This window comes from Carassius carassius, chromosome 36 (assembly GCF_963082965.1).
Source record: "Carassius carassius chromosome 36, fCarCar2.1, whole genome shotgun sequence".
NCBI classification, from domain to species: domain Eukaryota; kingdom Metazoa; phylum Chordata; class Actinopteri; order Cypriniformes; family Cyprinidae; genus Carassius; species Carassius carassius.
This window is the reverse complement of record NC_081790.1, coordinates 9,221,458-9,283,753: the sequence shown is the minus strand read 5'-3', so window position 1 is coordinate 9,283,753 and position 62,296 is coordinate 9,221,458. Positions and strand designations below refer to the sequence as shown.

The window sequence follows — 62,296 nt, the reverse complement described above, 5'->3', positions numbered from 1 at the left end:
CAAGGCTAACGAGGAGGCCTTCGGCAGTGATTCAGGCCTGTGAGTCACACACACCACTGCATACACACTCTAAACACACCACCTGCTTCAGTCTTGCACACACTGCATAATGAGCCAACTTTTTGAGTTAATTAGTTTAGAGAGTCACTAGTTCACTGACTTTCAGTTCATTTATAAATCTCATTCTATGTTGTTAACAGTGGACATACTTTCATGGGTATCATCTGTATATTATGTAGCTTTTCTGATGCTTTAGACTCAGATTTGCAAAAATGTAATCATATTAACTAAATTAAAACTCTGACAGGCCATCTTTTAGGCAGGAGTCCTTCTGAAAGCTATATTACAGGCAGATATTCCACATCTGGAACTGCTAAAGATTCCTCGCATATCTGAAGAAATATTACTCAGTCTTTGCTGAATGAATATCTATTCTCATCACTAGCTACTGAGAGCACTGTAAATAAGATGCTTAAGCTATACCTAATGTATGGATGTTGTTGCAGTAATAAAACATAATAAATCACATTTATAGCACTTTTCATAGGGTCAACAAAAAAATATATATTATGTTCGATGGCATTTTTCAAATGAAAGCACTTTTGGACTTGTGACTTTTAAGAATAAAGCACATTTTCAAACTTTATTTAGTTTATAAAGTTTATATTTAGTTCATTTAAATAGTAACAACATTGTATACTGTATATACAAAAGATGCATCACTGGAGATAATTTTGTAATTTGTACCTCTGAACCTTCATGAGTAATTGTAATTTTCACCACATCTGAAATAACTGATTATATGGTTGTAATGACATTGTAAACACTTGTGGAATAAAATGGTCTTGCTAATGCTTGTATTTTTCAAAAATACACAATTTATAGTAAATAATATTATATATATATATATATATATATATATATATATATATATATATATAATCACAATATTCTGTTTGCAATTTACTGTTTTCTTCTTCATGTCACATGTACAGTTCAAACCTATATAGAAATGACATATTGACCTATATCAAGAGTGATATTACCATTTATTTTATCTATATGAGGCGATATTATATATTATATTATATATATACTTTTCACATATGTACATTCTCTGGATAGATGAAGATTACAAGTTTATAACATAAAGTCCTATAGTAAAATAATATTTGTATATGTACAGTACATATGGTAATAATATATATAGATGGTGATTTTTTTTCCATATTGTATCATATAGCATCCATATGTCAGCAACAATATATTTTATATTGAATAATTCACCTAAAACAATATTAAAACATCATAGGAACATTAAATCATGTTGTTTATTTTTTCGTAATCATTTTTAGAATGTATATCTCCTATATTTAATAGATAATGTATGCAATGTTTTTCCAATTTCTAATATGTTTGATATGTTTTTACGATAGAAAGCAGAACATTCACAAAAGAATGGATCCTTTTCATATTCTTTTGCTCTGTACAGACAAAGTAGGAATTGTAGAAGGCAAGCGATTGATACACTCTGCTATTTGGCTGTAGAGAGAGAGAGAGTGGAAGAACATTCGTATTTGTAAGAAAAAAAAGAAAGACAATAACACACAAAGACACGGATCATAAAAGAAAGAGACAGAGAGAAAGTGATATGTGGAGCAGACTGTAGCGCTGGGGTCAGGAGAGCATTATCCCCCAGTCATCTGAATAGATAACGTGACATAGGAAAAATCCACGCCCTTATCACCGGCAGCCATACTAAATTACTGGATGTGCTCTTAGATAATACTTACCTTTTGAATTTTCATGGCCCTGACTTCTCAGGTCTTCTTTGCTTAGAAAAACCCTACCAGGCCAAAAAGAAGTGTTACATTCAGATCTAGGAAAGCCCTTGTATGCTTTATTTGTGTTTTCCAATGCTATGGTGTTAGCCTGACCTATTCTCAACTGTTTCAGGGGCTGCAAATTCCACTTGTTGCTACCACAGAGCTCTGGAAAATGAAAGGAACTTTCTGTCTCCCTTGCTCATTTTCACAGTGAAAGTTTTAAGTGAATTATTCAACGAATAACAGAATTAAACTCAGACGTTTTACTTGTTTCTGGAAAGTGTGTTTACTTTTAAGAGCACATAAACAGACACTGAGAGCTTGTATAATGCAGATGACTCAATGAAATCCTTTGGGAGTCGTTGAGGTTTATTTTTAGGCCTGTGGCCATGTCCGGCTTGTTTCTCAGTGAATTGTCCGTGTTGATGATTGTAAGAGGGGGTAAATTAGGGGATGTGTGGACGTGAAGACTTGCTGGAACATTTTCTAACAAAATGGAAAGGTTTTTTTTTGTTTTTTGACATGAAGAAAGTATGCACATGTGCATATGTCTGAACTGAACTGTGGAGTGTCGAAATAGACAGATATGGTCACATGTTACATCTGTCACATGGGTAAATGTTGCAACAGGAATTCGTTTATCCGACAGTGGATTCACAGACACGAAACTATAAACATATCAGCTGCTTTCAGGGTTAGTTCACAGGCAAGTACAAGTCTGTGTCTTTTCTGCTTTAAACACTTGAGAAACAATGAGAAGGCGTCACTGGAGCAGCCGTGACGCTCAGGAAGTTTTCCTTCCCTTTATTTTCACTCCGTTTTCCTTTTCGGCTTTGACCCTGTTCAGAGCCCCTGTTTCCCCCTCCTCATGTCATTTCCCATCTGCTCTGAGAGAGAGCGCAGGCCTATAGTTTATCAGCAGGTCATATGGCGTCATCTGATTAAAATGAACAGGATCATACGAATTAAAGACCTAATAATAGTATGTGTTGTGGTTGTTATAGCTGGCAAAATTTAGGAAATGATAAGTGAGTTTTCATGCTGTTTCATTTCCACTCATGGTGGTGTAATATGGATCTGATATTCCTCATACTATACGCTTTTGGTTGTGGATGTCTGGATAAATACATTCTTATGCAATAAACTTGGGTTTGACTATGTGGGTGTATCCAGTTTAGTAAAAGTAAAGGTGTGCCCAGGTGTTCGTGGGCTGTGCATAGTTTGGTATTGTCATGCAACTTTTATATGAAGTCATTTCCTGCTTTTGAGAAGATCCCATGAACCCACCCACACACACACACACACACACACGCGCATACACACAAACACGTGAAATCAAACTCAGGAAGGGATGTGAAAGGAGACAAACACTAATAATTTCTTTGAGCAAGGAAGAGACAAACAATGACCGTGGCCTTCATAATGTCAGGGTTTACATAAACGTGATAACTTATTATTTTTATCATATTGTTACTGTTGACTATGTTAAAAGATTAAATAAAGAATTAAATAAAAATGTTGAAGTGTCTTTTGATTTGTCACTCTATTTATTAATTTATTGTTTTATTGTTATATTTAACTCCATTTTTAAACATTTTCAAACTATTTTAAATATATTCAATAATTTGTTAATTTGTTTAATTTTTAGTTTGAATCATTAAACTGACCATTTATTTCTTCTATTTATTTTTAAGTGGCACTCTGAGTCCTTAAATATAAACATGTATTCGTAATATTTAGCATATTTTATAATATAATCATATACCTTTTTTAAAATAAATTCATATAAATATAAATGTTAAATATAAGATATGATTTTCAATTTTGATCAATGTGCCATATTAGTGCGTTTTATTTCATTTTATATATTTTATTTTTATTTTTATTTTATTTAGTGGTGGGGGGGGGGCGGCAGTAAAGCCTAGACTGAAACGTGTATATAATGGAATCCCATGGAATCAGATTCAATATATCTTAAGAGTCCTTTGTGGACCACAAATAGAAGCCTTTTCTTTATTTCTCTGGTTGAACTTGCTTGCAGACACATTTTCAGGAATTCTTTGTGTATTCTCATTCTAAAATGTCATAAACAGTTTCTATTAATAAGTAGTTTCTATTAGTAGTCTTATTCCAAGTCTGCCTCAAGGAATCTTTATTACATCCTACCGATGTTGCAAGACTTTCAGGCTTTTTTTTTGCCAATTTCCATGTTCAGACATGTTGAGGATCCATTCTAAAATGGCATTATACTGAGTATGCTGAATTTATTAAATCTAGTATATTGAAATATAGCTCATTAAGGGGTGGGGGGGCATAATGTAGCTAATTTAGCATAATTTAGCATAATGTAGCTTTTTTGTAAAAAAAAAAAAAAAAACATTTTTTGAGTGTGTTCCACAAAACAAAAGCAGCATGTGTGTGTCCATACTGTATGTGTTGTGACATAAACATACTCTAACAAAGGCTCCTCAGGGAGTCATGCTCACAATCTTCATATCTATACTAAATCAAAACTGTGTTTCCAAGTGTTTGTCAGTGCCATGAGCTGAACATCCTGTTCACCTTTTCTCAAAAATGTATACACAGATATGATTTATTAAACACAAAAAACATACATGTTGATTCTGCTTCACATTTTGCCGTGAGCATGAGGCCGCACAGATCATTACACTGAATTATGGGACACATCCTGCAGCCCAGATGAGAGTATCCTGGTGTCAACCATCACCATCCTGTATTTTGTCAAACAAAATCTGCTCGTTCCTCTCTGATTGCATACTTATGTTCCCTCTTCACAAAAAAAAAAAAAAAAAACATTTCGCGATGCAAACGTTTGAGCAACATCTTCCAGCATTCCAAACAGTGTCCTTGGACTCACCCAAAACCCTTCCCCTTAAAAATAAATGAAGAGAGGAGGAGGCATGGAAAGAATCTCTGCTTAACTAAGTGATGGCAAAAATATGTGATAATTAGGCCTGTCCGCAGTAAATCCACCATCAGACATGCTGAGTTCATCGTCTGGCCCTCTCATGTCCACTTTGAGCTTCCTAAACAATACAAATCTAGGAATAAAGACTTTTTGCTTTGTTTGTTTATGCGTGTGGGAGTGAAAGAGAGAGTTTAAGGTAAATAGTGCAGACTTGGTTAATTATGCTAGTGTGAAAAATCGGCAGTCAGATGCCTGTAAGCATCACTCCCATGCAAGGTCGACCTTAACTCATCGCAGTGTGTGAGAGTGGCATTCTCTGCGGCTGGCCACAGGCATTACTCATAACGCTTTGCTGAGGGAGCCCTTCCCACAATGTGAACAATAATGCTGCTGTGTTTTCCGATAGATTTCCTCTCAAAACAGCAGAAGACATTCTCAACTTGTCATCACAGGCTTGCCACAACTCTCATATATTCTTCTTTTATGCCCTAGAATTTATTTGTTGAAAATACAGATTTTGTCATGGTGCCTTCCACTGTAAATTGATTTATTATTATGTATAACGTTGTATAACGTTTGTCTAAAACCCATGGTTTCCACCAAAACAGCGGCACAGATGCGTGGGTTATTGCATCATGCTGAGTCAAGATTACTGGTGCCTCATGTCTTAAAACTACTAAAAGTCAAACTACATATTTTCTTCCTGTAGAGTGTACAGTTTATCTCTCTGTTTCCTGATTCTTTTTCTTTTTCTGCCTCTTTAGACTATAAGGTCTCAGCATTGCATGCATTCCCGGTTGTCAGGATGTCTTCTGCCACCTTTGTGCTGATGTTTAGAAAGAATACTTAGGTAAAGGTGACATGCGTAAACATATCCATATATCTTAAAGATATGGCATCATCTGTTTCTTTATGATTATGATTTTGTGAGCACTCTCCTATTGTTTTATAGTTTAAACTGTCCATTTTTTTCAATAGGCCCACTACAAAGGCTGATTAAATTCATTGAGTAAATAAACAAGTTAAAATTGTGTGTTTTGGTCTATCTAATTTGACATTTTATGGGGGAAAAATGACAAGAAATCTGGGCCATCACATAATCCATTACAAGTTCAAAAGTCACGAACCATAAACAAATAAATATGTAACACTACTGTTCATGGCATCCAAACAGTTATCTTTAAGCGAATCATGAAAAGCATGAAATCTCATTAAACTGTTATAGTGATACATTATACTATTCATATATTCTCTCTCTCTCTCTCTCTCTGTGTGTGTGTGTGTACTGTATGTGTGTATATATATATATATATATATATATATATATATATATATATGTATGTATGTATATGTCATATATTCATTTCACCTATGAGATAACAATTAATATTTTATAATAGGGCAAATATTTTTCTGAGCCTACTTGCTTGTCTATTGTAGTGAAATCACAAGCTGCACACAATGAGACTGACAGAAATCTAAGCAAAAGACCTCATCACTTTTGTTCCACTGAAACACTAAGCATTCCAATAATAATCTATTTAAGACCCTTGGTTTTATTAGCAATGTAATGAAGGCTATTTATCTCTTTTTGTATGTACACCTTTGCAGATGAAGCAGAGATCATTCAATCACAAGAGCCTGATTTCACAATACTTGGGTATTGCATCAGAGGCTTGGCATGTGCCTTCTGTGCTGAAATCAGAATTCCCCTTGTTATCACCTCTTCAAAGTCTTTTTAAGGGAAATTGCTCATTTATAGTGACAGTGTATAGGTTATTCAGGTAGAAGGGGTGGCAAATCATCCTGAATGCAACATTGTTTGCCTACACAGTGGCAAACTTGGAGCTTTTTTCTTTATTCTTTTGAGATGAGGGAAAACAAAATAAGATTATGATCTTAGATTAAAATTAACCCAGTCTAATTCTTTTTCACTCCGAGTCTGAAACTAGGCTATATTTGTTTGGTTTCCTCTTTCTTCTGTTTTTTTTTATATTTTATTTTAATATATATATATATTTTTAGAGCCTTTTGTTATTATTACAGTTTGAAATGTAACATTCAAATAAGATTACAAATGGCATAACTTGTATTAAAGACTTGAAAGGCACCGAACTGTAGGAATGACCCCGTAGTAGTACAGCAACCTACAAATCACGGCTCTTTCAGTGGTCGAGATTTCATCACTCTGATTGGCCAGTGACACCGACGTCACGTGACGTCACCGACCTCTGTCTAACTTTTTTAACTTGACAATAAGAGAAGCCTCGCATTACACCAACCGCGTTTACACGAGAGAGCAGTCGAAAATGATTTGGTTCTGACAGGCCGCCAAACATCGGATATACATTGATTTGTGTTGTCCCTTTGTTTTTTTTAATAGTTTGTTTTGAAAACGTTGTTTCTGGAGTGTAAAAGAGTCAAGAAGTAACGTTAGCTGGAAAAGTCGGAAAACGCCATCCTTTACAGGATGGATAAATCGACAACGATGAAAGTCATGGTAAGAAACCTCATGTTTATTGTTGGGGGTAACGTTAGTTTTGTTAAACTGTGTATGTCTTTCAGAGTATTGGATAATTTCATCGTTCGTCTGTGTTTGTCGCAAGCATGGATATGAATGTGAATTCCTGGTGTGAACAGTCATAACGCTCTGAATGTTACGAATCCAGTGTGTTTGATTATGCGCTACTCAATCAGACTTTTCGATGCGCATCAAGTGTATTTTATTAAAAACTTGCCCGTTTTTTTCTTCTTTCTTTCTTTTTTTCATTAATAACAGTTCGATCAATTTAGTCATTTCTCTGTTTTAATCTGATGTGAAAGGCTTGTATTATCGCTTTAATTAAAGTGGATAACGATGATGAACATTGTCAAACTGAACTGTCCGCAGATATTTGATTGTGGTTCTGAGTTCAGAACGAAAATATTTACAAATATTAACATGGTGTCATGTTTTTATATTGCGTTTTTATTTCATGATTAATATCAGAAAACTTTTTAATAGACCCTTTATAAGTAATTCAAGTCATGTGTGGTTTTGAAAGACATTGTCTCAAAACTTGGCGAGTTGCCTACGTAGGCAACATTTTCTGCCATTCAATGCAATGCCAAAAAGTGCTGTCTAGCTAGGTTTTGAGACAGGCATAATGTGTGGTGTTTCAAGGTTGATTTTTATTTTTATAAAAAATAAGAACTACAGAGATTAAACAATATAACTTTTTCAGGTTAACTATGTATACTTTTCGATACAGATTGAGTTTCTTATTCATTTCAAATTTGTAAAAATAATGAGTAAAATGATCATTAGGCTTCAACAATAAAAATATGCATTACAAATATTTTATAATTAATAGTAATTATATTGATTATTAGAAATAGTAGTAAATATTTATTTCAAATTAATTGCAATACAGTCTTATATATACATTTATTTTAAATGTGTATTTATTAAGATGCATGTTATTCACTTAAGAATCAATGGCTATTATATATATATATATATATATATATATATATAAATTATAATAATAATTTGCAAATACTATTTGGGGTGCTGTTTTTAGAGGCCCAGCAAATAGTAGCATATTAGTTGGTAGAGTGGAAATATTGGTTAAAAATATCTGATTAACCAATTATCGATAATTTCCGGTAAAAAAACAAACAAACCTGTTCCCAGACTTCTCTTCTCTTATGAACCTTGCCTTGTGAGGGTTTTCTAAGAGAAGTGCCAGTGTTAAGCTTCCAAATTGAAAGAGCCATTCACTGCCCTTTTGTTGGTTTTTCCAGCTCTGCTCTGCCAAAAGTGGCACTATAAAAACGCTTCACTGACTGAATGCCTAGACTCACCTTTAAAACTTTCCCTTGAGTCTAAAGTCACGCTCGGATCACACGGTGTATGTTTAACTTAAAATCACACCATTCCATTAAGCAGCATATTGAAAAACACAGGATGGTTCTTGCATTGAACTTAAGTGTATTTTGTATAAATGCACGTATTATGTAATTATATACTCCTATAAAGAAGCAGATAATTAGTAAATTAGATAATGAAATCATCAAAGGGAATGTTGGCCATATTAATTAGTAACTTTACAGTAACCGTTACCTCAACAACCTCTCTTTCCCATAAGTCCCAGGTAAACTCAATCTCCTTAGAAGCCCATGTTTGTTTATTGAAATGACAGGGCAGAGATTGTTTGCAACATGACTGTTTATGGACGCTGTAAACTTTGCTAAGTTATGGGTCTGCTCTGGTTGGCTGGTCACTAGATGAAGATAGCTCATCCTTGCCAGTCTTGCATAGCTCAAACATTCCTGGGCCAGTGAGAGCGGATGGGGAGGGGGTGGACGGAGGCGTACGGCTCCCACTGTAAACTTCCTGTCAACACAGATGGCAGTAACAGGAATCAGATCTTTGTATACTTTTTTTCCACCCACAGTCACAAACATTTTGCATACAATCGAAGCAGGGGTCCCTGCTCTTGAAGTCTTTCCATTTTCTTCCTTTTGTGCTGGGGATCACAAACAGATGCATGTTGATTCTTTTCGCTTTGTGCACAGATTTCTCTCTCTTTCTCCCCCGTCTTGACTTTATTTTGCCCTCTCACACTCCTTCGATGTTATCGGAGTGTGCTCTCCAGGGTGTGGGCATGGACAGGAAGTGTGCACGGTATCTCTCTGAGCGGCTCTGAAATCCAAACAGGACATGTGCTACATACCTCAGGATCCACAAGAAAGACTCCAGAGCGCAGTCGACATCCCGCTGCTCATTAGGAGCCTTTTAAAGCCACTTTCCACCGTCAGATGTTTATAGAATCCACATTTACAAGGAGACAGGAAGAGAGAAGATTGCGTGATGCAATTAAATGCAACACTCATTATCAGAGTAATCAGAATGATGTGAATGTGTGGGAGCCTGTGTGTGTTTTAGAAATCGTACGGTATCTGTTTCTTAGACTAAGCTGTAGATTACACACAATAAACAAGGACCAAAAGTGTTTATACTAAGATGAGAAGCACATTTATCCTGCTCTCAAGCTTCACGGCTATTATACAAGAAAGTTGTTATGTTGATGAGTAGTTGACATGAAATGCTCCAGGGAACTCTCCATTCAATTTATTTTAGTTTGTAATTAGTATGCATGGAACTTTTAAAAATGTTTCAAATGTGTATATTTTATACGGTTTTGTTTTATATTCAATTAGAGAATTTTTTTGCACAGTGATTTTAGGCTAAAATAATGTTGATGATATGAGTAGTAGATGTGATGATGCTGCTAATACATTATTTGTCATGCTGAGGGAAATCGACATGAAATGCTTTAGGGATGTTGACTTTCATGCAATTTGACACCATCAAAAATTATTTTAAACAGCATTTTGCTAATTCTTTTAATAATTGATATACTTGGAGCTTTTTAAAAATGTATTAAAAATATATTATAAAAAAAAATATATATATATATATTTATTTATATAATATAAATTATTATAAGATTTTAAAAGTGCAAATATTATGTAGTCTCTCAATTAATATAAGTAATACACATTTATTTGGCTTATATTAATTAGATTTTTAAATACTTAAATACTTAAATTTGTTTAAAAAGTGTTTTACCTGTTAAAAAGTAAATAGCACAGGACCATTTCAAATAAATAAGGCAAACACTTATTTAAAAATGGTGAAAAACTTGGTGGTTTCATGACCTAAGATTCTAGACATCCATAAAAATGTTAACCTTAAACTTAATGTTAAATAGAGAGATCATACAGTTATGTGAGTCATAAAATCATGTGTAAAATTTGCAGCTTATTCATCCACCTTGTGACATGTATTAAAGTCGTTTGGCTTTAAAAAGTTCAAGTAGTGGGAGGAAAAATGAAAGATTATCTGCAGTCGAAATGAAAGCGTCTTGATAGCGTGTGGGTTTGTGGTTAGGCTTATTTCATTTGCCATTTAGTTCATCCAAGGAAAGACGAGGCATCTGTCAGTGTTTCATTTATTTCTAAGGTGGCCACACCTTACAGGTCACTGCACCCAGATTCAGTGACTGAACAGGAGATGTGTTACATATATTACAATGCACCTGCTATTCAGCTACCCTTCTATTCAACCCCCATTGACTCCAGTTAAAACACTAATAGTGTGCATTTCTGTGTGTGTGTGTTCACTCGTACCCCATATCCAGTGTCTTCCAACAATAATTTCCCATCCGTTCGATTTAAAATTGAACAGTCATTGGTCATGCTTCCTCCTTGAAAACAACACCCACACGCTCTTTTATTCTTATGTCTTCTCCTCCCATGATTCCACAGGTGAATCACAGATTGGGTAACTTGCCACTGTGGCAACCACGCTTGAATTAGGGTGTGTGCTTGCTTGTAGGAAATAAGATGAGGGTGTAATGTCTCGCTTAAGCTAATGGAGAATAGTGTCAGTTTGTAGCTTGGTCACACCTTGCAGATGTTTTCCATGTGCATTTGCCGTGTGGATGGGAGTGTTAATGTTAAACCTTATCTTGGTATTGATGTCAGGAGGCAAAGAGCAACTGTTAAGGTTTCTATAAATAGACAAAAGCACTAAATGACAACACTATATTGATATTCCTCAGGTGCTCTGATTAGAGGCTTTTGCTAAATAGTTATGTAACCTATGTATTACCTATATTTTATTTAGTATCTTCATCAAATATATTTCTACATCTCTTATTTAAAAAGTTTTTTTTTCCCCATAGTATTTTATTTTATTTTTTTTTGCATAATGATTTTAGCCTAAAGGCCAATCAAACATGCACTGACTTCATTAAAACAATTTTTTTTTTTTTTTTTTTTGTAAGGGAATGCAGTTTTTTTTAAATGTCATTAAATATACTTCAATATATTTGATCGACTTAATATATTTTTTTTATATTTACTGGCTTGTATTAAATGAAAGGATATGCAATATTTTTTACACACTCCCTAATCCACTTTTTTTTATTTTATTAATCAAATTTTTATTTGAATTTACCTTGATTTATTTTTTGATTTCTTTATTCTTTTTTTGTTTGTTTGTTTATCTTAATTTTCATTTAATAAATAATGGTTTATTTTAATCATGTCTAACTGAACACCTTCCATCTCTAGAATTACTTAGGCTGACATTTGTGGATGCCTGAATTAATATTCACCTTGAATAGGTCAAAGAATGCATTCAGTCCAAAAAAAAAAAAACCCCAGCGTCCGACATTGAACCTCCTGCTTGTGTGAGTGATGGGAAAGGCATTCAGCACAAAGCCTCTGTCTGATGGGAGCTCAGTGAGCTGAGGCTAGCTAATGAGTGAGGCAACTCAGCATGGCGTTGGCCTAATGTCATGGGAATATGTTCTTCAAGCTTAAAATGCCATCCTACACAGTATACCACTCTGTTGATCTCATCTCAGATCAGTTCAGTAATCAGGTTGTTTATGCCAGGTTGTTTGTATTATTGCTGACGTAATTGATGCATGTTTTCCCTTGATAACAATACAGTCGTTTAAACATTTAACTACTGTACTTGACAAGAGCAAAGGTGATTGTTGATCTCCAATAAAGTCCTTTTGAAACTTGTTCGACCTGTTTTTGATAATCAATGGGGCTGTCGTACAAAGAGAAGAGTCACTGAGTCATCCAGGCTTTAAAGCTTTTCATTGGATGGGACTTTGATCTGTGACGCACAGTCAAGCTATTTACCTCCTAAGGTTTCCATGGAAAGAGCTGCAAAGAAATGGAAATATTTAATGCTAATTAAATTAGGCAAGGATGGGTAGATTTTTTTTTTTTTTTTTTTTTTTTTTTTTTTTTTTTTTACTCCGACTGTTGTTAGGATTTAACTTTTCTGACTCGTTCTGTGGCATGTTATCTCATTTGTCCCACCTAATAAAGTTACGCTACTTGCCAAAAAAAGAAAATGCGTCACAATTTAGGTAAATCGAATATAACGTTATTAAATAAGTTCAGATGTTCTGCTTGGGAAGCCCAAACCATTAATGCAAGACATGAAGCATGCTATCCAGGGTATTCAAAAACATTCAAATTTGTTTGGGAAGAAAATGTGAAGGAATGTGAATTGGAGTTAAACTGTTAGCCAGACATTTTAATGTGGATGGTAACATTTTTAGTTAAGTTGGTGTGAACTTCTAATTTATCTCACCGGTTGTACCTCGTATATTGTGCAGAACCGCAGAAGTGGTTTTACACAGGAAGTGCACTGTAAATCATAATTTTTTTTTTCATTCCTTTTTTGCTTTCATTGTCTTTGTCTGTCTGTCTCTCTCACCCTCTCTTCCTCTTTCTAAAGGAAAGAGATTAGGACAGTCCTGTCTGGTCGCTATTCACTGCGCTCTTTATTAACAGAAGACAGAAAAGCCACAGGAAATCTGAAATGTGGAAGGCTGTGCTGTCGTGGCTTTCTGGGCCTATTAATATCCTCCCACGCACACTAAGGACAGCAGGCCACCCGCCTGATCTCTGAGGCTGAGGGTTCGGTCAAAACCCCCCTCATTACCTTCACGGGACTGAGAAATCACACTTGTTTGGATGAAGGTTGGGGAATGTGCGGGTCGAAAACATTCACTATGTGGTTTGGGGTTGTGATATAACTGGAATAGTTGTGAAACTTGACGTTAACACTTTTAGGAGAATGTATTGCTTTACTTGAAGGATTAGATGCTTGGTAAATCATTGTGCAGCTAGTTGTCACCAAAAAATTCATAGTTTGTTCCTATTAAAGACTTTGTGTGTGTGTGTGTGTGTGTGTGTGTGTGTGTGTGTGTGTGTGTGTGTGTGTGTGTGTGTGTGTTTCTGTGGCCCAGCATGAAGCTGAACTCCAAATGAAGCCTCCACATTGTCTGACTGTTTCCTGTGTTCCCCGAGAGGAGCCATGTACAGCTTTTCACACGCTCATACCCAAGATGCTAGTGTGTGTGTATGTGTGATTGCACATGTTCTGTGGTTTAGGTAGATTTCACAAGTTTCAGTATGCGTGTGACTTGGGTATTACATCAAAAGGGCAGCTGTGGTGTCGATGAAGTATGCAGTATTTTAGAAAGCAATTTTGCATATGTTGCAGAGCTGTATGTGTTTGTGACCTCATTCCTGTAAATTGAGATATATTTTTTTAAATTGAGATATAAAAAAAATTCATGTTATTTAAATATTATATACTAATAATTAATACATGAATATTATATATATATATATATATATATATATATATATATATATATATATATATATATATATATATTAGTGATAAAATAAATATCGTCACGAAAGCTTATCTTTTTCACGTGTTTTTAAGCCTTACCGCTTGTCAATTTAAACATTAAAGCATCCAAAAACAAGACGCGGAAAAGCTAAAACAGAGTAGCTGGTTACTCGTGCACTGTGTTCGGTGCGATATATATATATATATATATATATATATATATATATATATATATATATATATATATATATATACACACACACACACACACACACACACACTAATAAATATAGTTTAATATAAAATAAAACATTATATATATATATTATTTTGTATTATATACTATATTATACTAATAAATCTAATGTATAATTGTTTAATAAATATAATACAAAATTGTAAAATGTTTTCTTCTGCAAGGATGCATTAAATTGATCTAAAGTGACAGTAAAAACATATAACAAGATTTCTATATTAAATAAATGCTGTTCTTTTAAACTTTCTATTTATAAAAATAAACTTAAAAATCATGAAATAAATGTTTTCAACATTTATGATAAGAAATTGTTCTTGATTTCTGAAGGATCATGTGACACGACTGCTGAAGTGAAAGTTCCACTTTACCATCATAAATCGATTTAAAAATAGAAAATGTAATATATTGTTCATGCAGGTGCCATGCATTTAAATCAAGTTTGCAATGTTTCTGTGCTTTGCATTTTTCCATATAAACCATTCTACTCTTTTGACGAGCCTGTATCTTTGTGCAGCATGTTCATCATGTGCATCCTCTCAGTATAATGCATAAAAGACTGGAATCTGCAGATAATTTTAGGCACATGATTCCACAAGGTTCCTGTTCTGGACCGCTGGAAATAATGAAGAATGGTGTGTCGTCACTTAACCGACAGCTCTGATAATAATCATCTCTTAAGTACAGGGGGAAAAAACTCCTGTCCGTCCGTCAATTCCAATCATCATGCATAATGAAATGCACTGTACAGCATGTAGTACGGATGTAGCCCTAATTGAACACGTACACACACGCGACAAACGTCAATGACTGACAGGCTTATCGTACTGTAACCTCAAACAATAAAACCTGTGAGACCCTATTGTCAACTAGCCAAGTTTTTGCCAGAAGTGTGTGTGTGACAGTGATAGACTTACAGCTGCCTGTCCACATGTGATAACAGGCACTTTTAAACAATGAAGATTTCATGTTCTCGGCTAATAGTTTAGAGCTGGCAGTGAGCATTATAAACCCAATTGTTTAACTGTAGCAAAGGAAGCCAGCACACTTAGCGCTTTCATTCAGGCCAAAGGTTTCTTTGAACTGTTGTGTGCTCTGGTTGTTAATCGTATGCCGCCACTGGCATTAACCGGTTCATTCATGAGCTCTCATGACCACTGCTCTCGGTTAGGTTTACTTTGGTGGTCTGCCATTCAAACAAAACTTATTCATTCTTTCTCTGCCATTCATTGAAACTTTCTTTCTGATATCTGCGATACTGCTATTTTGTTGAACTGCAACTTGCTTCCACATCATCTTCACATCATCTTCATCATAATCATCAATTATTCACACAGACAGAAGGCAAAGGGCGTCCCCTCCGTTCCAAACGCGCCTTGTTGGTGAGCTGCCAGAGCAAAGTGATTGTGGGTTTGGAGTCTCTCATCTTGGAGGTTAAGGTTACCATGCTGGTCTATGTCCTGACCACCTATTACAGGCCAAACCCTACCGCAGGCTCTCTGGATGCTGCGAGTGTGTGTGCGAGCGTTTCCTGCAAATTTTTTTGTGGAGGATGTTCTGTGAGATAACTGAAATGCACAAGTTTGATTTGAACCGAGCGCAGACCTTGAAGTCTGAACCAGATTTCGCTGCTGTTTCCTCTGTATAAATGAATTGCCTGGGAAAGCCGGAAGCCAGTTTGCTTTGAGTTTGTTCTGGTCTTATCTTAGTTCTAACCGGTCATGCCTACCGGGTGACCCGCATCCCTCAGCTACGCTTTTGTCATGGTTCACCAGTGGTTTATCGGGATAGTCTTGAAGCACTGATAATAGAGACAATAGTTCACTTTTAGCAGCGCTAGCTAATAAAAGCCAGACCACCGGTCCACAAAAGCATTTTTCAGACGAGATTAGTTTTCTAAACAACATTTGAGTTACAGTTATTAGCATAAGATGTGTCTTTTCATGTAATTATTCAGACAGGATTCGATTGTAGTTTTTACTAAATTGTATATATTTGGGTGCTGATGTCTTCTGGATGTTTGTATCACAAAATCCAATGAAGTAAGCATGACTATGTATGTAATATAAGTTTAGATATTTTGTAAGTACATGATCTGCTTTAATTAATTTTAAATTCTTTTATACTGAAGAAACTAGTTTAGGGCTCAAAAATAAGGCCAATGTAAGTGAGTTCTGGTCGATTTATGAAACGGACTTGCACAATAGAGTCAGCACTATATTGGATTTTATTATTATTATTGTTTTTAATTTATTACTATCTTAAGTACACACATTAATAATGTTATGCTATGCATGCTGTCATTATTTTTTATTTTATTGCTGTCTTTCTGAAAACAGCTGTCTTTATAAATAAAACTTATCATTTGATCAAGAAGAAAAAACTAAATGTGTGTGGAGAGAAAAAAGTCAAATTAAATATTACAATGAGAAATTAAAAATAAAAGATATTAAATTGTATAAAAAATAAAATTGTAATTAAATTATAGTAAAAAAAAAAAAAAAAATATATATATATATATATATATATATTATACATTTAATATTCGTAATACAATTATTTGTATTTTGTGTCAAGGTCAGTGAAAATTAAGATAGTTTTTTATTTATTTATTTTTAGATATGCTTAAAAATAGGTTGTTTTGAGGTCTAAGCAACAAGGAACTAACTGTATTTGTTACTAAAATCTTCTGAAGGTGTGGCTATAATTGCAGAAGCACATCAAAACATTTTTTTTCCACTTCAGTAAGTCATGACGTCTAATGTGTAATGTTCCTTGTTTGTTAATAGTTTCACTATGAGCTGTCAGCAAGAAAGCTGACAAGTTAGTTCTAGTGCAGCATTTGTATCCAGTGATTCACCAGATCTGGAATGTGCAGACACAGGAAGTGATGTCACTGCCCTAACAGTCTCCCCATCCGTGCTTCTCTAAAGTAAAAAACAAAAAAACACCACCTGTCCTGGGATCAGACGTGTCTCCATGGAGACGTGGAGTTTCCATAGCATTCACACACACACAAACACAGTCAGGAAAAAGTTTGACAGCTTTTTAACAAGCGCTTGGCATAGATGTCTGTCAGACAGGCTCCACTGTCATTAGTGGGTGATGTCATTGGTAAATCAGCGAACTTTGACCCAGATGGGTTTGCATGTGCCGAGGAGGTCCGGAACAGGTGTCGGATATTAATGCAGCTACTAATTTTTCAGGCTGCAGCAACTGATACGTGTGCTTTTCATCCCGTCTGGGAAAATTCAGTCTTTGCGGTATATGTGTGTGTTTGGGTGTAAAAGAGCGAGTACTGTAGCTCATTAGTGTGCCTTTTAATGTTCGACTCGTCTGAATGGTTTCAGTGTGTCCAGAGTCAAGAATGTCTCTTCTTTCACTAGTCGTTCCTCGCTGCCATGCCTTCCCATTCGCCTTCCCTACGTTTTGCGCCATTTCTGGGCTTCTCTCACACTCCGTCTTTTGTATCTTTCCCCCTTCTCCTTTTCTTTTCAAATTCCTTCAGCGCTCCATAGCCGTCGCTCTCTGACCCCACCTCCCGGCGGCTGCGTCTAAATGGTGCGATTGTGCGTGTGTGTGCATGTGAACGTCTGTGGAAAGTCTGACGTGAGCGCGGAGAGAGTGTGGCTCGACAGCGCTGCTCAATCCAGGAAACTCCCTTAGAACAACAAGGCATGGCTGACATCCAGAGAGCTTCACTGGAGCCAAAGTTAGTCTCAGACTTCCCTCCAACACACACACACACATACTCGCTCAAGAAACTCTCACACATGCATTCGGTTCGCCCGCACTAATTTCATTGTCTCAAGTGGTTTTACTGTCTGTGTGGACACTCAATGGCATCTCGATTCCCCTTGCGGCTGATAGACTCAATCCGTCTTCCAACAAGAAGATCATTGTACCCTCCTCCGAGTTCCAAACATTGCATCTCCAAGCCCGAATTGAGTCTCTGCTCTGTTTTTGAGTTGATTTACTGCGGCCGTTGTGATATTTCAGCCATTAAAGATGGATTAGCGTTCCAATCTGTGGTTTGACAATGCGGTATTTGTTGAGACCCTTGTTTTACTGGTTGTTTTGCACACTATAGCATGTATCACCATATTCTCTAATACCCCTGGTCCTCTGGTGTCTTAATGCAGCTGTTCGGCTCTATTTGATACTAGTTTACAAGTAGCATTCTGCTGTTCTCCTCTGCGGTATGTCTTCTCTGATTGCTCTACTGTTTTGGAAACCCTGTTGCTATTCTACAAATTTTAGTACATAATATTACACTGTCAACATTTGAAATTTAAATTTTGCTGTTGCAGTTTGTCACCGGCAATGTAGCTTAACTTACTGACTAAACAGTGAAAGGAATTAAATTAAAGACTACTGTATAGCATGCTACTTTTGCTGTGTAGTATGCAGCATGCAATTTTTGGCATGCATAGAATGTGAAGAAGATTTGCACAAAAAAAAAAGTGTTTTATAAGTACAGTACTGCATGGTATAGTCCCACAATACAATGCACTCAACACTTACACTTCCTTTAAAAATTATTTTTTTATTACAATATGAACATGTATTCAATTGATCAAAAGTATCCGCTAATACATCTAGAAACAGTTCTCTTGAACTTTCTATTCATTCATAAACCCTAAAAAGAATGATGGTGTCCAAAAAAGAAAGTGGCTGTTTCCAACATTGAAATTAAAAAGAAATGTTTCTTGGGAACCAAATAAGCATATTAGAAATATTTCTGAAGGATCATGTGGAATAATGGCAAATTTGTAATATAGCTTTGCAATCACAAGTAGGGATGCACGATATTGGGAAAAAATGACATTACAATATTTTATTTTTCTGCTATATATATTGCGATATGAAATCTAATCAAATTGTTTCTTACAAACAAAAATGGGGTGAGCTCACTTACTTTCTCATTTTAAATGATTTAAACATCGACACTATCGTGTCATTGATTAATTTGCACGAGGAAGAGAGAGCAAGACAGCGCTCGTGTTGTTTGAAGACGGTGAGCGTGAGGCCGGGGCCCTCTCTCTCTCGCGCGCGTGCGCTCTCTCTCTCTATCTCTCACGCGCTCTCTCTCTCTCTCTCTCGCTCTCTCTCACGCGCACTCTCTCTCGCTCACTCTATGATGGTTAAGCTGTGCAATTAATCCGCGAATCACATTCGTCAAGGGCCGGGGAGCAGCTGGCCCGTACAGTTAATGAATAACGGATCAACTACAACAACCTACATCGCACATCCTTCGATGTGACTATCGTGGATTCGTACATCACGATATCGATGCTTAAATGACACATCGTGCAGCCCTAATCACAAGCGTAAATTACATTGTAAAATATATTTAAATATATTTAAAATTGTAATAATTTTAATAAATGAGCATGAGTAACATTTTTAAAAATGTATTATGATCATTTTTATCGGCTCTTTATTCGAATGGTCTTCAGTTAATGTTTTAATTCAAAAAGACTTTAGATGGTATTTTTAAGTATTCAGTGTCATCATTTGAGACAACAATGAAGCATGCTATTATTATAATCTTTACTGTTTCATTTACACTTTTCACAAATAATATACAGTGCATTATTCTTTTGCAAACACAGCTACAAAAATAGGTCATTCAGAATTCAGCATGATTGTCACATCCTGCATATTTATGAGCATATTAAAATGCGAACTTCCGTATTTATATATCAACAACCATTCAAACCATTCAACTTGGCCTGCCCTGAGAAACAACAGTGCTCATTCATTATATTGGTAAACAATGGTTAATCATATTAAAATAGTTCAGTGTTTGGTTTCATTAGTTCACTTTTGTGTGAATTTCCAACCAGCATCATAAAGCAAAACTGCTCTCCTAAAAGATTAGTACATCAAGCTGTGATTTTATAAGTTTACCATCTTTTATTACTATCTGATACAATTTAGCAGTTTAAATGACAAAATTATATTTATATTATATTATACTACTGAGAAAAGCAGCACAATCCTACTCTCCAGATAGAGTCGTGAAGTTTCAGTTACATGCAAATTGTTCAAGAGAAAAAGAGGTGTGTGTGTGTGTGTATCGGAGCACATCCATATGGTGAATGAGTGTCTAACAGACATGTTCAAAGAAGGCCAATGTGTGTGGGAGATAGAAAGAAGTAGAGGCAAGGGTTGTTCTTTCTATGTATGAGTGTTAAAGAAGAAAAGGATTGTGATGGGGTGGTTGCTTTTCATACTTTCTTTGTATGTGAATGTGTGTAAGTAAGTCAAATGAGAGAAAAGAAGAGATATTTGGGGGTCATTGTGAGCAGACAGAGATGTGTGTGTGTGTGTGTGGGGGGGAGTCAACAGCAGCTCTGTATGGACTATGCATGCGGAGCAGGGGTCTTCTACTTCAGACGAGCACTTTACTCGGTCCCTGAGGCACCCCTTCTTTCTTCTCCCTCTTTTCAGCATGTCACAATGAGAAGGCCTCATTTACGACTAAACAACACACTTTAGAGCAGCCACTTCAAATGACCCAAATTCTCCCAGACACACAACACCACAGCCATACACCTCAGTGGCAACTCTACACCACCGGCTCCATCTATCGGCCTACATTTCCCATTATCCTCTGAGACAAAAAGACAGAGATACCGAACTGACTGGCCATTGACCAGCATTGGGAACATTTGTTTATAGTGCCGTATTTGATGTTAAAAAAAGCACTTTTGTAGCATTTCCCCCTTAAAGTCCACTTATAATGTTAGTTAAGGTTTCTTGCAGCAAAACTAATTTAGTTTTACATGACCATTTTCCCCAGACTGTGTTCCAGTTCATCAGACTGTTTTTGCTACTGTACCTGTAAGAGTTTAAAATTACCATGCAGTTTTGCTACAGGGCAGCATGCATAATACATGTTTATTAGACTATCTGTTGTACACGTGCAGTTTTAAATATGCATTGTCATATGGACAGTAAGCCTTTAATGGTAATAAAAACTTGTTGAAATGAAACCCAAAGTACAAAAAAGGTAGAATCAATTGAGTTACAGTAGATTGATTCAGTTCCTACCACTGATGTAGTTTATTCAATGGATTCAACAAACTCGAGTTTAATGAATGGTTAATTAAACTAATAAATCATAAGAATTGTCCAAATGACTGTTGAGTTTATTTGCATGCTTTTGTTGTTTGACTTGTTTTGTTTTCCCCTTTCCTAGATATTTATAATTATATAATTAGTTGCTTTTCATTTGCATTTAGCATTGTTTCACACTGTTGTCAGTGACCTTGTCAACTTACTTTCTTCCCACCATTTAAGAAATAGTTTTTTAGACGTTTACTGCTATTTCCATGGATCCCAAAGCACATGTAGAGTTCTGTGTATGTGCGTTTTGTCAGGGTAGGTTGTTTTGTTTGGGTCCAGGAAAAGACTCTCTCCTGCTCTGTTAATTTGCTTTGCTCTGCAGATGTGCACATCAGATGGTTTGAATTAAATGCTAGATTGTTCGCACAAGGTCAGCTATGAGAACTCAGAATACCTCTCTGTTTGCCTCTGGAACTGAGAAAGAAAGACTAAATGTGTGTGAAAGAGCACGACTGCAGCCGTGTGAAAGTATAAAACTGGTATTTCTCTTCGAGAAACCTCTTATCTGCTGTTCTTCCCAGACTTTTTTTTTTTTCTTGTGTGCCTCCACAGCCCCATAAGTAAAGCTCAAATACCTTTTCATTAGCAGCAACTGCAATGAATTATTAATTCAATTTAGATAAAACATTTAACAAGTCCCTTGCAGCCTGTGATATTTGTAATGTTAACAAGAGAATCTGACGTGTCTGAAGTGCTTATGACTGTAGTAGTTTAATTTAACTGTATTTCTAATTAGTTTTATGATTTATTTTTAAGTAATTGTTTTTTTAGTAACGGAATGCATCAATGTGTTTACAAAATTCATTCAATATGATAAATATATTAATCTAGTACTAACTAACCTAATCCTAATATTTGTCTTTTTTTCCGATTTAACAAAAGAAAAACCAAAATATTTCCAAGTACCAACTGGGATACATGAATGCAAATTGAAAAATCTCTCTCTCATATTTCTAGGTCATTATTATCGTTTCTTTGATTCATGTGGGTCATGGATCGGCAGAGCTTGGGTTTGCAGGAGACCTCCAGAACCGCACGGCCAGACAGCTGAACTGCATGGAGAACCATGAATACCCTCACATCGGCTTCTGCTGCAAGAACTGTGAAGCTGGTAAGTAGCAGTGAAAATCCATCTCTGACGTTCCCTTCAAACCGTGAGAACTTCCCTTGTAAAGGCCAGTATTGTAAACACAAATGACTCAACTCGCTCAAAGCAAAGTAAATTAAAGCATACACTGGTTTTCAAGATGTTTAAAATTGCTTTCCAGGCTATGTTGATTAGGCACTGACAAATTAGGCATCTGTCAGTGTTGCTATTAAGAGTATTTTTCTCTGATGAAAATTTGAACAGGAACAAATGATTATTTTATAGAACAGTCTTCAGTAGCCTAAAACTCAGCGTTCTTATTTGTAAAACTCTTGTTAACCATAGAGATGTGTCTGTTAAGAGATATTGTAAGGTTTGTGTCGAAGGAGGTGTTTGGAGATCTAGAATGAAAGGAATGGAGACCTGTGTTTCGCTCTCTGCAAACATAAAGCACACATGAAGAGCAGCTTAAATCACCAAACCGCCTGATGGGAATTAAACACAAAATATACAATTTGGAAATATAGTGTTGGGAATTACAGTGAGAATATGTGGAATGTAATAAAACTGTTCATTTTGTATAGTTTGTCTAATAAGCCCATGATAATCTGAGGATGGTTTCTCATTACCATGGTAAAACCATATAAAACTGAAAATATGAGATAATTTTATATATATATATTATATACAAATAATGGCATGAATACACTTAAGAATAGATTCTTGAAAAGAAAGTTTAATTTTTTTTTTTCATGAGAAATGCAAATCATTCATTTAATAATGGATAATTGGTGTCAGAATATATATATATATATATATATAAAATTTAATACTGACAAAAAGGTGGCATGTATTTTAAACAGGATTCAAAATTGCATAAAACATCTTCGACTAAATGTTGTATTCTGTGGTCTTATTGGGGGAAAAAGGTTAATTAATGTATTTTACTTGATGCATTTTTATTGTGAGTAATGCCAAGTAAAATTTTAATACTAGATCATTGGTGTCTGCTAGGGGTGGCACGGTTCGCTGAAAAAAATCTGAACCGTTCGGTTCACCCCACACGGTTCGGCACGCGCTGGGACCGCGGTTCAATTTTTAAATCTGACAAAGCATCTGTATGGTTTGATGGTTTGTTATAAATAGCACGTAAAACAAATTGGGTTCAACTAATATGTTTCTGTTGATGGATGCGCATTCTGGATTCCCAGACATTACAACAATAGCGATGAGAAAGAAAAAAAAAAAAACCTGGACAAACAATTCACTCTTGATCAATGTGAATTACTGCTGGAATATGAGCAGTCATTTATTCCGTCATCACCCGGGTGCTGATAGTGGGCGCGCACAGATGAGACCTGAACAGCACACGTTAATATGCGTTTAAACTAAACTCATTTAAGTTTTATCAGTTTAAACATTTAAGAGCCAAAGGAGTCGAGCTCGAGCGCGCACAGTGAGAAGATTTGTGCATGCGCGCAAACCCGCGCCTCAGAGCGCGCAAATATAAGCTCTCTCTGAAGTAGTGTTTAAATGGACAAATTCACACAAAAAAAATATTTATATATAAAAATGACCGTCTTGGTAAGTATCCTACAGTAGACGGCTGAACGTATGCTACTGGATCTGTGCATTCTCTTAAAGTGACAGTCTTTATATTAATCGAACAGCAACAACAAAGAAATCACTCACTGCTCTTGATTAAAAAGCTTTTATAACTTTAATAAAGATTAATCTTTAATTTATACAGTCCAATATGCAATGCTGTTTTACATTTGATTACTTTATTCCATTTCTGTACTTAAAAACTTATGCTAGACCTGCTTAAAAAAAAAAAAAACTGAAAATCACTGTTTATTGTTTGTATCTTTACTTTATTATATTTATTTGTGCTGTTGCTTGTAGTTGGATAGAATATTCTTCTTTTTTTATTAGAAAGTATAGTTTTTCCATAAACATAGGACATACTGAACTGTACTGAAAACCGCGACTCTAAAACCGTGAAACTAACCGAACCGTCAAAAAGTTGAACCGTGCCACCCCTAGTGTCTGCATATATATATATATATATATATATATATATATATATATATATATATATATATATATATATATATATATATATATATATATATATATATATATATATATATATACACACACACACACCAAGGAAAATCTTTGGCCAAATGTTACATTCTGTGGTCTTAATTATTCAGTTACTTTAAATGAGTTTGATTTTAAACACAAACTGGTTCCTATTTACCTATATACCTGCTTTTTTTTTTTTTCTCCAAATACTTTAGATCTAATGTCTGTCACATTGTTTTTTCCATTCACAGGCACTTATGTGAAACAAAAGTGTAGCAGTGACCAGGAGAAGGGCATTTGTGCTCCATGTGAGAGGGGCACGTATGCCGAACACCCCACGGGCATGGATCAGTGTCTGCAGTGCAGCCAGTGCCACAGAGGTAACAATCTCCACTCTCCTCTCCAAACCAGCCATTTAGTCAAAATCACAATTAGATGTTTGTAAAAGGCAAGGCCAGATCTTTCTCTTATAGTTGTTTAAAGTAAGTGTTTATGAGTCAGGCTGGTGACTGGCACTTGGAGGTACAGAAATCTCAACCCTCTGCTTTTGTAATTGATTGTTGAGTTTTCCAGTAGACCGCCATCTGTAGTCTGCACTGACTCTCCAGAGAAGCAGAGCACTCAGGAATGTAAAATTTATACATCTCGAATGAATAATGGAACACACATGGTCCTTGGCATTCTGGGAAGGTAGCAACGCAAACCATCGCTGGTGACTACTGGACAAACAATTAACTTCTGAATATGCAGTCGGAAAACATAAATTAGAAAAAACAAAAATTCAGAATCGCTTTTGAACAGGATGGAAAAATGTGCGGCATACAGTGATCTCCAAGTGAGACGGAACATCTAAAGCACGTTGAACCCATCACAGAAATCTCTGCTGTGACAGCCCGTTCTTCTGCAAAGCTATTTAGTATGTCTCTGGTTCCTATGAAGTCAAAGCCATCCATTAAAGTGCTGTTTATTTTGATTGGACAGCCACATTTACCGTTTATTAAATCATTTGATTTACCTAAACACTCTTTCCCACAGGACCCTACTGCATGTTCAGATCCAAACTCTGTTGTAAACACTACATGTTCGTATAAACAAAATCTCGCTCGCCCGTTTAGACAATGAGCCTCCTATAGGATTCTCAAGAGGACAGGGACATAAGCAGGCCCCATGAATAGAGTAGAGTCTAGTGTTTCCTGTGCTGGACACCTCGCTCCTGGGAATCTGATCTCCTAATGTTACACGTCCTGGGTGTGGCCCCACTCCTCTGTTCTTTCACTAGCCATTTGTGTGTGTATGAAAGACTGATCCATCCTCTAGTTTAAGCACACCTTTGTGTATCTTGTCCGGGTTTGTGTATATGCTTGTGTTTTAGGATGATGCAGGGCATGCCTGTATCATGTGGTGTCTTGTTCGATATCATTTTTGCACAATCACTCCCAGGTTAGCCCTTCTGCTTGCTGAGTCACGAGGGTGTGTTGATTAAGACTTTCCATGCAGTTCTTTCCATGCAATATCTGCATTCTCTGAGGCAGGTATTTGTTGTACTAAATGTCAAGTGACTCTGATTCTGGACTTAAACTGGATCTGTATTGATTGAACATTTGTCCAATCATTCATTTAAACACTGAATGATTTTCTTTCTTTTTTTTTCATCCAGTTTTGGACTGAATCTGGATCAGGTTCTGGATTTATCCAAAATGTAAATATCTTATTTTACCCTGCAGAGGTGCATTTCAGATGTCTTAGAAATTGGGTTTAACAACAAAATTATATATATATATATATATATATATATATATATATATATATATATATATATATAATATATATATATATATATATATATATATATATATATATATATATATATATATATATATATATATATATATATATATATATATATATATATATATGACTGAACCTGGATCAAGATATGAAATGCATAAATTGAATTAAGATGGTTTAGAGATTAGCTTTAGCAATAATACTGTGATTCTTGTTTTTATGTAAATTTGGATTGAATCTCGATTATATGAAATGTATAATTCATTTTACCTTGTAGAGGTGCGCATTTACTGTTTTCTGAGGCAGATATTGATTTTAAAATGCTTACATTTTATTATTTTTCTAAATTTGGATTAAATCTAGGATCTGCATTTACAGTATGCAGACATTAACCCTTCAGAGGTACATTTAGTATTTTCTCTGAGACAGGTGCTAGCCTAGTTGAAACGATAGTGTATATAGAATGTTTTTTTTGTTTTTTTTATCTAGATATGGATTAAATCTAGCTCTGGATTATTCTTGTAGCATCTGGATTGATGCAATCATTCAGTTCACACTTACATTGTGTGTTAAGACTTTCTTTCTTTTCCAGCTGTTCTCGGAGGCTAATGTTAGTAGTAACAGATAAACACTAAATAATTCTCCCTGAATCTGAATCAAATCTGTATTGATCCAGCATTCATATGTGTTCCATGCATTTGAACTGTTTGCTGAGGCAAAGACCATTAGGTCCATTGTTTCTCTCCCACTTTCTTCATCCTTCCCTCCCTCACTTTTTTGCTTCTCTTCCTCCTTTAACAGATCAAATCATGGTTGCAGAATGCACCAGAACAAGCAACACCAAGTGTGAATGCAAACCCGGTACCTTCTGCCTCCCGGACGAGCCCTGTGAAGTGTGCAAGAAATGCGCCAAGTGAGTTCCTCCTTTCCTCTGGAACGTGCTCTTCCCATTTGACCTCTGATCTTAAGCACAACACCCAGATGAAAGCTCTGACACTCCCACCCTCTATTCTCTTAACCCTTCAGCCCCAGCCTCTGCTTTAGATCTCCAAATCCAATGAGTCAGATCCCTTTCCCACTGATTCACTCTCTCCACCTTTAACCCCTGAGGCTATTACTGTGCTATTCATAATGACAATCATTTAAAGACTCCTATTTTAGGCCTTTGGCCTCAGACCTTTTCTAAAAAGCATAATTTTGACTGTGGTTTTGCAGGTGCAAAACTGATGAGGAAGAAGTGACCAGCTGCACTGCAACATCAAATATAAAGTGCAGGAAGAAAAGCTCTCCTCAGCCAACAGACAAGCCTTCGGCATCAAATAACACTGTTACCACAGGTAAGGCAGGCATATGCATACGAAAATCCAAAATTAACTTAAGTCAGAATGTAAGTGGCTCAAACTTGACATTAATAACACTGTATCATGCAATCATGTACAGAAGGAAATATTTTATTCAATCTTCTTTTATTTTTCAGCAGTTGGTATATCAGTTTTAGTACTGATTGGAATAATTGCAGTTGGAATGTTTTTCCTCCGTAAGAGACGCCAACATCGAACAGTCGGTATGTTAAAAATACTTTTTTTAATCCTTGTATTTAATAACACTGCAGTGTCGGTTGTTATATATGTATAAGAAGTATATGAAGACTTTTATAAACAATCATAGCACATTGTACAACAATTAATGCCGTCATAGTATTATGGCATAGATCTGTAGAGAATCAAATGTACTTCTATTGAAACTGCTTTAAATACATATTTATTATGGGCCTATTTGCTATCAATTTTATTTCAGACCCTCCTGGTGATTGTGAAGAAGTGAAGGTTCCTATTGTAAGTGTTTTTTGGCTTTTTATGCATTATTTTGATTCGTTAGATGAATTAGGTTAATATTATTCTGATGCTGCAAATAAATGTGAATTTAACTTTAAAAAAGAAATATACAATTATTTTATTAATTAAATGATATAAAATAAATACATTTTTGTTGTTCTTGACGTCACTTAGGATGAGCGTTCAAGATCGGAAGAGGACCAAGAGAACAGCCGCAATGCTGTATTAGAGAGGGAAGAGGGGAAACGCTCAGAGTCCCATCCCTTGTTGACACAAGTAACGCAGGAAACTGGCACCAAGAGCATACCAGTGGAGGATGAGGACCGGGGATTGGGCGACAGCTTGCCAAACACTACCAGCTCTTCCCAAACCAGTCTATCTGCCCTCCCTCCTCAAGTCTACAATGAGGAATCGCCACAACCGAGTCCCTCAGCCCTGAGACAGACGGAGACAGTTACAGAGCCATGGGCACGGGTTAGTAAGAATTGGGACCAATCACACTTTTTGGATCAATCACAGTCATTAACCATCAAATTTTACCACAGTAAAATGCCAAGATAGTGCCTTCAAATGTGTGGAAAGTTCCCAAGCAGAAATCTTAATTTACAAAAAATGTACTAAAAACACAACATTGCTAAACCTGATTTCTTCTTCTTCTTTTTTTTTTTTTTTTATAGGATGATGGTCCTCCCAGGAGACTTGTTCCATTACTTGGTAAGATATAATTCTCTCAGACAAAGTTTTTTAAGAATACATAACTGCAACATGACAACAACATTTCTTGGTTTATATTGAGTAAATGTGGCCAGACATCACTGTTGCGGTTTGTGACTTTAGACTTCTTTGTAAAAAGATTAATTAGCAGAGGGCAATAGAAAGATGTTGTTTGTTTATTTTCTTTCTGTTTTTCTTAAGTGCACAAATGTTCTAAAAACAATAATGGAATCGAAAGAAAAATGTAAAAAAGATAACATTCAAATGGTTTTGGGTTGGTCAGATTAAACAAAAAAATTAAATAAGTCTATTATGCTCACCAAGGCTGCATTTATTTGATCAAAAATACAATAAAAACAGTAATACTGTGAAATATTATAACAATTTCAAATAACAAGTTTCTATTTTAAAATGTAATTTATTCCTGCGACGTTAAAGCTGATTTGTTGCTCAAGAAACAATAATATCAGTGTTGAAAGGAGCTGTGATGCTTTAGTTTTGTAGAAACTGTCATAGGATTTTCAGGATTCTTTAAATAAAAGGATTAAAAGAAAAGCATTTATTTGAAATAGAAAATCTTAAATAAATGCCATGAGTGTAACTTTTGATTAATTTGTGCATCCGTGTTTAAAATAATTATTCATCTAATTCTGTATTTGAATTAATCTTAACCCTAATTAGAAGTACAGAACGCACCCTTTTCATTAATATAATTGGTTCTTTTCAAGTTCATATTCCAATAGAGCCATTAGAAATGTTCTGAAGTCTTATTGCTCTGATTTAATAGGTGAGGAGGAGTCTCTAAGCAAGAGTTTCGACCTGTTTGACACCCTGGATGTGCGGTACCACAACAAGTTTTTCCGTAGCATCGGCGTGAGCGACAACTCCATAAAGGTGGCCGAATCGCAGCACCCTGTGGACAAAGTCTATGAACTACTGCGGGTTTGGATGCAGAAAGAGGGCCTGCGGGCAAACATCAACACATTGCTACAGGCTCTGCTAGACCTGGACCAGCGGTATTCAGCAGAACACATCACCTCCAAGGCTGTTGAGCGAGGCTACTACAAATATGAGTGATGTCTCTTCAAGACTGCAGATTATTTGTTGAGTACAAGAACTAAGTAATGGAGAGGTGTAAATTCATTATGATTTCTCCCCAGTGGGTCTGTGGGTCTCATGGCATGAACTTGATGTCCTGTTATGGAGACTTTGGAGAAGCACCACTCTGTAGCGCCCATGTTGGGTTTAGAAGCCAACACTGAACCTTTTTTGAGGATTTACACTGGCTAGCAGCAGAGGGCGATGTGTTCCCTCTCAACCGTGCATTGTATTGTTACTTGATGCACTGGCCTCAGGCTTTTAAACTACAGGTTGGTCCAAAGCCTACATATAGATGTCATTAAGCCAAATGTTCAAACTAAAACAAGTGTATTTAGTACTGACAGGCACAATCGGAAGATGTTCACAAGATTCACACTACATGTAGTCATATTTCTGCAGTGAATCACTTCTATTCTTAGCTTCAAACCTTGTTAAACTCTGTTACAAATGAACAAATATGCTTCAAGATGAGTTTAGAACTTGGTTCAGGATGAGTTTTGGATTTCAGACGTATGTCAACAGTTTAGGGTTTCAATTGAAGTTCAGAACATGGTTCTTCATGTTTTTTTGGAGGGGTTATTCCAGAATATCTCATAGTCAAGCTGCCCCTGAATTCTACCAGTCTGTGAAAGGTGACCCTTCTTCATCTGTTTGGTGCGAGGATGAGATGTTTTTCAACCTTCTCGACCTTTCTTGCCTGTTCCGTTTTCCTCGTTTATATTTAATTAAGTGATGTATTTATTTGTTTTGTTTATACAAATTATTATTTATACCGGTTACCAATATTCATCTACAGTAAGTGTTCCTGAAGAATTTATCGCCTTTCAGGCTTTGTGACTGAGATGTTCAACAGACAAATCCTTCTGGTCCTTTCACAAGCAGATTTAGTGCCATCTTCAAATAGTTTTCTGTAGCTAAGGCGTTTCTGCATTTACCCCGAGTGTGTCGCCTACTACAGACACATCATTTCTTTTATATGAATCACAAAACGTGTCCTTCGCTGTGGATTTTATGTTCCCAACTAATGGTGTTGTCCATTAACGTTGTTCCACGGGTTGAACTAATATTAAGGATAAGGAGGCATTTCAAACTTCTTCTCTCTGTTCTTGTTTTATATGCGGTAGTGCACAGGTACGTGTTTTAGATAGTTAAAAGATGAAGGAAATTTATGTTCATCCACAAACTACTTAGTTTAATTGCCTTTTGTCTAGTATGTAAATAATTGTCAAGAACTCTATTAAATGAAACTAATAGATATATATTTATGGAAGCCCTAAGAGCACAATCTAATGGGTACTGCCTAAAAACCCAACCGAAGGAACAAATTGAAATTTAAAATGAACAAGCAGAATAGATATTATCTAAATAAACATGGCTTCTTAATTCATTTATGTAGCAGTAAATGAACTGCGACGTCTGACTCGGCTGTATAGCTATGTAGCTGTATCAGTGTATGAAATATATTTTCAGAACCGATCTCAGACCAGCTTCACCTTATAACAGACTCGTTGGAGTTAAAGCTAAAATGAGTTCAGAACAAAATGGCTCCCCCTGCCTTCCCCATGTAATTATGAAATTGTAGAGCTATCGTTCAGTGCAGGCACTGCCACCTATTGACATAGAGTTGAATAGCAAGAGAAAAACCTGCATCAATTTCAAGGGATTTTTTTTCCACATCTTCACAGCCTTTTCTAGACATCTTCCATCCTTTTGCACTGAATTTAACATTTAGTGTCTCTTCAGATGTAGGTGCAGGAGATTTTACCTCTGAGCAGTTCTCTGAGTTTTTTTATAAAAATAATTTTTTATAGCAACTCCACGTTGTTCCTGCCTTGACGCCTAACACAGAGGCATGCCTCAGTGCTCACTCTTGCTTCATTTTCTCAATATCTCTCTATGAGTAGAAGTTTTGTATCTTTTTTTTCCCCTTAGACAATTGTTTGCTCGTTTATGAATGTAAAATGTTTGCTGTTGCAAAATTGTTTTGTGAATGTTTGTTTTAAAATAAAGAAGAAAAAAAAAGTTTCTGTGGCAAGTTCATCCATCAGAAGTCCAAGAAAGAAATGTATGTTTTTATTTTTTTAATGGCGTTATTGTGTTTAATATTTATTATATACTAATAATTTCTAAGCAATTTTGCAATCAATCCCTTTATCTTTTAAAAATAACTTTTTTTATTAATGTATTTTATTATAATACTGTATAGCCTAATACTAAAGAATTTACTCTGAAATTAACTGAACATGGAATTTAGAGCCACATACTGAGATAAAAAAAAAACAATGTTTCATAAAAGAGAATGGTATGCAGTGACATATTGAGACTTAACATGAAACATCAAAATAAACAGCAATTTTACAAAATACAGTGACAAAATCATCTTAAGAGTTATTTTTATATGCATTGCAATAGAAAAATATCCGAACAATCTCTCAAAATATGATTATAGTAATGATGCTGATAGTATGATGAGATGAGGTATCAAGGTTCCAAATGCATGTTCTGCCAGCCATTCTGTATGTAATCTCTATCTCCAGGTTGCTGAATAGTGAAATCTTGCCTGTAGCAAACTCTACAGATGTCATGATATAATCCGAGTTGTAAGGCTTTATGGAGAGTATGTCCTCCGCACTCAGCTGGGGATCTCCAAACATCTCTGCAGGCTCCTGCTGAACTTCCAGTATGCTTTGGGCCCACCCATGGAGACAGAATCCACATTCCCTGAGGCAAGAGGCTGGACACACTCCTGGATATGAGACATAAAAACACAGCCAAACAATAATCAAATAATCTTTACTGCTGCTCTCCACAAACTGGCATTAAAAGCAGATTTCACACAGAAAATAATGAATGAGATGCATATTCTACAAATCTAATTTAGCTGAAAAATATTTACCACGATCTAGGAAGGGTGCACATGGTCTTTGGTCTTTCTCATAGCCGAACCAAAACTAATGATGTACTGTAGTTGGTTTTCAGAAGCTCAAAGACTGTAAGCAGTTCAAAACCACCACAGGTTCTTTCTTGGGTGACTTGCTCCCATCCTTATCGTGGAGATATAAACTGAGCTCTTAAAACAAAAACATCCTTCAAAGGTTGTTGAATCCACATCATTAGCAAAAAATAAAAAACGCGAAGAATCTCCTGAAGGATTCTAGTCTTCTAAGACAAGTTTCAGGAATCATTACAATCTCATTCTGCTGACATTCACTCGCTCAGTATGCATGTGAGAGGCCGGTCAGACCCAGATGTGCTGTCTGTGTGTGGAGGGTCAATAACACTTAGTATCATGGTACTGGAGGTCTTTTGGGGTCTGATGGCGCTTAGAAGGTTCATGGGGGGAAACGTGTTAGATGTAGGCCTCTCTGGTTCACCCTCCCATGCTGGTTTGCTCCACGATCTGTTCCCTCCCTGTCTGCATTTTGTCTCCAGGCCCCGTCTGAGTTCCACTGATTCCACTGCTGAGATGCCCACTCTTTTGTGACTCCTCCAGGACCAACAGGAGCATGAGCTACAGCAGCAACCTCTTGCACCAGAGCATCCTCGAGTGAGCAGAGCCAGCAGGTCCCTTTTGAAGGTGGTGTTGAGGGCAGCATAAACCAGCGGGTTACACACAGAGTTGCTGAATCCCAGGATCTGAACCACACTTACTAGGAGAAACTCAGAGTCAAGGTCAACGTCCAGTCGACCTGTGTTTAGAGAACAGACATGAAAGGTAAAGTTATAAAAGGATTTCTCTATAAATCAAGAAAAATCTTTCATAAAATGCTTCAGGAATGACTCTTAAGCTTTTTGTGATAAAAGGGTCATATGGCGATGCTAATAATAACAACGTTATTTTGTGTATTTGGTGTAATGCAATGTTTTTACACGGTTTAAGGTTTAAAAACACATTATTTTCCACATACCATACATTATTGTTGCTCCTCTCTGCCCCGCCTTTATGAAACACGTCAATTTTTACAAAGCTCATCATTCTAAAAAGCGAGGTGTGCTCTGATTGGCCAGCCATCCAGTGCATTGTGATTGGCCGAATACCTCAAACGTGTGATGTTAATGTTACGCCCTTTACCATATTTGGAAACACACATTGTCTCCACGACATGGCGGCGACAGCAACAATACTACAGCGAGAATAAAAGTTATGACTTCTTTCTTTGCATTAACATTTGGGCGGTGTTATGTAAATCTTCCTACACGATGACGTAGACATGTTGGGGTGTGTTTAAACAAGGCATGGATGAGTCTTAACTTTTATAAAGAATATCTCTTTGGGTTTGAGACTTTAGTCTTTTCAACTTTATGGATCTTATATATGCATGAACAGCTTGTAACACTCCAAAGAAAACTTGAAATTACATCATATGACCCCTTGATGTAGGGTAATGGACTAAAAAATGGCAGTATATCTAGTATGTATATTAGCTATATTAGCATCCATACTAATGCAAAATAGCAATCTATTATAAGAACGTGCTGCAGTTATATCCTCTGCCACTTTAGTTGGTCAAGCTCTTTAAGATCAAGTGAATTCTGATTGTCTGGCAATTTATTTTTTTTATCATTCATCAGCTGGACAAAAAAGCATTCTAAAGTGATTCCAACAATATCCTTCTGTCCTATTCATATAGAATTAATGATTATTAAAACCTTAAGTTAGTTATCATCCTTGGTTGTGAAGAGCCTTCACTCATCCATTCAATTATTGTTACTCTATCAAAGCAAACAGGCTTTTGTTTCAACTGAGAAGCACATGAACCGAGGAAATAACAGAGGAAATGTACTGCGTATTGTGCACATGACAATGGAGTGGACAGAATACTGGGCATGGAAAAAAAATCTTTCTTATAAATCAGTGTATTAAAATGTTTATGAAAAGACTGAAACCTTGAGGAGTAAGTGTAGATGGAAAATTGCACTGAAAAATAGGAAGGGAAACAGTCTTGCTCTTAAGAGGAACTAAATAGCTCCTATTGATAGCTTTCAGTCACGTGACCGACTCGAAGACCTGGAGGGCAAAACATCCAGAGAACTGCAGCACAAAACTATCAGTTTTCCATCTGTTTCACAGCCACAAATATTTAGATCGCCTCTCAAAAGAAAATAACAAAGGTATGTGAACAAAATGCAAGTTTTGGCCATTTGCAATCCATATTAAGCACCCGCAGCAATATTTCACTCATTAAACATTGTGACGAACATTGTAAAAACACTTGAAAGTGCCTTAATATATTTAAAACAGTAAAATTAAAAGATCAAATTCAGTAATCACTATAATAATGAAGCATGGTTTACATATGCAAGCAGATGAGTTCGAAATATGAACGCAGTTCGCTTAATGGTTCAGTGGTTTCCTTAGAATGGTTTTCTATGGGAAACAATTTAACGTGAAACTTTGCACATTGCATTTAAATTCTGGCTTCATCTGCTTGCCTGTACAAAATATACATCATCAATAAGGTGTTTACTGAATTTCAACTTTTAATGTCTGCGTTTTACCACATTACTACTTAATGCAAACTGCGTAAAAATAACTGGTGGTCAGTGGAGCAAAGCTTCATTTTGTCCGCCAGGTGGGCTTTCCTATGAGTGTGTGACGACATGTGAAAACCATCAATTGGCTTTCACTTCTTGTCAGTAAAAGTTCTTTGTGAAGCTGCTTGAAGATAACTGGCAGTCAATGGAGTAAAGCTTCGTTTTGCCATCCAGGAGGGCGTTCCTATGGGTGTGTGATATCACGTGAAAACTATCAATAGGTCAGAGCTATGGAAATAAATAAATAAGATGACATTTTTGATTAGCTGCATTTTCCTAATGATAAACATTTCCTTAATTTCTGATATTTCTACACCTAGTATATTTGGTTTTATTGAATTTTTTTGCACAAATACTATTAATTATATTTATATAGTATTATATTAAGGAATACAATATGTAAATAAAATGCTCGATCTGCATTAATGCATTTTTATGTGATTTCACTGTGTATGGAGACAAGAAGCACTACACCAATCTCACAATAGTTGCCATAGTGATAACTGTGAGAGGAATAATAGAATGATTGTATGACGAAGGTTCACAGGAAGGAGCTGTTGACCTCAATGAAAGGTTGAGGAGGACGAAAGTGGAAAATAAGGAGAGAATCTGAAGTGAGAAATGTGTTTAGTATACTCTCACAGGAAAGAGGGCAGTTAGCTGACAGACACGTGTAAAAGTTTTTTTTTCCATTATTATTATTATTTCTTGTGAGGGGAAGAAGAAAAACAGGGAGATTGACAACAGTAGGCAAGAGGGAAGAGCACAAGGAGTTTTGTGGTACCATAGTCAAGCAGGAGGGAGACCAGATGGAAAGGTGCCCAGCAGGCGGCAAAGAGCAGCACCACGGTGGCCATCATTCTTACCGCACGCTTCTTCCTCCTGAGAATGGAAGGCATTTGTATTGTTACAGGCATGTCAATAACAGTACAATTCAGGGGTGTCAATCAAACACCATTCCATTTGTACCAGTCTACCAAGACCAACAGTGCAACAATGCAGACGTGACACAATAACGGCAATCAAAGCGTCTGATAAATAGGCCTTTCAAAAGCAGAATGTAATGAACCCTCTGTTGTAGACTAACCTGGTAATCTTGTTAATTTCAGATCCTGGGAGTGTTTGAAACATGACGTTGTGTACTTTGTGCTTGCCCCAGAGCTCCCTCATGATCTTCCAGTAGAGGATGGCCATGGTCATCAAGGGGGCCAGAAACACCAGGACCGACAAACAGCTAGTGTAGGCTCTCCTCTGGAGCTGGCTTGGCCATACTTCCAAACAACAGGTGTGGTGGACATCAAACAGAAAGTCATATTTCACCTGGGTAGTTAAATATGAGGAAACGTATTATATGAATCCTTCTTTTATTTCAATAAAAAAAAGACAGATGGAGGGAATGCTAGAGGCAGCTAAATATTCAAATATTCAATCTAATGAATTTGTTGAGCAAACAATGTTGTATAATGCTGCTCATAATGATGCTTTTTAATTCACAAATGTATTATAAGATCTGATTTACTGACTGGCAGGCATTGCTGATGGTTAAATATAGCTTTTTGTCCTTCTTATGAAGCTTATCTGCTGAATGCCTAAAACAGCATGACATAAATCATCATTCGATTGGAGTGATAGATACATGTCTTTGAGGAAAAATAAATGTGTGAAAGCTGCACATGCAAAGATAAAGCATTGGAAGCCATTTTTATCTTAAGGAATACATAATAGACATTGCATTTGAAGCTCTCAATGGTCTCCTCTAGCATAGCAACATCTAATTTGATTCTAATAGTGTTGATGCATCTGTTATCTCTGGTGGTAGCTGCAGTGAAGAAAAAATCACGTCAAAGAGACAAGACATGTTCTGCTTATATTTAAACCATCAGCCGCTTTTTTCTATTTCTTTCATGTGATCTTTTGGTTTAATAATTGCAAATCGTTTAGCTGATATCTGAGCTGAATACTGATGTTTATGCGCTGTTTCATTGTGTTCCTTATCTTTAAATGTTAAAGGGTTAGTTCACCCAGATAGCAAATTTATGTAATTAATAACTTACCCTCATGTTGTTTCAAACCCGTAAGACCTCCGTTTATCTTTGGAACACAGTTTAAGATATTTTAGATTTAGTCCGAGAGCTCTCAGTCCCTCCATTGAAGCTGTGTGTACAGTATACTGTCCATGTCCAGAAAGGTAAGAAAAACAATCAAAGTAGTCCATGTGACATCAGAGGGTCAGTTAGAATTTTTTGAAGCATCGAAAATACATTTTGGTCCAAAAATAGCAAAAACGACGACTTTATTTGGCATTCTTCTTCTCTTCCGTGTCTGTTGTGAGAGAGAGTTCAAATCAAAGCAGTCTTGATATCCGGTTCGCGAACGAATCATTCATTCACGGTTCGCATCTCTAATACGCATTAATCCACAAATGACTTAAGCTGTTAACTTTTTTAATGTGGCTGACACTTTTAATGTGGCTGAGTTCAAACAAACCAATATCCCGGAGTAATTCATGTACTCAAACAGTACACTGACTGAACTGCTGTGAAGAGAGAACTGAAGATGAACACCGAGCCGAGCCAGATAACGAACAAAACATTGACTCATTTACGAGTCAAGAAACGTTTCTGTCAGACGCGTCCGATTCGTGAACCGAGGAGCTGATGATACTGCGCATGTGTGATTCAGCGTGAAGCAGACCGACACACAGGGTGTCTGAACTGAACTGATTCTTTTGGTGATTGATTCTGAACTGATTCTGTGCTAGTGTTATGAGCGGGGGTAAACCGAAGGCTTGAATCAAGGGCAATCATCGCAAATGACGCCATTATACGTCGAGCGCAAAAGAACCGGTGAACCGTTTACTTCAACCGGTTTATTGAATCGAACTGTCCGAAAGAACTACTGGTGATCTGAAAACCGATGCAACCGGTTCTTCACTCGTGAACGAGTCAGCCTTTTGTTCGTTATTTGGCTCGGCTCGCTGTTCATCTCTCTTCACAGCAGTTCAGTCAGTGATATTCCGGGATATTTTTTTTTTTGAACTCAGAGGGAGTGTCAGCCACATTAAAAAAAAAGTTAACAGCTTAAGTCATTTGTGGATGAACCGGATATCCAGACTGCTTTGATTTGAACTCTCTCTCACAACAGACACGGAAAAGAAGACAATGCTGAATAAAGTCGTCGTTTTTGCTATTTTTGGACCAAAATGTATTTTCGATGCTTCAAAAAATTCTAACCGACCCTCTGATGTCACATGGACTACTTTGATCATGTTTTTCTTACCTTTCTGGACATGGACAGTATACCATGCACACAGCTTCAATGGAGGGACTGAGAGCTCTCGGACTAAATCCATCCATCTTCTTCCGCTTATCCGGGGCCGGGTCGCGGGGGCAGCAGTCTAAGCAGAGAACCCCAGACTTCCCTCTCCCTAGACACTTCCTCCAGCTCTTCTGGGGGGACACCGAGGCGTTCCCAGGCCAGCCGGGAGACATAGTCTCTCCAGCGTGTCCTAGGTCTTCCCCGGGGTCTCCTCCCAGTGGGACGCGCCCGGAACACCTTCCCGGGAAGGCGTCCAGGAGGCATCCGGAACAGATGACCCAGCCACCTCAGCTGACCCCTCTCGATGTGGAGGAGCAGCGGCTCTACTCTGAGCTCCTCCCGGGTGACTGAGCTTCTCACCCTATCTCTAAGGGATCGCCCAGCCACCCTGCGGAGAAAGCTCATTTCGGCCGCCTGTATCCGGGATCTTGTCCTTTCGGTCATGACCCAAAGCTCATGACCATAGGTGAGAGTAGGAACGTAGATTGACCGGTAAATCGAGAGCTTCGCCTTGCGGCTCAGCTCTTTCTTCACCACGACAGACCGGTACATTGACCGCATTACTGCAGAAGCTGCACCGATCCGTCTGTCAATCTCCCGTTCCATCCTTCCCTCACTCGTGAACAAGACCCCAAGATACTTAAACTCCTCCACTTGAGGCAGGAACTCTCCACCAACCTGAAGTGGGCAAGCCACCCTTTTCCGACTGAGGACCATGGCCTCGGATTTGGAGGTGCTGATTCTCATCCCAGCCGCTTCACACTCGGCTGCAAACCGTCCCAGTGCATGCTGAAGGTCCTGGCTTGATGAGGCCAACACGACAACATCATCCGCAAAGAGCAAAGACGAAATCGTGTTGTCACCAAACCTGACCCCCTCCGGCCCCTGGCTGCGCCTAGAAATTCTGTCCATAAAAATCATGAACAGAACCGGCGACAAAGGGCAGCCCTGCCGGAGTCCAACACGCACCGGGAACAAGTCTGACTTACTGCTGGCAATACGAACCAAGCTCCTGCTCCGGTCGTACAGGAACCGGATAGCCCTTAGCAAAGGGCCCCGGACCCCATACTCCCGGAGCACCCTCCACAGGCCGCCTTAAGTCCTTAGATTTAAGGACTAAATCTAAAATATCTTTAACTGTGTTCCAAAGATAAACGGAGGTTTTACGGGTAAGTTATTAGGGTAAGTTATTAATTACATAAATTTGCTATCTGGGTGAACTAACCCTTTAAATAATATGTCTCTGCACCTGAGTGGGAGCAATCTCAAAATTGCTTGTTTAATCTAAAAATAGTGGTCTATAAAATGGATTGGGATCATTCTGGAAATTTCAGACAGAATGTAAATGTAGAAATGCATGTGCTTGTTTACCTCCACTTTCTGAACAAACCACATGGGAGCAGCTATTGCCAGGGCAACCAACCACACGACCACTGTAAAGTGTGGGACAAGACATAATATTTGTCGTTTTGTAGAATTTCAAAAGAACACAAAAGAAGATATTTTGAAAATGGTCAATGTTTTTGTCAATGGGGTGCAAATTGCACTTTCATTATAGGGACAAAACATACTTTAAAATATCTTTTTTTTTTTTTTTTGTGATTGGCCATCACATGGCCACTATAAAAAAAAAGGCAAAAAAACACAATTTATTATACTTTTTATAGTGCCATTATTGTCTAACTCAGTTTCAAAGGGTGGTCTGGGGACAGCGAGGAGTCCACAAACTAAACTCATTATATTTTATAACATTACTTTTCATTCTGCTTTCTAAAAACTGATCAGAAATCATAAGATTTATTTTGCTTTTTTTACTTATTTTATTATTATTTTTTTTGTAATTATTCCTTTGATGACACTAATTTTTAACACCAATAAAATCTGGGGGGGGGGCTGCATATATATTTTGTTTATTATAGTAGAGTTGAGATAATATTTAAATTATATTTTTTTATAATATTTAAATTTCCTTACAGTATAGTCACAACATAAAAGTTAATTAAGAAATTCAGTTATTTAACATTTAATTTCAAAAACAATTATTTGTATTTATAAAACCATTCTAAACAGTTTATATATATGTATATATATATATATATATATATATATATATATATATATATATATATATATATATATATATATATATATATTTACATTAATTGCATTTTTTTAAATAATTAATTATATTAAAACAACAGCAACAACATTTTTTCACAATAACCACTTTAAACTTTTTCCACAACTCACCCAGCATCTTGAAGGCATGGCAAAGAAAGTAGCTGTTTCTGACATGCAGAGGATAAAGGATTCCCTGGAAACGCTCTACAGCAATACAAGTCATGGTGAGCATGCTGGTCGCTATGGCTGTCACTTGTAGGAATGGTATTAACTTGCACAAGAAATCACCTGTGGGTCAAAAAAATGAATGAGGTACAGCGAGTGAATTGGTGAGTCAGACAATTAGTGAATTATAGAGCAGGCAAATGAACTGATGAAAGACTGTAAATTATTGAAGAGCAAACCGGCTGACCTGTTTTCATATATACACAGTAGATAGGTTTAACTGTTGGCACATAACAATATAAGAGGAAGTACACTAACAAGGCTTGCAGAGCAATTTCCAAATAATAGAAGGAAATGTGGGGGCAGTGAATGTATGGTCTTTATGGAAACTGATGAGGACAGAGAGGTGGAGGACCAAAGGCTTAATTTTCTTCATAATTACAATACAGGAGATCAGATTGGGTTTTTGTTGCCATGGATTTAAGGTTCAATCTTCTCCCAGCAGTTCTGAGGAGTCTTCTGTAAGCCACTAATTCTTATTTTCCAGATAACTGATCCTACATAATTCCAAAGGCACACTGGCTTAATTCACCTGTTGTATGCTGGGCATGGATGTCTGTCATTATGTGATATCATTAGGTGAAAGGTCATTGACTATTGCAATTGATAGAATCTAAAACACAACTTGATGCACACTAATTACATAAGCAATGCAAACTATGCCTGATTTGTAAAGTATTACTAATAATTGAGGTTCTATTTGAATTATTCTTCGTTCTGGTCTATGTTAAGCATTCAATTTTGGCTGATAAACATGGTCCAGTTAGATCCTGCTGGTTTATTTCATAACTATACCATCTTTCTGCAAATGCATCTTTTTTTTTTTCCATTGACGGCCATTCAACAGTAGTCATGCATTACAGATTAATCAATTACAATTTTTTTATCATAATATTTCACAATATTGTAATGTTTGTAAAAAAAAATTGATACAAAAAAATCCAGCTTTGGTTAGCATAAAAGACTAATTTAAATAAAAAACATGAAATTAATCATTAAAAATTGCTTTTTCAGCAACACAAGCACACAAAAGCAACCATGTTATTTACACAAACATTGTTATTGTAGAAATATAGGTTGCTGTGACTAATAGGATTCCAAGAACATCTAGTTAGGTAAAGTGCTTATTTACAATTCAACTGCAGGTTTCACTGGGGACAAGATCTATTTAAATCGAACTATTTAATGATACGCTACTTGCAAATGTTTAAGCACAACAGTGTCCTTCTGATTTCAGCAAGCCTGTAATTGGTCATGACAACTTGTTTATTATTGTACTTACACCTTTATCGCATCCGGATTGTAGACATTGTAGACAAAGAAGCCTACTTGTAGGATGGCCATGAATATTAATCAGCCTCAGTAAGATTTCAGCTGAAGAAAAAACACCCAAGGCCCAAACAAAACATATATACACTGACAGCAGAATAATAAGGAATGAATGGTCCACATGCAATGTAAATGCACCAGTTTTTTTTTTTTTTTTATGTTTTTAGCAATGATGGAACTGCATCCCTGTTATGTCTATTATGATGAAACAATTTCGCCAAATAAAGGGACAGTTCATCCAAAAAATCATTTATTCACCCTCAAACCTGTATTTCAACTGAACTTGAAAGACAATGGGGTCCAAAACAACAATGGACAGTTTGACATCCATGGTATAGTCCAAAAATATAATTAAAAAAATCAAACAGGTTTGGGAGTACATAACGGTAAGTAAAATTTAACACTGGTTATGTCCTATAAAAATATCAGTGCTCATTTCTGTGCTTCAAGGATGCTACAAAACACTTACATTTCGATTCAGTAACACGGGTCCAAGATACTGCATTATTATGTATAGACTTCAGAAATCCAATTTCAGGCCTAAGTACAGCTATGCATACAATTTATTGTATGGCATGAATTCATGTTACAAGTGCATCTTTAATCTGTGCAGAGTGCACATTTACTGAAGTCTGGCACAAAATATTTTTGAACTGTAGTTTTGTGAAATATGGAAAAAATCATGTAGAAAGTTACCTTTTGAACAATTGACTACCATCTATAAAAGCACTGAATTGTGAGATGAACACACTGGAGGTCAAGTGCTTCAAGTGTTTCAAATTGTCTTTGATCATGAATTAACTATATACGTATATCCTTAAAGCTTTAATTTACTTGTCACATAAAAGAGTTGAAGTTGATGCAACAAGAAACCTTGGGAAGAATTGGGCATCCAAATGGATATAGACTTTATGACGCATAAAAATAACAGAAACTAACATTTCTGTGAAGCGTGAACATAATTGAGCCTACCTGCCAACCAGTTGGTGTAGAAGTGCTGCAGCAGTGTGGCAGGAACACACACTATGGATATCAGGAGGTCACTGAGTGCCAATGAACAAATGAAGAAGGTGCTGGGAGACTGCAGAGCTTTCCTGCGACATAAGAGAACCAGCAACGCCCCATTTCCCACCACCGCAAGCCCAAAGATGAGCACGTAGAGCAGACCAAAAACTGGAAGCAGGGTGCTGGGGAGTCTGGGCACAGCCACCAGAGGAGGAATGGAGAATTCCTGGATGAACTGCCAGCGAGAGAGGTTGGAAGCCTTCAGCATGAGGTCCAGAAGATGGGCGGTCAGGTTCATACTTATCGTTCTCAAAGGTTTTATCTGTTTGAGGTACACCTGTATATGCTTGACGATTTGGTTTTAAAAGCGATTGTGGTCTAGCAACTTGTTTTAACAATATGTGGAGTCTGATCTTCACAATTTCTTTGATTTTGCATTAATGAATGCTTATGTGCGCTGTATTGGTCTGTCTGTCTCTCTTTGTAAATTATGGCTTACTGGCATTTTTCATAGTTGTTCTTTGTTTTTGATGAAAACATTCATGCCTTTATCTCATTCCTATTAAGAAGATGCTTTGTAAGCATTGGTTTTGAGTCACTTGAGATAGTCTGCAGTGTTTATTAACAGGCTGCTACTCAGCTTGACAAAAACCTCTTTAGTCAAAAATTGTGTGACACCAGCATTATAACGACGCCCCACTGTCCACTCTCAGTATGTCAGTAGAATGTCCTTTAGCTGTTCCAGCTCCTTTTTGATAATGCCTGATATCACATCGTCGCATGACTCATTTTTGGCACAATCCTTAGATATCTTCACTGTCCAGGTGTCCGTAATTGTATTGCTTTCTCCATTCTGGATTGAGTTCAGTCATTCTTCACCTTGTAATCTTGCAATATGCTGACAAATGAAGAAACGTGGTTCTGTTCAGATGATTTGAATATCCTTGTTCTGAGAACACATTCCAAACTTTTGGGTGAAACCTGTCAATATATAGTTTACTCAAAATAAGCATCATAAAATGTTTTCATAGTTTAGAGAACAGTACTCCTTTTACTTTTCACTTTTATTTAAACAAAAAATGTGCGAAGAACGCATGTTTGTGTAACTTATAGACTTCAGATCTTTGTTCCCCCATATTAATATAATTTTCTCCTAAAATTATAATGTTGTAACAGTAAACTGTGATTGGATTTGCATTAGAGAAACATTACATTACATTATTGTTTGCATATTTTGGATACAAAATGAACAAGCATTACGATTATGATGAATGCATCTATGTTGTAAATATCAAGTAGCCTATAATAACGTTCAATGATAACATAATAAAATAAGGGACGACCAATTTTAAGATATTTACTGCCATATAATCGTTAACTGAAAACAGTTAAATTTTAATCTAATGTTGCATGAACTTAAAAGTGATATTGTTCAAGGTTACGACTGCAGGTGCAGGTAAAACACTAAACAAACAGATTCGACAGCAAACATCGAATGTTAAAAAAACACGTGAAATCGAATCTTCCCCACATCTGGACTGGAGACTCGAGGTGATGCTACGAAGTAAACTGATAAATAGTCCACATATTATCTTTCAACAGATCATACAAATAATGGCAAACGCTTCCCTTCTCTGTTTAAAGAGAGTTAGTTTCACACAAACTGCAAAAACACCGCGCTCATCTGATCCGGTGTCTCGTTATTCCTTCAAAGTTTCTCCGACGCTCGTTTGAACTTCACCTCTCTAAAGACACTTTATTCTGCTCCTCAGCACATCTAGCGCGTTTTATCTATATATTTATTTTCTTACCTGGAATGAGTCGGTCATGCTTTCCTCTTGCAGGACAGCAAAAGTCGAACAATACAGTCCAACAATGAACTACTGTAGGTGTAATCCGGAGCCAGAGAGCAGTGGGCTCCAGCAGAAACACTCCCCTGGGCTGGGCTGTGACGCTTCATCCGGTAATACTTTCCCCCTTCATCTTTCTTTCTTTCTTTCTTTCTTTCTTTCTTTCTTTCTTTCTTTCTTTCTATCTATCTATCTATCTATCTATCTTAGATCAACGACAAAAAAAGAACAATGCAGTTTGTATTGTCATTTACAATTATTACATTTATGTAGTAAGCGTGACTTCAGTTACAGTAAACATACAGGAAAAAGCTGTAAAAAGACTTATTTTAGAATTATATTTACAATTTCTTAACATCATGTTTAATTTAAAGTGACACCCATGATAGGAAACCCAACAGTCTGTACTTTGATTTGATCTCTATGTAAATGTAATGTAAAAAAAAAAAAAGAAAAGAATTGCGACCAGCTGTTGGCCTTTCTTCATTAATTACACATTACATAACTACAATCACATAATTTATGTAATTACAATTTCACTGCAAGAATACTCTGATTGTCTTATAGTCTGTTTAGTGTGTTGCTATCATTCTCAAGTCCCAATGCATGATTTTCTACTTTTTTTTAACTTGCCATTGAAATAGTAGAAGTGGTTATTTTCATCTTCAGCATTAACTTTATCAATATTATTTTGGGTAATTTGATTAGAACTCTGATATTTACTCAGAGGTGAAGATTGTAGTGCATTCTGCAATATGAAAGATAGGTCTGTTGTCTCTTGTTTATGTTTCATGGCTGAAGGCTCTTGTGGTTTTGGTGTGGTATTGTATAACATCATTTTAATCATCTTCTCCTGGCATCTTTTCATCCCAGAGGTGGTGCGATGAATTAGTCCAAAGCAGCCATCTTCATCTGTAGGCAGTGATCCTTCTGCTTCTTTACTTGGTGGTGTTTCATCTTCTGGTGTCAGTTTCTCAATTTCTTTTGTGTATTCTCTTTCAGGAAGTTCTGTTGTCATTTCTATCCGATGTTTAGTCTCTATGAAAGTGTCATGTCTTCTTAAAGGGTTGGATGTAACTAATTCATTAGTACCTTTTGTTGCAAGATGTTTTGAACTTAAACCATCATATTTCGACTGTAGTTCTTCATGTGTGGTATCTGTTATCTGTGTTTGTGACTCAATTTCCGTTGTGTGTTCTGTTTTAAGACTCTGTGTTGTCATTTTTTTCTCATGTTCAGTCTTAATTAAATCAGCATATTTTCTTGCTGTAACTAATTCATTTATACCTTCTGTTGCAAGGTGTTCTGACTTTAAATCACTAATTTTCCTAATCTTTTTTTGGCATCTTTTCAACCCAGAGCTGGTGCGATGAATTAGTCCAAAGCAGCCATCTTCATATGTAGGCAGTGATCCTTCTGTTTCTTTGCTTGGTGGTGTTTTATCTTCTAGTGGCAATATCTTCCTTTCTTTTGTATATTCTTTTTCAGGAAGTTCTGTTGGCATTTCTATCTGATGTTTTAACTCTATGAATGTGTGTTCATGTCTTCTTAAAGGGCTGGATGTAACTAATTCATTAGTACCTTTTGTTGCCAGATGTTCTGAACTTAAACCATCATATTTTGAAAGTCTTTCTTCATGTGTGGTATCTGTTCTCTTCACAGGTGTTTTATCTTCTGGTGTTTGTAACTCAATTTCCGTTGTAAGTTCTGTTTCAAACCTCTGTGTTGTCATTCCTTTCTCATGTTCAGTCATAATTAAATCAGCATATCTTCTGGCTGTAACTAATTCATTTATACCTTCAGTTGCAAGGTGCTCTGACTTTAAATCACTAATTTTAATAATCTTTTTCTGGCATCTTTTCAACCCAGAGCTGGTGCGATGAATTAGTCCAAAGCAGCCATCTTCATCTGTATGCCATGACTCTTCTGTTTCTATGATTGGTGGTGATTTAGTTTCCACCCCTGGTACAGCCATCGTTGGCTTCTTTTCTTTCCCTTCCATTGATTGTATCTCCAGAATATCTTCAGGTTTTTCTGTTGAGCACTTTGAGTCTGTTGCACATCCTGTATCAGGAAGCATTTCATGCTCTGGCGGTGTGACATCATGTTCTCTGGAAATGGTTGGGGTCACTGGCTCATTTGCAATTTTTGTTGCTCGACCTTCTGACCTTAAGTCATCAAGTTCTGGGTGTCTTTCTGTGGTATCTGTTCTCTCCATGGGTTTATTTTCTGGTGTTTGTAATTTGATTTCTGTTGTACATTCCGTTTCAAGAGCCTCTGTTGTCATTAATGTCTCTTCTCTGGTTGAAATTAAATCTTCTGCATATTTTATTGAAGTGGTTGGAGTCACTGGTTCAGTTGTACCTTTTGACTCAATATTTTCGTCATGTGTGGTTGCTGTTGTCCTCACAGGTGTTTTATCTTCTGGTGTTTGTAACTCAATTTCTGTTGTACATTCAGTTTCAAGGGTTTCTGTTGTCATTAATGTCTCTTGTCTGGTTGAAATTACATCTTCTGCATATTTTATTGAAATGGTTGCTGTAAGTGGTTCATTTGTACTTTTTGTTAGATGTTCTGAATGTAAGCCATTAGATTCTGACTGTCTTTCTTCATGTGTGGTTGCTGTTGTCATCACAGGTGTTTTATCTTCTGGTGTTTGCAACTTGATTTCTGTTGTACATTCAGTTTCAAGAGCCTCTGTTGTCAGTGATGATGCTTGTCTGGTTGAAATGAAATCTTCTGCATATTTTATTGAAGTGGTTGGTGTAACTGGTTCAGTTGTACCTTTTGACTCAATATTTTCTGAAATTAAATCAACAGGTTCTGACTTTCTATCCTCATGTGTGGTAGCTGTTGTCATAACAGGTGTTTTATCTTCTGGTGTTTGCAACTTGATTTCTGTTGTACATTCAGTTTCAAGAGCCTCTGTTGTTATTAATGTCTCTTCTCTGGTTGAAATTAAATCTTCTGCATATTTTATTGAAGTGGTTGGAGTCACTGGTTCAGTTGTACCTTTTGACTCAATATTTTCGTCATGTGTGGTTGCTGTTGTCCTCACAGGTGTTTTATCTTCTGGTGTTTGTAACTCAATTTCTGTTGTACATTCAGTTTCAAGGGTTTCTGTTGTCATTAATGTCTCTTGTCTGGTTGAAATTAAATCTTCTGCATATTTTATTGAAGTGGTTGCTGTAAGTGGTTCAGTTGTACTTTTTGTTAGATGTTCTGAATGTAAGCCATTAGATTCTGACTGTCTTTCTTCATGTGTGGTTGCTGTTGTCATCACATGTGTTTTATCTTCTGGTGTTTGCAACTTGATTTCTGTTGTACATTCAGTTTCAAGAGCCTCTGTTGTCAGTGATGATGCTTGTCTGGTTGAAATGAAATCTTCTGCATATTTTATTGAAGTGGTTGGTGTAACTGGTTCAGTTGTACCTTTTGACTCAGTATTTTCTGAAATGAAATCAACAGGTTCTGACTTTCTATCCTCATGTGTGGTAGCTGTTGTCATAACAGGTGTTTTATCTTCTGGTGTTTGTAACTCGATTTCTGTTGTAAATTCAGTTTCAAGGGTTTGTGTTGTCATTAATGTCTCTTCTCTGTTCATTGTGAAATCTGCAAGTTTTGTCGAAGTGGTTACTATAACTGGTTCAGTTGTACTTTTTGTTAGATGTTCTAAAAGTAAACCATTATTTTCTGACTGTCTTTCTTCATTTGTGGTATCTATTCTCTCCACATGTGTTTTATCTTCTGGTGTTTGCAGCGTGATTTCTGTTGTACATTCAGTTTCAAGAGCCTCTGTTGTCAGTGATGTCTCTTGTCTGGTTGAAATGAAATCTGCATATTTAATAGAAGTGCTTGGTCTAAGTGGTTCTTTTGTTCCTTTGGATTCATTATTTTCTGAAATGAAATCAACAGGTTCTGACTGTCTTTCTTCATTTGTGGTACCCATTCTCTCCACAGGTGTTTTATCTTCTGGTGTTTGCAACTTGATTTCTGTTGTACATTCAGTTTCAAGAGCCTCTGTTGTCAGTGATGATGCTTGTCTGGTTGAAATGAAATCTTCTGCATATTTTATGGACGTGGCTGGTGTCACTGGTTCAGTTGTACCTTCTGACTCAATGTTTTCTGAAATGAAATCAGCAGGTTTTGATTCTGTTTCTTCATGTATGGTAGCTGTTGTCATCACAGGTGTTTTTTCTTCTGGTGTTTGTAACTCAATTTCTGTTGTACATTCAGTTTCAAGAGCCTCTGTTGTCATTAATGTATCTTGTCTGGTTGAAATGAAATCTTTTGCATATTTTATGGACGTGGTTGGTGTAACTGGTTCAGTTGTACCTTTTGACTCAATATTTTCTGAAATGAAATCAACAGGTTCTGACTGTCTTTCTTCATGTGTGGTAGCTGTTGTCATAACAGATGTTTTATCTTCTGGTGTTTGTAACTCGATTTCTGTTGTACATTCAGTTTCAAGGGTTCCTGTTGTCATTAATGTCTCTTCTCTGTTCATTGTGAAATCTTCTGCATATTTTGTCAAAGTGGTTGCTATAACTGGTTCATTTGTACTTTTTGTTAGATGTTCTGAATGTAAGCCATTAGATTGTGACTGTCTTTCTTCATGTGTGGTTGCTGTTGTCATCACAGGTGTTTTATCTTCTGGTGTTTGTAACTCAATTTCTGTTGTACATTCAGTTTCAAGGGTTTCTGTTGTCATTAATGTCTCTTGTCTGGTTGAAATTAAATCTTCTGCATATTTTATTGAAGTGGTTGCTGTAAGTGGTTCAGTTGTACTTTTTGTTAGATGTTCTGAATGTAAGCCATTAGATTCTGACTGTCTTTCTTCATGTGTGGTTGCTGTTGTCATCACATGTGTTTTATCTTCTGGTGTTTGCAGCGTGATTTCTGTTGTACATTCAGTTTCAAGAGCCTCTGTTGTCAGTGATGATGCTTGTCTGGTTGAAATGAAATCTTCTGCATATTTTATGGACGTGGTTGGTGTCACTGGTTCAGTTTTACCTTTTGACTCAATGTTTTCTGAAATGAAATCAACAGGTTCTGACTGTCTTTCTTCATGTGTGGTTGCTGTTGTCATCACAGGTGTTTTATCTTCTGGTGTTTGTAACTCAATTTCTGTTGTACATTCAGTTTCAAGGGTTTCTGTTGTCATTAATGTCTCTTGTCTGGTTGAAATTAAATCTTCTGCATATTTTATTGAAATGGTTGCTGTAAGTGGTTCAGTTGTACTTTTTGTTAGATGTTCTGAATGTAAGCCATTATATTCTGACTGTCTTTCTTCATGTGTGGTTGCTGTTGTCATCACATGTGTTTTATCTTCTGGTGTTTGCAACTTGATTTCTGTTGTACATTCAGTTTCAAGAGCCTCTGTTGTCAGTGATGTCGCTTGTCTGGTTGAAATGAAATTTTCTGCATATTTTATGGATGTGGTTGGTGTCATGGGTTCAGTTGTACCTTTTGACTCAATATTTTCTGAAATGAAATCAACAGGTTCTGACTTTCTTTCCTCATGAGTGGTTGCTGTTGTCATAACAGATGTTTTATCTTCTGGTGTTTGTAACTCAATTTCTGTTGTACATTCAGTTTCAAGGGTTTCTGTTGTCATTAATGTCTCTTCTCTGTTCATTGTGAAATCTGCATATTTTGTCGAAGGGGTTGCTATAACTGGTTCAGTTGTACGTTTTGTTAGATGTTCTAAAAGTAAACCATTATTTTCTGACTGTCTTTCTTCATTTGTGGTACCCATTCTCTCCACAGGTGTTTTATCTTCTGGTGTTTGCAACTTAATTTCTGTTGTACATTCAGTTTCAAGAGCCTCTGTATTCATTAATGTCTCTTGTCTGCTTGAAATAAATTCTTCTGAATGTTTTATGGAAGTAGTTAGTGTTAGTGGTTCATTTGCTCCTTTTGACTCAGTATTTTCTGAAATGAAATCAGCAGGTTCTGACTGTCTTTCTTCATGTGTGGTAGCTGTTGTCATTACAGGCGTTTTATCTTCTGGTGTTTGTAACTCAATTTCTGTTGTACATTCAGTTTCAAGGGTTTGTGTTGTCATTAATGTCTCTTCTCTGTTCATTGTGAAATCTGCATATTTTGTCAAAGTGGTTGCTATAACTGGTTCATTTGTACTTTTTGTTAGATGTTCTGAATGTAAGCCATTAGATTGTGACTGTCTTTCTTCATGTGTGGTTGCTGTTGTCATCACAGGTGTTTTATCTTCTGGTGTTTGCAACTTGATTTCTGTTGTACATTCAGTTTCAAGAGCCTCTGTTGTCATTAATGTTGCTTGTCTGGTTGAAATGAAATCTTCTGCATATTTTATGGACGTGGTTGGTGTCATGGGTTCAGTTGTACCTTTTGACTCAATATTTTCTGAAATGAAATCAACAGGTTTTGACTTTCTATCCTCATGTGTGGTTGCTGTTGTCATAACAGATGTTTTATCTTCTGGTGTTTGTAACTCAATTTCTGTTGTACATTCAGTTTTAAGGGTTTGTGTTGTCATTAATGTCTCTTCTCTGTTCATTGTGAAATCTGCATATTTTGTCGAAGGGGTTGCTATAACTGGTTCAGTTGTACTTTTTGTTAGATGTTCTAAAAGTAAACCATTATTTTCTGACTGTCTTTCTTCATTTGTGGTACCCATTCTCTCCACAGGTGTTTTATCTTCTGGTGTTTGCAACTTAATTTCTGTTGTACATTCAGTTTCAAGAGCCTCTGTTGTCAGTGATGATGCTTGTCTGGTTGAAATGAAATCTTCTGCATATTTTATGGACGTGGTTGGTGTCACTGGTTCAGTTTTACCTTTTGACTCAATGTTTTCTGAAATGAAATCAGCAGGTTTTGATTGTGTTTCTTCATGTATGTTAGCTGTTGTCATAACAGATGTTTTTTCTTCTGGTGTTTGAAACTCATTTTCTGTTGTACATTCAGTTTCAAGAGCCTCTGTTGTCATTAATGTATCTTGTCTGGTTGAAATGAAATCTTTTGCATATTTTATGGACGTGGTTGGTGTAACTGGTTCAGTTGTACCTTTTGACTGAGTATTTTCTGAAATGAAATCAACAGGTTCTGACTCTCTTTCTTCATGTGTGGTTGCTGTTGTCATCACAGGTGTTTTATCTTCTGGTGTTTGTAACTTAATTTCTGTTGTACATTCAGTTTCAAGGGTTTCTGTTGTCATTAATGTCTCTTGTCTGGTTGAAATTAAATCTTCTGCATATTTTATTGAAGTGGTTGCTGTAAGTGGTTCAGTTGTACTTTTTGTTAGATGTTCTGAATGTAAGCCATTAGATTCTGACTGTCTTTCTTCATGTGTGGTTGCTGTTGTCATCACATGTGTTTTATCTTCTGGTGTTTGCAGCGTGATTTCTGTTGTACATTCAGTTTCAAGAGCCTCTGTTGTCAGTGATGTCGCTTGTCTGGTTGAAATTAAATTTTCTGCATATTTTATGGACGTGGTTGGTGTCACTGGTTCAGTTTTACCTTTTGACTCAATGTTTTCTGAAATGAAATCAACAGGTTCTGACTGTCTTTCTTCATGTGTGGTTGCTGTTGTCATCACAGGTGTTTTATCTTCTGGTGTTTGTAACTCAATTTCTGTTGTACATTCAGTTTCAAGGGTTTCTGTTGTCATTAATGTCTCTTGTCTGGTTGAAATTAAATCTTCTGCATATTTTATTGAAATGGTTGCTGTAAGTGGTTCAGTTGTACTTTTTGTTAGATGTTCTGAATGTAAGCCATTAGATTCTGACTGTCTTTCTTCATGTGTGGTTGCTGTTGTCATCACATGTGTTTTATCTTCTGGTGTTTGTAACTCAATTTCTGTTGTACATTCAGTTTCAAGAGCCTCTGTTGTCAGTGATGTCGCTTGTCTGGTTGAAATGAAATTTTCTGCATATTTTATGGATGTGGTTGGTGTCATGGGTTCAGTTGTACCTTTTGACTCAATATTTTCTGAAATGAAATCAACAGGTTCTGACTTTCTTTCCTCATGAGTGGTTGCTGTTGTCATAACAGATGTTTTATCTTCTGGTGTTTGTAACTCAATTTCTGTTGTACATTCAGTTTCAAGGGTTTCTGTTGTCATTAATGTCTCTTCTCTGTTCATTGTGAAATCTGCATATTTTGTCGAAGGGGTTGCTATAACTGGTTCAGTTGTACGTTTTGTTAGATGTTCTAAAAGTAAACCATTATTTTCTGACTGTCTTTCTTCATTTGTGGTACCCATTCTCTCCACAGGTGTTTTATCTTCTGGTGTTTGCAACTTAATTTCTGTTGTACATTCAGTTTCAAGAGCCTCTGTATTCATTAATGTCTCTTGTCTGCTTGAAATAAATTCTTCTGAATGTTTTATGGAAGTAGTTAGTGTTAGTGGTTCATTTGCTCCTTTTGACTCAGTATTTTCTGAAATGAAATCAGCAGGTTCTGACTGTCTTTCTTCATGTGTGGTAGCTGTTGTCATTACAGGCGTTTTATCTTCTGGTGTTTGTAACTCAATTTCTGTTGTACATTCAGTTTCAAGGGTTTGTGTTGTCATTAATGTCTCTTCTCTGTTCATTGTGAAATCTGCATATTTTGTCAAAGTGGTTGCTATAACTGGTTCATTTGTACTTTTTGTTAGATGTTCTGAATGTAAGCCATTAGATTGTGACTGTCTTTCTTCATGTGTGGTTGCTGTTGTCATCACAGGTGTTTTATCTTCTGGTGTTTGTAACTCAATTTCTGTTGTACATTCAGTTTCAAGGGTTTCTGTTGTCATTAATGTCTCTTGTCTGGTTGAAATTAAATCTTCTGCATATTTTATTGAAGTGGTTGCTGTAAGTGGTTCAGTTGTACTTTTTGTTAGATGTTCTGAATGTAAGCCATTAGATTCTGACTGTCTTTCTTCATGTGTGGTTGCTGTTGTCATCACAGGTGTTTTATCTTCTGGTGTTTGCAACTTGATTTCTGTTGTACATTCAGTTTCAAGAGCCTCTGTTATCATTAATGTTGCTTGTCTGGTTGAAATGAAATCTTCTGCATATTTTATGGACGTGGTTGGTGTCATGGGTTCAGTTGTACCTTTTGACTCAATATTTTCTGAAATGAAATCAACAGGTTCTGACTTTCTTTCCTCATGTGTGGTAGCTGTTGTCATAACAGGTGTTTTATCTTCTGGTGTTTGTAACTCAGTTTCTGTTGTACATTCAGTTTCAAGGGTTTCTGTTGTCATTAATGTCTCTTCTCTGTTCATTGTGAAATCTGCATATTTTATCGAAGGGGTTGCTATAACTGGTTCAGTTGTACTTTTTGTTAGATGTTCTAAAAGTAAACCATTATTTTCTGACTGTCTTTCTTCATTTGTGGTACCCATTCTCTCCACAGGTGTTTTATCTTCTGGTGTTTGCAACTTGATTTCTGTTGTACATTGAGTTTCAAGAGCCTCTGTTGTCAGTGATGTATCTTGTCTGGTTGAAATGAAATCTGCATATTTTATAGAAGTGCTTGATCCAAGTGGTTCTTTTGTTCCTTTTGACTCAGTATTTTCTGAAATGAAATCAACAGGTTCTGACTGGCTTTCGTCATGTGTGGTAGCTGTTGTCCTCACAGGTGTTTTATCTTCTGGTATTTGTAACTCAATATCTGTTGTACATTCAGTTTCAAGGGTTTCTGTTGTCATTAATGTCTCTTGTCTGGTTGAAATGAAATATTCTGCATATTTTATTGAAGTAATTGCTGTAAGTGGTTCAGTTTTACCTTCTGACTCAATGTTTTCTGAAATGAAATCAGCGGGTTTTGATTGTGTTTCTTCATGTATGTTAGCTGTTGTCATAACAGATGTTTTATCTTCTGGTGTTTGTAACTCATTTTCTGTTGTACATTCAGTTTCAAGGGTTTCTGTTGTCAGTGATGTCTCTTGTCTGGTTGAAATGAAATCTGCATATTTAACAGAAGTGCTTGGTCCAAGTGGTTCTTTAGTTCCTTTGGATTCATTATTTTCTGAAATGAAATCAACAGGTTCTGACTGTCTTTCTTCATTTGTGGTTGCTGTTGTCATCACAGGTGTTTTATCTTCTTGTGTTTGCAACTCGATTTCTGTTGTACATTCAGTTTCAAGTGCCTCTGTTGTCATTAATGTCTCTTGTCTGGTCACTGTAAAATCTTCTGCAGATTTTGTGGATGTGGTTGGTGTCATTTTTGTTTCAATATTGTTTGAAATGAAATCAACAGGTTCTGACTGTCTTTCTTCATTTGTGGTTGCTGTTGTCATCACAGGTGTTTTACCTTCTGGTGTTTGCAACTTGATTTCTGTTGTACATTCAGTTTCAAGTGCCTCTGTTGTCATTAATGTCTTTTGTCTGGTCACTGTAAAATCTTCTGCAGACTTTGTGGATGTGGTTGGTGTCATTTTTGTTTCAATATGGTTTGAAATGAAATCAACAGGTTCTGACTGTCTTTCTTCAGTTGTCGTAGATGCTCTCTCCCATGATGTTCTTTTGTCTACAGTTGATAAGTTGATTTCTGTACATTCTGTTTCAGGAATATCCGTTGTCATTCTTCTGTCTTGTTCAGTGTCCAGGAAATCTGCATATTTTTTGAATGTGTTTGGTGTCATTGGTTCATTTGTTCCTTCTGTTTCAAGATGTTGTGTATTCAAATCAACAGGCTCTGACTGACTTTCTTTGTATGTTGTATCCGTTCTCTCCACTGGTTTTTTATCTTGAAGTTTTTCTAACTCAATTTCTGTTGTCATTCCAGTCTCTTTTTCTGTAAGCATGGCAGTATGTTTATTCCCTTTGGATGTGGTTAGTGTCACTGGTTTATTTGTTCGGGATTCTTTTGTCATTAAAATGTTAGTTTTACTTGTAACCAAGATCAGCTTCTCCATTGCTGTCCAGTCTTCTCTTTGCACAGAGTATTCTTTGTCATCCTGTTTTACAACAGATACACTGTTTTGTTTTTCCATTGTTGATTTTGCAATCCTTAATCTAATTCCACTGGAGCTTGTCTGGTGTCTTTGACCAAATATTGTGGTTTCTTGAACTGCTCCCACTGTTGGCCCGATTTCTTTGCCCCCTGAAAATGTTTTCTTCTCACTTCCTTCATTTTCTGCTGATGGTCTCTCTAGTTCTGTTGTACAGTCTGTTTCAGTCGGCACTGGTGTTATTCCCATCTGTTGTTTTGTAAGTGTGATAGTATTAGCATATTTTGTGGAGGTGGCCAGATTTTCTAATTCACTTGAATCCATTTCAAGATATTCTGTACTCAACAGAATATCTTTAGTGCTTTCTGTCTCGAAGCTCTCTGATATGCTTGATTCTTTTGTTTTATATTCTGAATTATGCGGTTTAAAAACCGTTTGACTGAATGACATGATTGAAGTCCTCTTGTCATCACCTTTCAATTCGTCATCTGTTAAGACAGTCGTTGGCCTTGGTTTCCATAGGCTTCTTCTTAGCCTAAACATTTTCAGTGGAACTTGGTTTCTGTGTTTTGGGGCGTTTGTTTGTATCTTATCTGTCGATAATGTCTCAGTCTCTGCTGTAACTATGCTGTCCTTTGATTTCATTTGGAAAAGTCCCATTCCTAATAACATCAGTATTTTTTCCATGTGGACGACAGCATCATTACTAGAATTGGATGCAAATTTCATAGCACTTTCCGCTAACTCATTTATTTCAATTTCGACTCCTTGGTGCGGTTGTGAATATCTTGTAGCCTGGTATATGGGACAGATGGTTGAACCCTTTTGATTAAAAACTATTCTCAACCGTGTGGCAGATGGGAAGGTAGTCCTTAGCATCTTAGCTAGATCTGACACCTGTTTGCATAAACTTCTTTCAGAGGTGCCTTCAAAAGCGTTCCCTGGAAATCCTTCTGCGGTTTGACCAGAATGATGGTCAGTGGTGCAGAAAGAAGATTTTTCTTTTGGTTGCTTGTCCAGTCTTGTAACCGTTTTTCTTTTAATATGAAATACACCAATTATAAGACATGTTTTTGAAGTGATGCCTTGTTTAGATGAATGCATCTTCCCTCTTAGCAAGCTCCTAATAAGCTGTCAAGAAAATACAGTGAGAGTCTGGGTCTTTTTCCTCGATGTTAAAAGTGCAGCACTGGAAAAAAAACTTATGTAAACACAAAACAAGTGCTGATTTCAATCTCTTGTTAATAGATGGTGTGTAATTACTGGGATTTTATGTATTTAGTTTTCTTCTGTACTGTTTATGTGATCTCAACTGAATTCTCATTACAGTATGTTTAGAATAATATAATATAGCATGTCATATAATCAGTATTTCAGCTAAATGTTGAATCTTTTCTAATTACTGTTACCAAAATTGAGAATATTTAATCTTCTCATTGCACAAAATAAATATTAAACTAAATTGTTATTTTAAATCTTGTAAACCATCATAGCTTACCTTCGGTGGTAAAACTGCAGTCTGTATTTTCTCTTTATGATGTCCTCTGTAAACCCAATTGCACGGCATATGTTTGATCCTGTGCACTTCTGCGATGTAGACACACTTTACTATAAAGCATCTGCACATGTAGCCATGTTTTCTAAGAACAGACTGAAGTAAAGCCCAGTCCTGGCACAGTATTTCTTGACATGGAGAAGTATCTGGAGTCCTAAATGTTTTCTGCAGTTGCAAATGCATAGGAACTACAGTAAGGAGAGACAAAGACAACCACCATAACCTCATCACGTCAACATTTCATTTGCTGCTTCAGGACATTAGACAGGAAGGTTACACCGTGTCCTTATCTTTGTTTTATCTGAGTCTGGGTTTTACTATGTACATATGATAAGACAAAAGGTGTTCACTGCACTGCAACTGGTGGATGTAATGTTACACATATCAACACACACATCAGAATTACAGTTCCAGCTTATTTTAATGTGGGAATTTATTGTAGGTCATAGAAATAGAATCCAGTGAGACACACACCCATAATTAATTCCAATGAACTAAAAGGCGCATCATTTTCAATGTAACTGCTGTGAAAGTGATCCTGAATCATTGGTTAAACTCAACATGAAACGGCAACAGCAGCCCATTTTAATTTTGTAATGTGATAGGGGTTTTTTTTTGTGATTGACAAAATAATTATTTAAAGAAAACAAGAGACAGCTTTGCTTGTTAAGGAAATGTACTGTATAGTGTTCTAAGCATGTTTAGATATATTTATTTACAAGGCAGTTTATCTGAATTCATCACGTTTTTTTTGGTAAAACAGTCCTTCACTATAAAAATGTTTTGCCTCTGGCAGAGAAATACGAAAGTGTTGACGATGTGGTGTAGTTTTCTTTTTCTAATATCATCCTCTTAAAGCATCTTTTCAAACCAGTGCTAGTTTGGTGTATGAGCACAGAGCACAGGCCTGCAATATTATCTGAAGTTAGGAGGGGGTTTGCTGCTTGTTGTGACTTTAGAAAAGTCAAGTTCTGCTTCTCTGACTTCCATTGTTGTCGTCACACATGGCATTGTGGTGTCTAGGAGGTCCTCTGTCTTTTCCCCTATGGAAAAGCTGTCTGCTATTTCATCTAAAGCCGTTCAGGTTTAAAGGTCCTGCGTTTTGATGATTGAAGGAGGTTTGCATGGGGTTGGCCAAAAAGACTTTAGAAAGAATCCCGACAAGTTGCTTCACCGTCAGCCATTTCCACTTACATTTCTCCTGATTGTTTTGGACAAGAGCTCTATAAAAACTAAGCCCCTTCACATTTATGTGGTGATACGTGATCCAGTGAATGTAGCCTGTGTTGTGCCAGTTTCCCTTTTCATGAATGTATTTCACATTGAGATGAAACACACCACTTAAAATATATGTTGTTGATGGGGAGGGTCTTGAGGAGGGAGTGAATGCAACTTTGCTCGGAGCATATCCTCAACAACCTGTCAGGAACAAAAAGAACAATGGCAAAAAAAAAAGTGTGAATTAAAAAAAAATTTGGTTGTATTAATTGTGAAATTAATAATTCATTCATTATGAAATATTCAGTAAGTAAGGATATCAAAGGTTTCTTTTTGATCACTTGATCTTGCTTTGAATTTTACTTTACATATGCAAATTGGATTTCTTTATGTTAACGTCATGCCTTAATCTGTCAAATGACAGACCATTTAATAGTTTATAGAGAACCATTTGTTATGAAAAAAAAAACAATATGCTTAAAAGTATCGGTTACCTAAATCTCACTTATGTGAAACACAAATGGAGTTGTAAAGTCATTAAGGTGAATAATTGATTTTAATTGTATGTTCACTGATATTCATTACTCCAGATAGGTGTAGTCAGAAAAGACGTTATGCTATTTCTTATTATTCAAGAGACATTATCAAAGGTTGAAATGAAAGATCTTCCCGATGGGGATATATACCAAGTTGTGATATTCTTCAAGAGATCATGCTCTGACAAATCAGAGACTTCAGTATGTCTTATTTTATATGCCCCAAAAAACTGGCACATGTTTTAAAGTTGGAAAAATAGCAATGGAAATACATTTCTCTTCATTACATCTACAAAAGAAGTCCACAGAAGCTTTTCGAAGAAGCAGTCGAAGATGGGTCCATCCCTTGAAAAAGTGTCCTTCACAATTGTTCCACTTTTCATTGCGGTGATCCGGCTAAAATATCCCACCCCGCACATACAAGCACATTGAGGCAAAGCTGAGATGCAATTGTAGCTTCATCGTGGCTCTTGCTCAACAGCAGTGTGGAAGCTGTTGAGCTAATGCGACAAGCTTTTATCTTTGTTTGATTTCTTCATGCACACATGACTCGCTGTGTTCTGCCATAGGAAGCTAGTCATCTTAAAACTCATTAATGACCAAAGCTTAACAATTCAAAGTGGTTTTTGTTTTTTTGTTTTTAGTAAAGAAAAAAAAAGAGTTGTCTGAAAGTGTCTACAATGGCCATGTGAGCATCAGAACTGGACCATGGAGCAATGGAAGAAGGTTGCTTGATCCAATGAATCATATTTCCTTTTAGATGAGGTTGATGGCCAGGTGCATGTGTGGTGTTTTGGGAAGAGATGGCAGCAGGATAAACTATGGGTTAAAGGCAGGCCATTGGAGGCAGTATTATGTTCTGGGTAATGCTCTGCTGGGAAACATTGGGTTCATTACAGAGTTGTCAGTCAGGGTGTTGCCTTGGCCCCCAAAGTCCATAGAATGCTACTTGCAGGACTTAAAGTATCTGCTGCAGTGGTTTTAAAGGGTTCATGAACTTAGAAATCAAAATTCACTTGATCTATGGACATAGAAAAGGTCATTGTGCTATAAAAACATTATGTATTTTTATAATTAAAAACTTTCGCATTAATTAATTCACATTTATTTCGACATAGAAAAGGTCATTGTGCTATACAAACATTATGTAGTTTTATAATTCAAAACTTTCACATTAGTCTAAAAAACTGGTTCTATTGAAGCCAGTCTGCCAAAACAACAGGTTTTGGTATGTGCCAATTTATGACATAATAGTGTGGTTAAACACTGCCTCCGTAGAAGAAGATCTACACTTGTCACTATATCACTGCCACCTGCCTCTATATCACTAGCAAGGTTTCCATCCAAAGGTGCAAATTTAACTTGTGCGCAAAATTGAAATATCACATAAAACATTTGAACATAGTCCCATGGTGCAAAGTTAGATATATTTTTGATGCATGGAGGAATTTATTCAGCAAATGTCTCCCATTACTCGCAATTATCCTTTTCGCATGTCAAAAACCACCTCAAAATTGTAATTTTTTTTTTTTATTTTGCATTTCCATCACTTGTTTCTGATGCGATACTGCAAACTGCACATAAGTAAAGTGTGATGCCAACATAGCTACTGCCTGATTTTTGATTAGTTTACAAATAAGGCACAAACTTTCATTTTCAGAAAGATTGAAAATAAAAGACAATGCTGTGTCAACTACAGTATATTGGATCTGCCAGTAATATCACACCACACAAGTGTGAGTAATTGTTTGTATTACGTGGTTGAGGCAGGGGGGGCGTGGTTTAGCGAAGTCTGCAGCAGGAGAGAGAAGTAGGAGACGAACAGTAAGTGAGTGGTTTGGGCGGAAACGATCAACACCTGTCTCTTGTTTCAGTAATTGGCATGGAGAGAGTATAAAACGCCAGGAGAAACAGAAGCAGGCGAGAGAGAGATGGACTGCTGACTGGAACCGGAAGGAGTTACCTGGAAGCGTTTGGCGATAGTGTCAAAGTAAAAGCGTTTTCGGGTTAATGTCAAAGTAAAAGTCACCATTGGTGTTTGTAAAGATTATTTTTGTTTATTAAACTTGTCAGCAGTCCATCCGACCCCTTTGTCCTCTTCCTTTCCTCTTATGAACGTACTACACTGGTGCCGAAACCCGGGAAAAGAAAGAAGGAGTGCTGCCCCCATCAGAGCCCGTCCTCCGCGCCATTTGCGGACGTCATCTCATCCCTCGCGGCCCTGCATCAAGAGCAACATCAGGCCCTGCTGGACTTGAGAACTGATCAGGAGCGGCGGTTCCATGCCATCCTACAAGCCCAGCAGGAGGACCGCAAGAGGTTCCGGAGCTCCATCATTCATTCAGCGGGTCGGCCGGACCCCAGAGCAGCATCGCCAGCGGTTCCGTTCACTGGACCTGGGGGAATCTGGTCGGCCCTTCGCGATGGCCCAGCAGCTCCGGGACTCCTGTTGCAAGTGGCCGAGGGAAGTGACGTGGAACACCTCATCGACCTCGTGGTCCTGGAGCAATTCATCGCTCGGCTTCCAAAGAAAACAGCCAAGTGGGTCCAGTGCCACCATCCCACATCACTGGACTCGGCCATCCATCTAGCGGAGTACCACATGGTGGCATGCCCAGGGGTCGGCAAACCCCTAACATCAGTCTCTCTCTCAAGCCGCGTGGTTAAGGTGTGGTGCGTACATGGGGATGTGGTGGAGTATC

At 36.7% G+C, this 62,296-nt stretch overlaps 2 protein-coding genes across 3 annotated transcripts; one reads left to right on the top strand and one right to left on the bottom strand.

Moving 5' to 3' along the window:
* Window positions 1-7,011: 7,011 nt before the first annotated feature.
* LOC132117094 (tumor necrosis factor receptor superfamily member 10B-like) lies at window positions 7,012-31,998 on the top strand. Of its 2 annotated transcripts, none has more exons than XM_059526154.1 (10): window positions 7,012-7,255; window positions 22,326-22,479; window positions 24,798-24,926; window positions 27,136-27,247; window positions 27,550-27,671; window positions 27,815-27,898; window positions 28,132-28,169; window positions 28,344-28,643; window positions 28,847-28,883; window positions 29,671-31,998. In XM_059526154.1, the coding sequence occupies exons 1-10, from the start codon at window positions 7,226-7,228 to the stop codon at window positions 29,958-29,960; spliced, it is 1,296 nt and encodes a 431-aa protein (XP_059382137.1). In that variant the 5' UTR covers window positions 7,012-7,225; the 3' UTR covers window positions 29,961-31,998. The 2 variants fall into 2 exon arrangements, with proteins under 2 accessions (XP_059382137.1, XP_059382136.1); XM_059526153.1 differs by having other exon boundaries at window positions 7,013-7,255; window positions 27,812-27,898.
* A 1,127-nt stretch (window positions 31,999-33,125) lies between these two features.
* Window positions 33,126-45,391, bottom strand: LOC132116680 (pyroglutamylated RF-amide peptide receptor). Its single transcript, XM_059525544.1, has 7 exons — window positions 45,329-45,391; window positions 43,485-44,415; window positions 41,088-41,246; window positions 40,209-40,270; window positions 36,607-36,839; window positions 36,304-36,401; window positions 33,126-33,673 (listed from the first exon to the last, which is right to left on the bottom strand). Exons 2-7 carry the CDS (start codon window positions 43,813-43,815, stop codon window positions 33,192-33,194), a joined length of 1,365 nt encoding a protein of 454 aa, XP_059381527.1. The 5' UTR covers window positions 43,816-44,415; window positions 45,329-45,391; the 3' UTR covers window positions 33,126-33,191.
* Between the last annotated feature and the right edge of the window lie 16,905 nt (window positions 45,392-62,296).

Excerpts from the sequence above, each read along its gene's own strand:
- LOC132116680 (XM_059525544.1), bottom strand. The coding sequence starts at position 43,815 with ATGAACCTGACCGCCCATCTTCTGGACCTCATGCTGAAGGCTTCCAAC. Across the intron at positions 40,271-41,087 it reads CCATGCCTTCAAGATGCTGG|TGGTCGTGTGGTTGGTTGCC; the intron begins GTGAGTTGTGGA and ends CACACTTTACAG. Across the intron at positions 36,402-36,606 it reads GAAATTAACAAGATTACCAG|GAGGAAGAAGCGTGCGGTAA; the intron begins GTTAGTCTACAA and ends TTCCATTCTCAG.
- LOC132117094 (XM_059526153.1), top strand. The coding sequence starts at position 7,226 with ATGGATAAATCGACAACGATGAAAGTCATG. Across the intron at positions 7,256-22,325 it reads CGACAACGATGAAAGTCATG|GTCATTATTATCGTTTCTTT; the intron begins GTAAGAAACCTC and ends TCATATTTCTAG. Across the intron at positions 27,899-28,131 it reads ACGCCAACATCGAACAGTCG|ACCCTCCTGGTGATTGTGAA; the intron begins GTATGTTAAAAA and ends ATTTTATTTCAG.